Below are 71,721 nucleotides of genomic sequence, written 5' to 3'. Positions count from 1 at the left end.
AGTGGATGCTCAGCCACGGAGCCACGCCGGCCGGGTGGGTCAGCGCTTCTGTACTGACCCAGGGCTCTCTGAGGGTGGAAAGAGCAGCACCTAAAGGATCCCCGCACGTCCCCGTGTGCGGAACATCGAGCAGTGAAGTAAGGGTTCAGGGACAAGAAGGGGCGACCCTTCCCGAAGGTGGTCACGTGTAGACATCTGAACAACCCCTGGGGTCCACGTCAGTGCAGTCGCGTACGGCACCCACGAATTTAGGACTGTGTCAACAGCACGCTCAGAGCAGGCAGTGCGAGTGCTCGGGTGCTTTTAAAAACGTATCGGCTCATGCCCGGCCGGTGTGGCTCAGTGGTTGAGCGTCGACCCATGAACCAGGAGGTCACGGTCTGGTTCCCAGTCAGGGCACATGCCCCCAGTGGAGGGTGCATGGAAGGCAGCCGATCAATGATTCTCTCATCACTGATGTTTCTCTCTCTCTCTCTCCCTCCTCCTTCTTCTCTGAAATCAATAAAGATTTTAAAAAGAATCTTTTATTATAAACTTCATCAAAACATGACCTGTTTAAGAAAAACACTGAGCCAATAAATTTTTATTTATTTGTTTATTTGTTAAATATCTTTTTATTGATTTCAGAGAGGAAGGGAGAGAGGGAGAGAGAGAGAAATATCAATGATGAGACAGAATCATTGATTGGCTGCCTCCTGCACGCCCCCCACTGGGGATGGAGCCCGCAACCCGGGCACATGCCCTTGACCAGAATCGAACCCGGGACCCTTCCGTCCACAGGCCGACGCTCTATCCACTGAGCCACACCAGCCAGGGCTGATGTAAGATTCCTGAAGCCAGTTGTCTATTCTGGATGTCTAAGGCAAGCCCTCCCCAAGCGAGGTGCTTTCATTCCAGACGCGCCCGACGGGCTCGGCCGGGCCCACGAGGCTTCCTCCTCGCCTCCATCCAAAGGAAAGTTCGCACTTTCCCCAGAAGTGACCAAGGGGTTGTCTGCAATGAGAAGAAATTCCCTCTTTCTGTCCACGTCGATCTACCCCTCGGGGCTTGCACGGAGTTTGCACAGTGGCCCCACCTGGGAGTCGCTCTCCCTGGTAGCAACGACAGCAATGGATTTCTTGCCTGAGCGGGAGCAGCCCCGTCCGTCCGGGGCTGAAAGGGAGGGTTGAACGGGAGTGTCCCCGGTGTGATTCCTCCCGGGAGCCGTGGGAAGGGGTGTGTGGAAGGGAGGGAGGGGGAGAATCGCAAGCACAGCCTGAAAGGGGTCCTTTCTGGACGTGGGACGGGGCGCGCTGTGCTTGTGTTACTGCCGAGCACAGAAGCCACGCCAGGGCTGGTTTCAGAAGCGGTGGTCCGGTTCTAAGCTCACCCTCGGGGCAGTTTCCAGAGGCTGCACAGCGTAAGGAAAAAACTGGGGTTCCGAACCCAACAGGTGGGAGCAGGGACCGTCCCCTCGGGCACGTGTGAGCTCTAGGGCTGTGGGGGGACTCGGCCTGAGTCTTCATGCTCTCATCTAGCAAACAGAGATCATCGCGATGAACTTACATGGTTGTGAAGATAAAAACCACTTCCTTAAAGGCCTGAGCCCCGTAGACGTTCGATGCTGAGAGCAATACGAATATTCGCTCTGTGGCCTCAAAGCCTCCCCTCGGCCGTCCCAATCGGGGGCGGGATCGCGAGCCTTTCGACGCAGCTCCTTCAAAACGGAGTTTCCTTTTCCATTCCTGCTTTCTCTCTTCCGCCCTCTCTTCCTCCCCGCCCACCCCTCCGCTTCTCCCTGGAATTAAGCCTCCTTGCCATACGCGTGGGGGTGTCTGCAGTCCCATCGTTAGGAGCAGATGACACGGGATGGTGACATGTCCAAGCGACCCGGCCCTGCCCAGGTCACCTTCCTGCGTATTCCTCTGGCTTCGTCTCTGTCGGGAAGGACTCTAGATTCTTGGTGTCATCTCTACATTCACAGGGGAGATGGGAAGAGAGAAACGCACACAGGGCGCGGCCGCTCGTTAGGGTGCAGAAGCAGGAGGGGGAGGTGCAGCTGTCCGCCTCCTCCGAGAGGAGCCACAGCACCGTTTCTGTACATAACAGTGCGGAGAGCATCGCTGGGATAACACGTTCCCACAAAGACAGGCCGGAGAACCGGGAGACAAACAGACGGATGCTCGTCGCCAGGGGAATAGTTTCCCCGACGGGGCCCGCGCATCAACTCTCCCCACCCCCTCCCAACAACTGGCTCCTCCAGACACACATTCCATCAGTACCGACCTCTCAGGGCGCCAAGAACCTTCTAAACACTGTAGCATATTTAATATATTCAGGGTTAGTCGCGGTTGGAGGTTTGTTTCTTAAACTTATTTTGAAATGAATAAATGACAGTCAAAAAAAAAAAAAAAAAAAGCACATGATCACTTCATCCTAAAGGCCCAGGGCGCCTCCATTTTCTCTGGCGAAGGCGGTTTTCTTGCGATGTTTCACCTGGGGTCGGTCTGATGGTGGGAAAGGTTCGAGAAAGTGTTGGCGAAGTCTTGGAAAGCTTGCTCTAGCGGGATGTATGCGCAACGCACGGACTAATTCAGCCGTGGGCAAACTACGGCCCGCGGGCCGGATCCGGCTGTTCTATCCGGTTCTCCTGCTCTCCCCTCCGCTCCTTTACTTTGAATTTATATTATTTCACGCAAACACGCCATCCATGCTTTTGTTCCGGCCCTCCGGTCCAGTTTAAGAACCCATGGTGGCCCTCGAGTCAAAAAGTTTGCCCGCCCCTGGACTAGATGGATGGCGGTGTTTCTAGAAAGTTGCCTTTTCCTTTCTTAGCGCGCTGCAGCGTTTCCCCGAATTCCTTTCCTATCGAGCCGTCAGCCCTGAAAGGGACCTGCTGCGTTCAGGAACATGAGCGGTGATGCCAACTGTGGCAACAGGAATGCCTTTTCTGTGCCTTTAGGACTTCTGCCCCGTGGCCGACCACCCCTCGACAGAGAGAACCACTGCCCTGGAGAGTTACCTTTCCCACAAGAGGGCCCTCAAAATGCCCATCATCAGGGAGCTGCCCACGTGGATCGGTAAACAGCAGAGAGGCAACATCCTATATAATAAAAGGCTAATATGCAAATCGACCGAACGGTGGAACAACCGGTCGCTATGACGCGCACGGACCACTGGGGGGCAGACGCTCAACACAGGAGCTGCCCCCTGGTGGTCAATGCACTCCCACACGGGAGCACCGCTCAGCCAGAAGCCGGGTTCACGGTTGGCGAGCGCAGCTACAGTGGTGAGAGCCTCTTCCGCCTCTGCAGCAGCGCTAAGGATGTCTGACTGTGGACATCCCTCAAGGCCTCCTGGGCTGTGAGAGGGTACAGGCCAGGCTGAGGGACCCCCCCCCCCCAATGAGTGCACGAATTTTGTGCACCAGGCCTCTAGTTTTTAAATATTTCCTTGAGATTTTACTAATTTTTTTAAATTACTTTGAACTAAAACTGGTATTTCCACCAACTGGTGTGAGCTGGTGGTGATGGGAGCTAACCTTTATCTCAGGCTTCCTGTCTCCAACTGACTGTATCACTCCTCTGTGACCATTATTTTGGGGGAACATTTCAAACTGTAATCTTGGGGTAAACCTTCAGGGCAGTATGATATCACTTACGTGTGGAATTTTTAAAGAGCCAGACCCAGAAAAACAGTAGAATCCTGGTGGCCAGGGGTTGGAGGTGGGGGCGATGGTTTTAAGGGGACCAACTTGCAACCAGTGGATAAATAAGTCCTATCGATCTAGCGCACAACTTCGTGATTACAGACAATGGCTCTGTATTGTACCGTCCGGAGTTGCTAAGAGACTAGATCTTAATTATTCCCACCACAAAAAGAAATGAATATCGTGTGACCTGATAGAGGAGTGAGCTAACTCTACAGGGGTAATAAGACTGCAAAATATAAACACCAAATCAACACACTGTACACCCTAAACATACACAATGCTACCTGTCAATAAAAATAACTATAAGCCCAGCCAGTGTGGCTCAGTGGTTGAGCATTGACCTAGGAACCAGGAGGTCATCATTGAATTCCGGTCAAGGCCACATGCCGGGGTTGTGGGCTCGTTCCCCAGTGTGGGGGTGCAGAAGGCAGCTGATCCATGATTCTCTCTCATCATTGATGATTCTATCTCTCTCTCCCTCTCCCTTCCTCTCTGAAATCAATAAAAATATATTTTTTAAAAAATGTAAAAAGTAAATAAATGTAAAAAAGTCACTATGGCCTAGCTGGCATGGCTCAGTGGTTGAGCATCAACCTATGAACCAGGAGGTCATGGTTGGATTCCCAGCTGGGGCACCTGCCGGGGTGTGGGGGTGCAGGAGGCAGCCGATCAGAGATTCTCTCTCATTACTGATGTTTCCATCTCTCTCTCTCTATCTCTCTCTCTCTCTCTCTCTCTCTCTCTCCCTCTCTCTGAAATCAATAAAAATATATATTAAAAATGAATACAAATGTCTCTATGAGCAATCTTGAACTTGATTATAATTAAGAATTAAGCCAGGTATTTTTTCACCGGGAGGTTACCCACGGAACCAAGCAGGTGTGGTGGGAAGTCCTCACACACCCGGGGCCGCAGAGGAAGCGATGCTGACAGTTGCCCCAGAGCACGAGTTCTCTGCAGAGCCAAGCAGGGAGAACAGGGGGGTTCCCCATCGCAGCGCAGCAGGACAGACACCCCGACTTCCGAACCCGGAGCCCAGCGGCGCCTACGTGCCCACCAGGCATAAAGGGGGTGGGGGGGCGGCCCTGGCTCCAGGCACCAGTGCGCCAGGCCGCGCGGGGACAGCCGGGGTGTGCGAGGAGCAGGTGGGGAATAAAGCGAGGAAAGAGGCGCAGGGTCCCGGGGAGGCGGGAAGGTGGGGGCCCCAGTTCCCTCACGGAGTGAACAGGTACCGGGAGCCCGCGTGTCCCTGCTGATGCGGTGGGTGCAGAGACCTCCCCCCTCCCCGCCAGCGGTGAGGCGCTTTCCTGGAGGAACCGCTTCATGGGCAGAAGATGGGCAGGTGCGCAGACCCCGCAGACAGGGTGGCAGGTCACCCACCCGTACTGTCCCCGCGGTAAGAACCCCACGCCGTGGGAGCGCACGCGGGGTCATCTCCCCCGTGCGGAGGGGCCCGCAAGGCTCGCAAAGGCCCTGGCGTCGGAGCTGAGCCTTAACCCTGTTGGAGGCAGCAGCATGGAGAGAGGCGCGAGGTGTCCCTGGGCACCATTCCCGGGAAGGACGGGTTTGTGGGCGCAGTTGCTCCCCTTCGCCGCTAGGGGGCGGCCGTTTCCAACCGCAGCCAGGGCGTCTGCAGAACCTGCGCCCCCAGGACACCTTTTCTGGGCCCCGCAGCCCTGGCGCCCAGAACCCGCTTCCAAAGTCCTCCTTGTCGCCGCCTGCCTCGAGCGCCCTGACCGTTCTGATGAAGTGCGACACGGGCACGGGAACAAACCCGCAGGTTAACGTGCACACGGGCTTGATGAGCAGAAGGAAGCACCCGGCCCTGGGAACAATGGAACCTCCCACTTGAGGCTCAGAACCAGGCCAGGGAAGTGGAGCAGCCCCAGCACAGCTCTTGTCTCCATGACAACCTCCCGGTTCCATGCACAATTAAAGCTACAGTATCATCTTGTCAGGAAGGGGGAAAATCAGAGTCCTAGCAGGTATTCATCTCTTAGAGGGGGTTAGAGACATTAAGTTGATTCTAATCAGAGAGCCTGATTGGGGGTGAGATTGGGGGGGGCATAGATTTGAAACATGCTTTACATAAGCAGCCCTGGCTCTCCCCTCCATCAGCAAACAGAAAGATGTATTTTTTTAATTTTTTTTTAATTTTTTTTTTTTTTTACCATTTGACGCATTGCCATTATCCCTTCCTTCGACAACAGCTCTTCCGGGCCAGGCATTCTCAAAAACCCTCGGCTTCGGTGCCCGTAGGCTGTGTTGGTGGGAGGGGAGAAACCCGCTCCTTCCAACAGCAATTACATTTCCGCCGGATGGACGGCCTCACCTGCAAGCCTCACACCCCCTCTCCTCTTCGGAAGACGCACCCGGGGTTTCTCGTTGTTGGGGAGACCATCTGTGGGCTCAGGTTCCCTCTGCCCCGAAGGGTCCCGAGGAAGTGCTTAAAGGGTTAAACGTGACATTTGCACAGAAAGGTTAGCAGAACAAGGAGTCTGGTACGTGACGAGTGAACGATGGATGAGGGATTTTACGACAAGGACTTTTCAAGCATCTATAATGGTATTTGATTAAGAGCGTAAAGACCACCAGCTCCTTTAAACATCCTCCTATCTAATAAAAGAGTAATATGCAAATTGACCATCACTCCAACACACAAGATGGCTGCCCCCATGTGGACACAAGATGGCCATCACAAGATGGCCAGCAGGGGAGGGCAGTTGGGAGGGACCAGGCTGGCAGAGGAGGGAAGTTAGGGGTGACCGGGCCTGCAGGGAAGGGCAGTTAGAGGTGACCAGGCCTGCAGGGGAGGGCAGTTAGGGGTAATCAGGCTGGCAGGCAGAAGCGGTTAGGGGCAATCAGGAAGGCAGGCAGGCGAGCAGTTGGGAGCCAGCAATCCTGGATTGTGAGAGGGATGTCCAACTGCCCGTTTAGGCCCAATCCTATTGGGATCAGGCCTAAATGTGCAGTCGGACATCCCTCAAGGGGTCCCACATTGGAGAGGGTGCAGGCTGGGCTGAGGGACACACCCCCTGTGCACAAATTTTGTGCACCGGGCCTCTAGTATATTAATAAAGATACCAAAGGGACCCAAGCGTTCACGTTACTGCGTGGAAGCAATTGTAAGAAAGACTTGTTGAATTTAAGACATTGCTGAAATTCCTGAGAATGCTTACACATTGCCACGGGGTATAATAGAATATCAGTCCGTAAAAATGCTAAGCACGTACTTCTTTCTTACCTTCAGAAAGGTACCTCCCCGGCTGGATAGCTCAGTTGGTTAGAGCATCATCCCGATATGCCAAGGTTGTGGGTTCGATATCTGGTCAGGGCACTTACAAGAAGCAACCAATGAATGCACCAGTAAGTGGAACAACAAATCGATGTTCTCTCTCTCTCCCTCCCTTTCTCTCTCCCTCTCTCAAATTCTATCTAATAAAAGAATAATATGCAAATTAACCATCACTCCGCTACACCCACAAGCCATGCCCACAAGCCACGCCCACCAGCCAATCAGGAGCAAATATGTAAATAAACCCAACCAAGATGGCTACGGCCACAGAGAGCAGAGGGAGGCTTGGGTTTCCCCAGCAATGGAGGAAGCCAAGCTTTCCGCCTGCCCTTGCCGGCCTAGGCCTCCACTCAAGGCTACAAAGTTTCAATGATAGAAGATACATAAACCCAAACAGAAATGGCGGCGGCCACGGAGCTGGAAAGAGCAGGAGGCTAGGGTTGCCCTCGGTGATGGAGGAAGCCAAGCTTTCCGCACACCCTGGCAGGCCCAGGCCTCCGCTTAAGGCTACAAAGTTTCAATTATAGAAGATACATAAATCCAAAAAAAATGGCTGCCGCCACGGAGCAAGAAGAAGGCTTGGCTCCGCTCCAGGCTACAAAGTTTCAATTGTAGAAGATAAATAAACCCCAGATCCCAGGGCCTCCGCTTGGGTCACCAGGGGGCGTAGCTGGCCTGCAAACCACCACAGGCCCCTCGCCCAGGCCGCCCCACGCCCCAAGGGAACCCCCACCCTGATCCGGGACACCCTTCAGGGCAAACCAGCTGGCCCCCACCCGTGCACCAGGCCTCTATCCTATCTAATAAAACAGTAATATGCAGATTGACCATCACTCCAACACAAGATGGCTGCCCCCATGTGGTCAAAGATCCTGCCCCCATGTGGACACAAGATGGTCACTACAAGATGGCCAGCAGGGGAGGGCAGTTGGGAGGGACCCAGGTCTGCAGGGGAGAGCAGTTGGGGGGGACCAGGCCTGCAGGGGAGGGCAGTTAGGGGTGACCAGGCCTGCAGGGGAGGGTAGTTAGGGGAAAACAGGCCGGCAGGGGAGCAGTTAGGCATCAATCAGGCTGGCAGGGGAGTGGTTAGGGGGTGATCAGGCTGGCAGGCAGAAGCGGTTAGGGGCAATCAGGAAGACAGGCAGGCGAGCAGCTGGGAGCCAGCAGTCCTGGATTGTGAGAGGGATGTCCAACTGCCCGTTTAGGCCCGATCCCAGTGGACAGGGCAGTCGGACATCCCTCGAGGGGTCCCAGATTGGAGAGCGTGCAGGCTAGGCTGAGGGACAGTCCCCCCGACCCCCCCATACAAGAATTTCTTGCACTGGGCCTCTAGTCAATCAATAAAAAAATTTTTTTAAAGAAAGCAGCCTGGAGGGGCAAACGTGGAGGTCAGTAGAAATAATCCAGAAGATGCTTAATCCGGGGTGGTTGTCAATGATTGGGCTCCTGACACATTTCAAGGGAAGTGCAGATCCCACAGGAGGTGTGCGGGGACGCGACGTCAGAGTGACGCCGATGTCACAAGCCAAATAGCGCCGTCATTGTAATGTGGCCTCATGATCACGCAACGACATAACAACTTGGACTTTGGTAGCGAGGTACCTTGTTCAAAGGCCGTAGAAAAAGCGTTCCTGCCACATGGTGCCCTTAGGTGTCATGTGTGGGATTCAGGCAGCGGAGCAGGGGCTGCCCGGGAACCTGAGGTGTGTCGTGTCCCGGCCTCGGAGAGCCCAGCACAGCGGCGGGCGTCACCTTAACACAGGGGTGGGCAAACTTTTTGACTCGAGGGCCACAATGGGTTCTTAAACTGGACTGGAGGGCCGGAACAAAAGCATGGATAGAGTGTTTGTGTGAACTAATATAAATTCAAAGTAAAGGAGCGGAGGGGAGAGCAAGAGAACCGGATAGAACAGCCGGATCCGGCCTGCGGGCTGTAGTTTGCCCAAGGCTGCCTTAACACGATGCAAAGTCGCCAGGCTGCCTTAGGAACGGCGAGCGTGTCTCCATGGCTATGTTTGGACGTGTCTAATTAAAACAGGTCCTGGGCCTTAAAACGCCTTACTGGTCATTCCGCGGTCATATCCCCAGTGAGGGTCTTGTGCATGTAATCCCCTCCTGGCATGGACCTGCTTCTCAGCGGACCCGGGACCCACCCCTCTGCCCGCCCCAGATGCCACACCCATGCTCAGAGCCATCGGCGAGGGGAGGGCTCTAGGGCAGGGGCCAGTCCACCCACTGTGCCCCATCGTTACTAGCAGATTGTTCCGGAAGAGGAAATCACACTTATTACAAGTGTTCATTCAAATTTTTCTTTTTCTTAAAATATATATTTTTATTCATTTCAGAGAAGAAGAAAGAGAGAGAGAGAGAGAGAGAGAGGGAGAGAGAAGGAGAGATAGAAACATCAATGATGAGAAAGAATCATGGATCGCCCGCCTCCTGCACGCCCCCTACTGGGGATCAAGCCTGCAACCCGGGCCTGTGCCCTGACCGGGAATCGAACCGTGACCTCCTGGTTCCTGGGTCGACATTTAATCACTGAGCCACGCCGGCCAGGCTCACTGAACTTTCTCACAGACACCATGAAGATCACACACAATATCGAAGGGCTGGCTGAGACTCCTGGGAAACAGGGACTCAAAAAAGAGGGGGAGCTGGATCCCAGGCGGAGGGGGACCTAAGCAGGGCCGGCAAGCGCTAAAAACAAAGCTCAGCCAGTAAACGTGAAGACCTCGTTGGCTGTAGGAAGCGCCTCGTACGGGAGGCCACATCCCAGCAGGGCGCCCCAGGGAGCGGCCGGGACGGGTTTGTAGGAAGAAGGGTGGCCGAGGGGGCAGAGGGAAAGAGAGGCGGACTCGGGGGCGGGGCGTCCTTGCTGTTGGCCGCCGGCTTTCCTGTGCTGAGCAGAGAGAAATGTCATCGCCGCACACAGTCCCTGAGCTGCCATTTCACTGTCGGGGATGCCTTGGCGTCACATCGTGTCCCGTGAAGCATTGCAAACCTCGAGCGACCCTTTAAATGAGCAGGCGTCCTCAAACGACGGCCCGCGGGCCACAGGCGGCCCGCCGAGGACCTGGATCCGGCCCGCCGGGTGCCACTGCCTGTCCTGCTTAGCAGCCGACGCGTCCCGGGCCCGCAGTGCGCATAGAAATTTGTTCATAGTGTTTTTTTTAAACTATAGTCCGGCCCTCCCACGGTCTGAGGGACAGGGAACTGGCCCCCTGTTTTAAAAGTTTGAGGACCCCTGCTAGAGGTATGATATAACAATGTTGGGAACCAAGTTAGGGTTCCATGTGACTGATTTTAAGGGGCGTGAGGAAAACCAGTGTCCACTCCATCTCTTAAAGCCCAGCTGCATCCAGTCCCTTACATTCACAGCACCCCAAAGGGCTGGCGGGCGTGTCCCCTCGGATGAGGAAGGACGTCAGGTCTGAACAGCGAGGCAGTCTCCCCGAGCAAGCGCGGGGCCGTGGGAGCAGAACAGCTGTGGCTGTCAAGGTCCCCAGGGATCGGTCCACTCGTCCCCACATCTAACAAGTAATATGAAATTTAGTCCTGGCTGGTGTGGCTCAGTGGATAGAGCCTCGGCCTGCGGACTGAAGGGTCCTGGGTTCGATTCCCGGTCAGGGCACACGCCCAGGTTGCGGGCTCCATCCCCAGTAGGGGGCGTGCAGGAGGCCGCCGATTCGTGATTCTCTCTCATCAGTGATGTTTCTCTCTCTCTCTCTCCCTTCCTCTCTGAAATCAATAAAAATATTTTTTAAAAATAAAATAAAAATTTGAAAAATAATAAAACAGACTCTCTTCTAAGAGCTGCCTGGTTTCTGGCCTCAAAAGACAGGTGCGAATGCTCGGGTCCCCTCCTCAGGGCTGGGATAGGGCGGGATCCGAAGTGAAACCCACCCGGCCACCGAGTGAAACGCAAGTGAACCCGCATCATTCCGGGCGATTCTCTTCCGTCCTGTCCGCCCAGAAAGCCGGCCAATAGCGCTGCCTGCTCCCTGCTTCATGCCCATAACACACGGTGCCCACTGCTCCGAGAGGCATTTAATTTAGTTTCATGAATTAATCATCTGGAAACATTCCCGTCTCAGCTTTCTGGACATTCAGAGCCACGTCTCGTCACACGAAGGTTAGGCTGGCGATCGGGGCCTCTAGCCGCCCCGGCCCTTCCTGGGCGAGCCGCTTCGGGAACGTTCCCGGTCAGTGGGAGGGACTCAGATGTGGAGCGCACGGGTGCTTCCTTAGAAACTTAAAATCCATCCGTGGATGCAAACTCTGGAAGGGACCCCCGCTGTCAGGCGCACGGCCCATCCCATCTCTTGTCCGGGAATTCGCAGCGTCTGGCTTCGCTGCTTTATTGAGTGGTGACTCTCTATCAGGGAGGGCGACCACATACAGGAGACCAGGGGCGTGTGCAAAGGCCCTGCATCGCGAAAACTCCTCGCCAGCAACCTGAGAAGTCGGGGGCCTCCCTAAAAGGCACAGCTGGCGTGCAGGGGACAGAATGGTCCCCGGGGAGGGAGCACCGAAATGCATTTGCGATGGGCTCTATAAATAACCAGGGATGAAAGCGGTTCCCAGCCGGGGAGGACGGTGCAGAAGAGGCCCACGTGTTTTGGCGCCCAGCCTACAACCCTCTGGAAACCGAACGCTGACTTTCAAGACGATGGGTAACCGAACACCGGCCCCCGGCTCGGAGCTCCTGCTGCGTGAACCGGACACATGACCACCGTGCGGCTGGGTCCTGACCCTCTCACACGCACATGGGCTGACTTCACACGAGGAAACTCCACCCCCTCCTAAGGGTGCCCCCTAAGAGCAGACTTTCCCCACCAGGCGGGCGCTGAGCCCCGCAATTTGCACTGTAACTCCACTCAGCCCTCGCCCGCGTCTGATCTGTGGACAATCGAGATTCGACGGCGGTGGCGATAGCCAAGCCGAGCCGGGCGGGGTCCGGGGGTAACTTGACCGTGTCTGTGACAGGCACACCTCCTGGTATCACTCCCCCGGGTTAAACGCCTTAACTGCGCGGCCATCTGCTGGGTGGCCCTGGGTCCCCAGTTCGTTGGCCCTGGGGCGCGGGGGCAGGGGGGGGGGTGGCCTGCTCGCAGGCAGTGACAGCGAGGGCCCCCTGGGAGGACTGAGAAGTGTGGCTGATACGTGGTGATTGTAAACCCGCTGGCCAGGACTCCGCTGTTCAATTCAACTGAGTTTTCAAAGAACCAGTTAGAAGAAACACTATCACTTTTTGGGGGCGACTTTCTATGACAACAGCTTCAGATAGAGCCACGTCTGGTCCTTCTGAAATGAGAGTCATAGGGACAGTGCACGCCCATCAAGAGGTAGAGCTGAAAGGACCCTTATCCTCATAGAAATTATACACACACCACACCACACACTCCACACACACCATACGCACACACCACACCACGCATACCACACACCACACACACCACACCACACACTGCACACACACCATACACACACACCACATCACACATACCACACACTGCACACACACCATACTCACACATACCACACACTGCACACACACCATACTCACACATACCACACACTGCACACACACCATATGCACACATACCACACACACCATACACACACCACACCACACATACCACACACCATACCACACATACCACACACACCACACCATACACACACACCACACCACACACTCCACACACACCATACGCACACACCACACCACACATACCACACACCACACACACCATGCACACACACACACACACCACACATACCACACACCACACCACACATACCACACACTGCACACACACCATACACACACATACCACACACACACCATGAACACACACACACACACACCACACACACCATATGCACACATACCACACACACACCATACACACACACATACACCACACACACACCACACACACCACACACACACACACACTCCACACACACCATACACACACACCACACACACATCACACACACCACACCACACATACCACACACTCTACACACACCATACACACACACATACACCACACACACACCACACCACACACTCCACACACACCATACACACACACCACATCACACATACCACACACTGCACACACACCATACACACACATACCACACACACCATGCACACACACACACCACACATACCACACACCACACCACACATACCACACACTGCACACACACCATACACACACATACCACACACACACCATGAACACACACATACACCACACATAATATGCACACATACCACACACACACCATGCACACACACACACCACACACATCACACACACCACACCACACATACCACACACTGCACACACACCATACACACACATACCACACACACGCCATGAACACACACACACCCCACACATAATATGCACACATACCACACACACACCATACACACACACCATACACACACACATACACCACACACACACCACACACACACACACACTCCACACACACCATACACACACACCACACACACCACACCACACATACCACACACTCTACACACACCATACACAAACACATACACCACACACACATCACACACACACCATAGCACACATACCACACACATCACACACACACACCACACACCATACACACACACCACACACACACACTCCACACACACCATACACACACACACACCACACCACACATACCACACACTCTACACACACCACACACACACCACACACACCATACACACTCACATCACACACACACCATGCCACACATATCACACACATCACACCCACACCACACATACCACACACACCATACACACTCACATCACACACACCATACACATTCATATCACACATACACCACACACACGCCACACACATCACACACACCATACATACCACACCACACACACAACATACATGTAGGCATACACCACACGTGCAGACACACACATGCAGACACACACATGCAGGCGCGCACACACACAGACACGCACAGACCCAGAGAAGGCGCAGGTTTCCGAGTCTGAGCTGGCTTTCATGCCACCGGTACCCCCTTTGCCAACATGGTCCGAACGTGACCCCGTGGACGTGCCGGCCACTGTGCCAGCTCCCTTGAGCCACATGTTAAGCCTCATGACGGGGCCCAACCCAACTCGCTTCGCCTGCGCCCCTGCGTGTAAGCGTGTTAAAGACCAGGGCCCGCCGGACATGGGCCTGCTCTGAGACTCCACCACCCAGAACTCAGGGTGCCCGTCGGAGCCTCAGCGCTTCCTCACCCCCGACCCCAGGGAGCGCCTGGAAGTCAGGAAACCCTCGCCCTTACCGTGGGCCCTTCCCCGGGGGCGGGGGCCACGGGCCTCGTGGGTCACACGTGGTGGGATGAGCAACCTTTGCGGGGCCACACCCGATGGGGCTCCTCCCCCCACCCAGGAGCGTGCAGACATCACCCCGGAACCCGGCCGGGCAGCCGCCCCTCCCCGTGTGCAGGGCCCGCCTGTCCCGTGGCCACAGGAGCCGGTGCCCTGGCACAGGCACAGCCGGTCTCCCGTCGCGCACGTGGGTGTCCTGTCCTTGGCGAGCGTGGCGGGCGGGCGGGCACCAGCTAGAAGGAGAAGGCGTCTTGAGTCTCTTACCTGGGACTGCGCCCGCAGCTGCCCTGGCCGCTGCCCAGTGCCAGTCCGTCACCTCGCAGGCTGCCTGGGCGGCGTCATCAATATTTAAAGGGGAACGGACAGGGCGGGGGACGAGGGGCTGCGGAGTCACCTTCACCTCTCAGCGGCCGGCCGGCCAGGAGTGTCGTCTTTCCTTCTCTAATGACTAATCGTCGCTCTGAGCCCTGCGGACTGCAGGCCAAGGCCTACAACGGGCCTTCTCCACGGACGCACAGGAATCCAACGAGGACGCGGAGCCCGGCCCCTGTGGCTCAGGGCTTGAGCGTGGACCCTGGGACCAGGCGGTCATGGTTTGATGCCCAGTGAGGCCACAGGCCCGGGCTGCAAGCTCCATTCCCGGGGGTGGGGATGGGGGCGTACAGGAGGCAGCCGATCCATGATTCTCTCTCATCATTGATGTCTCTCTCCCTCTCTCCCTTCCTCTCTCTGAAATCAATAAAAACATTTTCTTAAATCCCTTTTAAAAAAAAAGGGGGGTGGGGATGAAAATGGTGACTCCGAAGAAAAAGGAAAGTTGGAAATAAAAAGAGGGTATTAGGAGATGCCCACCACAGAAGGAAGAGAGAGGATCGGGGAAGAATCTTTGATCATCTAATTTTATTTCAATATTTCTCTGATGACTTTTATGTCTTCTCCAAAATGGAACCTCATTGTTCGGGAGAACAATGGCAGCAGCTTAATTGTCTTTCTATGTTCTAATTCTGAAAGTGTTGTTTTTCCCCTAATTTCCCAAGCACAGCCATAATCTCTGCCATCCAGCTTTTGATTTAAGGATGATGAAGCGAAATTTGCGACTCTTGTGTCTAACATGGTCATTACACGCTTGGAGATACAGTAATTGCTTTTTTTTGTTGTTGTTTTTTCAAGTGTTCGTAATGTCTGGGCTATAAATAAACGGGATGTTCTCTGCTCATAAACAACCTCCATCTGGGATCCAAAATGGAAGTGCTTTTGGCGTGATATGGATGCATGTATTGCCAGTATCTGAAATTTATTACAGAGAGAGGCTCCGTCGACGATTACCTTGTTCCCAGCCACAGGTTCCTGCATTCTCAAATAATTTCCAAATGTCCTATGCACTCAGATTTCCTTAGTGCAAATGTATCTTTATAGCAACAATTTATTTTTAATTTCTTTCCCGCCCTACAGAAGCCCTGGACAGCATTATCACCATGAAGGAAATCTCACATGTGATACACTAGAAGAAAAGTACAGTGAAGACAGAGACTGCATGAAGGAGGTTACCCCCCACTTGTGGGGTTAAAAAAAAAAGTTCAGCTTTCCTATCAATTTGTCTGATTTGTCAGGAACCTGTGAGCTAGTGAAACGCCTCAGAGGTAGTACGGCGAGTGGCAGTAGGAGTGTTCCCCAAAATCATGGCACTGAAAACAAATGCGTCGTTAAGAAAGCCCTCCCGATTGCATACAAACCCCTCCCTCACCAGCTGAACCAACGCTTCAGTGTGAAAATTACAGGGGAAAAAGCCATGTGATTGTACCAACGGGATGTTAATCGAATGAGAAAATGTCCCCGGTGGTCTTCACGCTTACACACTTTTCACCATTCTTTTCTTTTCTTTTCTTTTCTTTTAATTTTTTTTAAACATATTTTATTGATTTTTTACAGAGAGGAAGGGAGAGGGATAGAGAGTTAGAAACATCGATGAGAGAGAAACATCGATCAGCTGCCTCCTGCACACCTCCTACTGGGGATGTGCCCGCAACCAACGTACATGCCCTTGACCGGAATCGAACCCGGGACCCTTTAGTCCGCAGGCCGACGCTCTATCCACTGAGCCAAACCGGTTAGGGCTTTCACCATTATTTTCACAGGTTCTAGTTCCTCTCGAATAACAGCAGCATATTGAGAAGTAAAAATAAAAATAATAATAATAATAATAATAATAATAATAATAATAATAATTTCCTTTTTGAATGTCAAGAGGACAGATTGGAAATCCAAGAAGGCAAGAACAGTTGTTGCTTTCACCAAACCAAACGAAAAAGCGATGAGATCGCCGTGTTTCGGGAGAGACGACGAACATGCATGCACGCTGACGGTGACTATTGGCATGTGTTAGAGCTGTGGTCCATGTGCTGTGGTCCTTCCTGAGACCGGTTCTAAGACCGTAGCCACGTCCGTTGCTGCAATGTTTGGAGTTAAAGAACGCTGACTATGGAAAACTGCCGTTTTCCGTAACCAGATCTCAGCATTCGGGAGGTTTTATGATGAAGCCGAGGCGTCGCGAGTGCTTGGGAAAGAACACGTATGCTCCTGCCAAGCTTTGCTGGGAACGAGGGTACCAGTGGCCCGTCGCTATTGGCGGGAGACCCTGGGGCGGCCGGGCCACACCTGGAACTGGGCTTGGAGGCGTGAGGGGAGGGACAGCGAAATTAGGCAAAGGCTGTGGAATGAAGGAGAGGGATGCGCCCTTGCTCAGCCAGGGTCCTTTTTCAGCGGAAGCCCTTTCTCGGAGGGAAGTGTCCAGGAGATCGACGGACCCTCCCGTGGAAGTCCTGCCCCACGGGTGGCCTGGTCTCATGGTGCCCGTGCCCACAGCCCAGACATGAGCAGAACTCCGACCCACTAGCAGGGGTCCTCAGACTTTTTAAACAGGGGCCGGTTCACTGTCCCTCAGACCGCTGGAGGGCCGGACTATAGTTTAAAAAAAAACTATGAACAAATTCCTATGCGCACTGCGGGCCCGGGACGCGTCGGCTGCTAAGCAGGACAGGCAGCGGCACCCGGCGGGCTGGATCCATGTCCTCGGCGGGCCGCCTGTGGCCCCCGGGCTGTAGTTTGAGGACGCCTGCCACTAGTGCTTGAAACAGGAAATGTTTCTCTGATGCCGGGTGCCTTCCAACCACCCATGCCTGTCCCAGGGAATAGCCCCCGGTGAGGGCCGTGCCCATCCGTTCGCCAGTGGGCCCCAGGGGCCAGCAGGCCCTCCGGGAGATCCCATCTAGCGGCATCTCTTTCCTCCAGTCCCACGGACAGAACAATAGGTTTGCATCCAACGAAAAAGCCAGTGATCCCTTCCTCACGATGGGATGAGCGTCAAGTTCACAACGTCTGGTTATCGAGCTATTTCTAAACACAGCCGGTCTGAAAGCTGTAGCTGAGTGTCTACGGCCGTGGGAAAAGGCCCCTGGTCTGCCGCCGAATGAGGGGAGCCGCGTACAGAGCAGAGTGCAGATTATATTTGGGGGGACGCTGTACGTGGACGGGGTGGGGCAGAAGTAGGCTTACATGTGTGGGTGTTAATTGAATGAGAAAATGTCCCCGGTGGTCTTTCACACTTACACACTTTTCACCATTATTTTTCCATGTTTATTCTCTTATCATCACTTACTGATTCCTGCATCACTTTCCATAGGGGCAGCTGTCAGCCTACCTTTCCCTGCCCCGTGTTTAACTGTGTGAGACCACGTGACGGCGGAAGGACTCCTCACACGGTTGGTCTTTTGGTAACAAGAGTCGTGGTATTTTTCCTTTGTGATTTTTCTGGGGTTTTTTTCCAAGCAGTTTTTTTTGTTTTGTTTTGTTTTTGTGGGGTTTTTTTGTTTGTTTGTTTTTTTTGCTGTTACATTGAGGATTCATATCGAAATGTGATATATCCGCAAATAATTTAATAGAATTAAACAATCCAAGATAGGAACCATGTACAAGAGATGCGTGTCTATCTGCGTGTGGGCGATGTTTACGGAACAAAATGGTCCCTGACACTTTAAGACTTGTGGTTTCCTCTGGGATTGGAATTTTTACCATTAAAAAAAAAAAAGAAATGTATCCGGAACAACACGTTTGCCTTCGCTGAGTGAGAAGGACAGTGTCTCTAAGATCCGTTCTAGGAAAACAAAGGTGTGTCCTGGTCCGTGGGGTGACCCTTGCCCATAGGCACTGGGATCAAACAAGGCTGTGCATCCCCCCACCCCCCACCCCTGGCTCTCTCATTCTCCGGTTGCCATGGGCACGTCCCGCGGCCCTGCCTGGCTTTTCTTGTTTCAGAACAGCAGATGGGCGTGGAGGCAGAACGTGCTACACAACACTCACTCCTCCCACTCAGGACCAGAGCCCACAGATGCTCGGGCATCATTTCCCTTCGGCTGCATCCGAGCCAAGACCGTGGAGGACCGACCCGCTGTGAGCAGACAGGATGGTGGGTCACGTTCATGACGATGGCAACCAAGCTGCGGAAACCGCGTGGGGTTTCCAGGACCCTCGCTTGGGTCAACGCGGACCCTTCCTGCATTTCCTGCGAGTAGGAGCTCACTGAACCAGCTGGCATTGCTTTGCAAGACTCTGGGGGGACTAGAAACCGGGCCCGCTTCCTGGAGCTCGCCGGAGCGTGCTGTGGGTCCACGCCCACCCCGCACCGGGGATCCGACCCCGAGCTGCCCCTTTCTGCACCCCCCCCCCCCCCCGGGTGTGGCGAAAATGCCCCTCCGCTCATTTAGTCCTTTCTCTTCTAGTTTTAATGCAAAACCATAAACAACAGAGTGGCAAGTGACATTTCATTCATTTGCAAAGAATGCCTTGTCTGGGAAAGTAGGTCTGAGAGGGATCTAACATCCAACACCTTTTCCCAGGGAAGCGGATCCTTTAACCCAGCGGCCGGCAAACTCATTCGTCCACAGAGCCAAACATCAACAGGACAACGATTGACATTTCTTTGGAGAGCCACATGTTTTAAACTTAAACTTCTTCTAACGCCACTTCTTCAACATAGACCCGCCCAGGCCATGGTATTTTGTGGAAGAGCCACCCTCAAGGGGCCAAAGAGCCGCATGTGGCTCGCGAGCCGCGGTTTGCCGACCACTGCGTTAACCTCTTTGCCTTCCATGTTAAAAGCAACAACAACAACACGGCAATCGCCTCAGGAGGGGAGCCATGATGATGCTTCTCCTGGGAGCGCGGCCCGAGCAGCTGCGGGTGCTGAGGGGGCGTGGCGGGGGCACCTCTGCACGCCCGCATCCTCCGTCCCCTTCCTGTTCTCACGTGTCACGTGATGCCGGGGCCTCGCGTGCACACCAGCCCATCTGGAGACCTGGGGTCAAGGTGGAGAAGCCAGTCTCTGCCCAGCGCGTCCGACCCAGCCGCCGGGCGGTCCCCGGGGCAGAGCGGGTGGTGGTGGCCTCTGGTCCGTGCATCTCAGGAGCCCTCGGCAGGGATGCAAATAACAGAATTCGGTGCAGGGGCCTCCGTGGGACCCAGGGCGGTGCTTCCGGGCGCGGCAGGCAGAGCTGGGGTGACGGGGCCGGCGCCCGGGGAAGGAGGCTTGTTTCAGAGGAGCCGCACCAGCCAAGGCTTTGCGGGAGCCTCTGCCCCGCGGTGCCGGCCGCGTGCGCTCCTGTGGGCCTGGAACTGCCTCTGCCCCGCGGTGCCGGTGGGAGGGAGGGTCATGGCTCAGCCTCTTCATGGCGACCCACCCATCAGTGGCTCTCACTTCGCCTCCTTTTCCTCATTTTTCCTCTTCTTCCAAGACCATTCAGTCTCCCTTAGTGCTTGCCGGGGACCCCAGGGTGGTGGAGAAGACAGAGAACATGATAAACGTTCCCCCACTCATTCTGAATTTCTTTCCTATCCCAAGAACTGCTCGATGGGTCCATCGCAATGTATTTCACCTGCTCGCCTTGTAAGTTAGCATATAACCCGGGGTGGGGCAAACGTGGTTTACAGCTGTTCGTTCGGGAAATAATACAACCATTAATAAATAATAACACCAGAATAAACAGTGTTTTTGTGTGCTCGCAACTGTAAACCTGCCTTTGCCCAACCTGTGTACTAGCTCCTTCGCATAGAAGAAGGGATCATGACATGGCATAAATGACTGGGAATAAAAATGCGTTCGGATATTAAAATCCGTCTCATTCCAAGGGTGCCCGTCAGCGTTCTTAGGCCCAAGCAGCAGGAACCCGGCTGACGTCAGCCGAAAAGGAATTTGTTCTGGAGGCTGTCTGACACTCTCCTGGCGTCGCCAGAGAAGCGGGGCTCGGGGAAGAAGAAGGAAGTTTCGACAGCCCGAGTCCCAGGCAGGAGGCTGGCCGCGGACACAGCTTTGGCTGTGGAATGAGTCATTCCAATATTTAGCGGCAACCGTCGCTACACTTGCATGGTCTGACTGTTTGGACTGGCCCCCTCGCGGACCTGTGTTCAGCGCCAATGAGCTGGTGGCTCTGCTTCTGGAACTGGGCTGCCACCGCGGCGAGGCTGTGATGCCCGCCAACCAGGGGGCTCGCCCCGGCCCGCCCACACCGCCGCTCACGGCGGGTCCCAGCATGCAAGAGGCATGCCATCACAGAGGACGTATATCACCGGTCACCGCCCTCGACTCCCGCTGTGTTGTATCAGATCCCAAGATGCAATCTAAGATGTGACGTGTGTGATGTAAACAACTGGCTTTAACTCGTTAGGATCGATGTATCCTCCTCGGGCGGAGTTAACGCTGTTCGGGTTCATAATTATAAACGTAATAAATTTTAACCATAAAGAATCGTTAAGCAATGTATGTGTCATGACTCTTGTGTCCATTTCTCTGTTCATTTGTTTCATAGTTTAAAGTATTTTGGCCTTTGCCGAAACTGGTTTGGCTCAGTGGGTAGAGCGTCGGCCTGTGGACTGAAAGGTCCCGGGTTCGATTCCGGTCAAGGGCATGTACCTTGGTTGCGGGCACATCCTCAGTGGGAGGTGTGCAGGAGGCAGCTGATCGATGTTTCTCTCTCATCGATGATGTTTCTAGCTCTCTGTCCCTCTCCCTTCCTCTCTGTGAAATATCAATAAAATATATTAAAAATAAATAAATAAAAATAAAGTATTTTGGCCTTCAAACTAGATTTGGCACAAACGTATACATTTCCACTTAACATCAAGGAGCAAATTCCAAAAAGAAATAATTCTAGTTTTACAGCGTCCTTTTACCCCAAATCAGATACATTTCTCTTGAACCCAACTCGACACCTTTTGGTATATGGGACAAGGCCCCAGCCCACTCAGCCACCCGGCCAGGGCTCAGCGCACAGACTTTTGAAGATTGTGTTGCCATGATGGGTAACTGGCCAACAGTGGGACACACTGTTATTTTCATGAAGTCCAGCGTTTTCCTCGCTAATCAAATACCAGTTGGTGTCCGTGTTCAAATGACATGGAGACCCAGCCTCCAGCCGCTTCCCCGTGAAATACCGGTTCATTTACTCTCCTTTGCAGGCCATTGTAAATAACTCGGAGAGAACTTAGCACAGATCGAACAAATTAAAGATATTTGTGTCATGTGGCTCTTGCCATTTTATGACATTTCCAAGTTTAAAATTTTTCCTGAATAACATTTGCGAAGGCAAATGGATGTCTGAAATTTAAATGTGGTATTAAAAATATTACTCTACTCCCGTTGATGGCATATCCGGGGAGCGTTCTCATGTCTGTCAAGTCTTTTGTAAAAAATATCTTTTATTGATTTCAGAGAGGAAGGGAGGAGAGAGAGAGAGAAACATCCAGGATGAGAGAGAACCATGGACCGGCTGCCTCCTGCACGCCCCACACTAGGGATGGAGCCCACAGCCCGGCCTGTGCCCTGACCGGGAATTGAACCCTGACCTTCTGGTTCATAGGTCAATGCTCAACCCCTGAGCCGTGCGGGCCGGGCCAGCCATACACTGTTTGTCGCAGCTACTCAACTGCCACTGACATGCCCACGCAGCCCCAGACCGGACAGGAAGAAACAGGTGTTCCAGTAACACTGGCGAGCAAAGCAGCCTGGATTGGGCCCACGAGCTGGTCACTCCCCATCCCTGCTGCACAGCCCAAGGACCCCAGCGGCTAACCGGTCGCCCATACCCTGGGCCGGAAGAGAGACTCGAAAGCCGTGCTTCCCCTTTGCTGCCCCCCCGGCCCCCACAAGCCAAGGCAAGCTCGGCAGGGCTGCTCCGATTCTCCCGGGGACGGGCGCCGGCCCGGGCTGCGGCAGTATCCGCACTGGGACTACGGGGTCCGAGTTCTCTCCCTCCCGATCGCATGCACATCCATCCTTCCTCCAGGTGCAGCACCCGCCAGGACCAGGGCCTGAACGACTCCCACCTCAGTTACATATGCCCCCGGCGTTGGCCCTTCCCAACACCTCCTGCCCCCCATTATGATGAGTCGGGGTCACCAAGCCAGAAGTCCCTCTAGTGAGCCTGTTCAGGCCACCCTCGGTCACTGGAGAGACTCCCATGACTTCCATCCAGGAAAGCAGGGCTCCGAGGCCTGGTCCCTTCCTTCTGGAGACCAACACATCCCCACACCCAGGAAGCGACGCTGCAAATTCTCCTGGGGGACTAGTTCTTACACACACGCCACGTGCCCAGTGCACCATCAGAGGAGAATCCCGAGAACCGGATAATTGTTACACACACGCCATGTGCCCAGTCACCATCAGAGGAGAATCCCGAGAACCAGATAATTGTTATACACATGCCATGTGCCCAGTCACCATCAGAGGAGAATCCCGAGAACCGGATAATTGTTACACACACGCCATGTGCCCAGGGCACCATCAGAGGAGAATCCCGAGAACCGGATAATTGTTACACACACGCCATGTGCCCAGTCACCATCAGAGGAGAATCCCGAGAACCGGATAATTGTTACACACACGCCATGTGCCCAGTCACCATCAGAGGAGAATCCCGAGAACCGGATAATTGTTATGCACATGCCATGTGCCCAGGGCACCATCAGAGGAGAATCCCGAGAACCGGGTAATTGTTATGCACACGCCATGTGCCCAGTGGGTCATCAGAGGAGAATCCCGAGAACCAGATAATTGTTATACACACGCCATGTGCCCAGTCACCATCAGAGGAGAATCCCGAGAACCGGATAATTGTTACACACACGCCATGTGCCCGGTCACCATCAGAGGAGAATCCCGAGAACCGGATAATTGTTACACACACGCCATGTGCCCGGTCACCATCAGAGGAGAATCCCGAGAACCGGATAATTGTTACACACACGCCATGTGCCCGGTCACCATCAGAGGAGAATCCCGAGAACCGGATAATTGTTACACACACGCCATGTGCCCAGGGCACCATCAGAGGAGAAGCCCGAGAACCGGATAATTGTTACACACACGCCATGTGCCCAGTGCACCATCAGAGGAGAATCGTGAGAACTGGATAATTAAAATCGGCGCTCATTCTCACGTGTCGGACTCCCTTCTCACCTCCTGTGAAAGGTGCCCGTGTTCTCAGAGCTTGGGGAGAAAGACAGAGAGTGAGCACTCACCCCGACAGACTCAGGCACCCCAACGCCCTGCGGTAATCAGTGCCGCTGACGCACGGCCTCTGTTTCGCCAGGGCCAGCCTCGCCCCCGTGGGAGAGAGCAGAGGTCATAAAAGGTACGTTCTCCGTAAAGACTCACTGAGCTCCCCACGTTTACGAAATACTCTGCTACGGGTTGAAACGGTTAAAGAAGACGGGTGACATGTGGCGCATACTCCCAAGAAGCAAAATATCGTTGGGGAAGAAAAACTAAAGCCCATCCAGGCGGAATGCGGCCCGATCTGCAAACCATGTCCCAAGGGAGTCGTAAAGAATCGCCCCGTGAGGAGGGTCCTCGCGTCTGGTGATGGGAGAAGATCTGACTCTGGGTGGTGGGCACACAGTGCAGTAGGTAAACCTGGTAATGCAGAAACCCACACCTGCCACCGGTATGATCATATTCTCCAACGTCGCCCCAATAAATTCATTTAAAAAAGAACCGCAGGCCTGGCTGCGTGTGGCTCAGCGCTTGAGCCTCAGCACAGAAACCACGAAGTCACCGGCTGCATTCCCGGTCGGGGCACAGGCCCGGGTTGCGGGCTGGATCCTCAGTGGGGGGCATGCAGCAGGCAGCCAATCCATGATTCTCATCATTGATGTTTCTCTCTCTCTCCCCCTCTCCCTTCCTCTCTGAAATAAATAAAATATATATATATATTAAATCACAGAGGGGGGAGAGATGGAGGAAGCCTCACCAGGCAGTTGCTTTTCATTGGAAACTTCGAGAATGGGAAAGGAGGAGCAGGGGAAAGGCTTTCTTGCAGGAGAGCATGGTTTGTGCAACGCCCCGCAGGCTGGGGTGTTTGGATGTGGGGTCCCCTCTGGGAAGAACGGGGAGTGTGGTGGACAGACGGGCGAAGGGTGGACCAGGGCAGCCCTAACTGCCGCGCTGGAGACTGAACACAGTTTGTAGGCCCCGGGGAGCACCAAGGGGCGTCTCTGAGCATGACAGCCAAGATAGGAAGGGGGGACGGGGCGAACAGGGGCGACGTGGCACATGTGGTTCCTCCGACTCACTCCTGCAGTGGGGAGAACAAGAGAGTATAGTAAGCAAAAGGCACAGCTCACCTCCGAGTGTTCGGGGGTGCAGTGCAAAATAAGGGTTACCCCCCGCCCCCCGTGGTTGAGCATCGACCAATGAGCCAGGAGGTCACCATTCAATTCCGGTGAGGGCACACGCCTGGGTTTCCACCCGGTGGTTGGTGGGGGCGCAGGAGCCAGGCTGTGCGCTCCAGCATCCTGAGGTCAGCGCTCCTGGGGGACGGGGTGCCTTCGCTCCCCAGGCGCAGTGCTGCAGAATCCAGGGGCGCGCCCCCCTTTCGGATTTCTGACGTCAGGTTCCCCCAGCAGCGCAGGGGCTGTGGAGCGGGAGGGAGGGGGAGGGAGGCGGGAGCCGAGGCCATTGCAGCAACAGTTTGGACATCTCAGCGGGGAATCGGGGCGCGGGACCTGAGCGGGGAGGCCTGGACCGCCGGGCTGCGCGCCGAGAGGCGGGGACAGGCGGGACAGGCGGGGGCGCTGCGGGCCGCGGGAATGTGACATCAGCGAGCGCGCAGGCGGCTGGAGCAGGCAGCTCCCCTCTGCTGCGCGGTGCGCACCTCGCCCTGGCGGACGCGGACCCGGGCCGGCGGCGGGATGTCGGCGAAGGAGAGGCCAAAGGGCAAAGTGATCAAGGACAGCGTCACCCTCCTGCCCTGCTTCTATTTTGTCGAGGTAGGTCGGCCGGGGCCCTGGCACCAGGCGGGTCCTTCCGGCAGCTCCGGGGATTCGGGACCTGGACCGGGTGCCAGTGTGCGCGCCGCCAGGAGTGCCCAATCCCCTCCCCCCTCACCTTCCGGGAGCTCCCCGGGGCGTGCCTGGGACTACCTGCCCCCCCCATCTCCTGGCGCTGCGCCGCGGGGTGGCCTGCAGGGAAGAGGTACCTGTGTGAGTGCGCGTGGGCTGGTTCCGGGCCCCCCTGACCGTGTGCACAGCCTCGGGGCTCCCAGGGGCCATGAGGCCCGTATTCCCGGGTTTGTGTCTTCAACCTGCGCGTGTGCCTCTAGAATGCTGTGCGCTTTGATTACGAATTCAAACGCACACAGCCATGTCCCGGTGCGCGAGGGCCGGGGATGTGCATAGAGCCCTAGGACTATGGATTGCTTTATTACCCAAAACACCAACAAACCATAAAAGCCTTCTCCTGGCATAACCACTATGGTGCTCCCATCTGCTTCTAAAACCGTGCCTGCGACTCTCGGCATCAACCCACTGGCCCTTTTCCATGGTTAGCAAAAAAATTATACATGCACACGCACACGCATACATGGATGGCTCTATGCCTGTATGCACGCATGTGTGAAAGAAGTGACATCATCTGGCCTTACGAGGTTTGTCCAAGTGCATTTGTCCTGAGCTGTGCTGAGCAGGGTTAGACAAGCAGTTAACCTTCGGCTTATTCCTAAGGAGCCTAACTCGCCGGAATGCAGTGCCCTGGGGGAAGGGGCGTGAGGGAGGGCCATGGAGATGGACAGGTGCAGGGCTTTCCTGCATCCGGGAGGCATCGCTCAGCAAGAGGCTGGTGAAATAAATGGCGGGCAGGGGAGAGATGCGGTGCACGGGTTGAGTGAATGAAGGCAGGTGGCGAGGGCCGTGGCTGTGTTCTGTGTGATCAGAGCCTGCGTTGCATGGCGAATGGTAAGACTGTTGCTGAATTATACATACCCTCCCTCCGCCGTCAGCTCGGCCAAATATGGAGGCTGAGCACTTGCAAGGACAGATGGCAGATCCTGTGCTTGTTGCCCGGGAGGCTTATCTGTGGCGGGGGCAGCCCCTGCCCTGACACTGCGGGGGAGGGACATGGCCAGGCTGTCTTCCGGGAAAACGGTGTATTTGCAAGTGTTGTCTCAAGAGTCACCGATGGTTTTAACGGGATTCACTTGGAGGAGAGATGGAAGTGGTTTGCATAAAGTGTCAGAGAAATGAAGGCTGACTCCTGCATCCGCCAGCCCTGGGGGAAAAGAAATGGTCCTGTTTATTTAAAGTAACTCACTGCTGCCCTTCCTCTTCCCATGAGGGGTTTTGAGGCCATGTTTTAGGCGATTTTACCGAAAGATAATAAAGAATTCCCTAAAGAAATGTGGGCAGCAGCAGACGCCCTGATGAACAGAGTAGAGGGCCCCTGACTGTGTGGCTCAGTGGTGGAGCGTCGACCTAGGAACCAGGAGGCCACGGTTCCATTCCCAGTCCAGGGCCCAGGCCCGGGTTGCCGGTTCAATCCCCAGTGGGGGGCGTGCAGGAGGCAGCCGGTCCATGATCCGCTCTCATCATGGATGTTTCTCTCTCTCTCCCTCTCCTTTCCTCTCTCTGAAATGAATAAAACATTCTTTATAAAAGGGCAACAGAGTAGAAGGATGGGTACCTGCTTCCGAGTTAAACCCTGCGCGGCCGTTGGCCACGTGGCTGACCCACTGTTTGGTGGGAAAGCGCTTTCATTCACGTCTGGATGGACTCCCTGTGTCTGGGGGAGAGGGGTTGATTGCGGGGGCCCATCCCGCGAACAGAGCACAGGGAGGTCAGCCAGAGCTGCTGCAGGCGGATGAGAGCCTCGGAGCCACGGGCTTCCAGGAAAATGTCCCCTCCCCTCCTCCCCCGGGGCCGCAGCCGGGGTGAGCGCTGTGCCCTTGCAGAGCCCAGGCGTGCACTTCGGAGGCACCTTGACCGGGAGGGCGGGCCCCTTCGTATCTAGAACATTCATGGTGAACACGCCTCACCAGGCGTCTCAGGCAGGAACAGCGCCCGATGCAGCTCCCCTCCGAGAGTCGGACCCCGCACCACGCGTGCGCCCTGACCCAGGGGTTGCCCTCTGAGGACCCCCCGCAGGGCACGGCTCCCTGAAGAGCATTCCTGGCATGTGAGTGAGCATTCAGGACGCCGTGTCTCGGGGTGGGGGGAACAGCCACAGACCTGGCTTGCGAATGGGCTCCCTGAAACTTCCGTGCAGGACTGACGGCCAGAGACCCCTAGAGAGCGGAGACAGGCCCGCCCCCCTCTGAGGGCTTGGCGGGGGGCACGGCGGCTCCCTGACTCACTCAGGAGCAGCTTTGGCGATTGCGTTGGCACTGCTCAGGGAGGTCAGGGTGTGGCAGGAACTCGCACACCGAGCGCATCGGGGGCCTCCGCGGGGAGAACGGAGCCGCGGGGAGAACGGAGCCGAGGGGAGAACGGAGCCGCGGGGAGAACGGAGCCGCGGGGAGAACGGAGCTGCGGGGAGAACGGAGCCGCGGGGAGAACGGAGCCGCGGGGCAGGGTGTCTGCTGCCCTGAGGTTCCCACGCTCCCGGGCGGTGCACCGCTTAGGACGGCGCCGCTGCTGGCTGCGCACCTGGAACCGGGGGAGGCCCCCCCCCCCCCCCGTGCTCCCCTCCACCTCCCGCTCCCCATGCTCCCTGGGGGGGGCTGTGCATGTGCCTGAATGTGCTTCCTTCCTGCGCATCAACTCCGCTCGGACTCTGCCTCCGGTCGCGTTGCTCATTCCGTGCAGAGACAGGCGCTCCCATCCGTCCGTTCTGTGTGTGAACAGACAGGCAAATGGCCCTGGAGGCCCAAAAGAGGGCTTCTCAGTAAGCACCGGGCAGAGGCTCTTGTCCCGGAGACGCTGTGCTTCATGCGGATGCAGGCATTCTATCCCTCATCGAATGTTCGCTTCGTGGAGGCAGAGTGTGGCCTGCAGGCCAAGGTGTGTTCGTAGGGACATGGGTGCAGATGGGTCGAAATGCCTTCTTTTGTGCGCGCACTCACACTCACACACACACACACACACACACACACTCACACACACACACTCACACTCACACACTCACACGCACACACACACTCACACACACACTCACACACACGCACACGCACACTCATACACACACACTCACACACACACACTCACACACACACTCACACGCACACTCACACACTCACACGCACACTCACACACACTCACACACACACACTCACACACACACTCACACACTCACACACACACTCACACACACTCACACACACTCACACACGCACACACACACTCACTCACGCACACTCACACGCACACTCACTCACACACACACACTCACACCCACACCTCTTTCCACGTCCAGGCCCGCACAGACTCAGAGGGAGCGAGGACACCACCCCTCTCCCCAGTGGGCCTGCAATAACGGTGCCAGAGGCATCGCAGGTTCCGACCGCGTCCCACACCGCGGACCTGAGGTCACACGGCAGGTCTTCACTAACTGGACGTTGCCCTTGGCAGTGGGTGCGTTCGGGGTGGTGTTGGCGCAGGTGGTCACCATGGGGCCCGGGACTAGACAGTGTCCAGGGGCGGCCACTCTGCTTCTCTGTGGCCAGAAGCTCAGAAAGCCTTTGTGGGAGCAAAGGTGCCCCGTGTCGTCCAACCCGGACCCCAGGTCTTGACTTGGGGTCTTCACGAAGGCTTCATGCCACTGTTTCCTCCCCAGGGGGAGGGGTCCACAGAGGCCCCGTGAGGACGCACCTCAGTCCTCAGAACGTCTGTTCTAGCTCGCATGCCACCTGCCGAGCGGGCAGGTAAGTCGTTTGGTCTCCCTGCTGGGGGTGTGGCTGGCTTATTCCCTTTCAGTAAACTTCGGCAGCGGCAGGAAGCGCGGAACCCTCAGAGGTCCGCACTGCACCCCCCAAAGGGCCGCGGGAGACGTCTCCCTTCTCCAGGTGCCTGGGGGAGAGCCTGCTGAGGCTCCTGCAGACGCCGGCGAGGCTGAGCGGGCCCAGCTCTCCTCTCCCGGAGGCACAGGGCCCCAAGGTCTCCGGTGGAAAGGAAGGGGAACCAGGGATTCCCAAGTTTTAGGGAGACTAAATGACGGCATTTTCACAAATACCAAGACAGATAGTGAACCGCAACCCTGCCGTTGGGGCGTGGGACACTACTCCTAGGCACCACCGTGTACCACCGTGTCTCCACGGCCGCGCCGCTCAGAATGGGCTCAGTCCTGCTTCTCTCAAACAGGGAGAAACGAATGCTGGCTTTTACCAACCTCAGACTGAGGTTAATGATAACGGTGACTATAGGAATAAAAAAATAAATAAATAAAAAGAAGCCCAGCCCAGTGGTCGAGCATTGACCTATGACCCAGGAGGTCACGGTTCGATTTCAGGTCAGGGCACATGTCTGGGTTGGGGGCTGGATCTCCGGGGCTCGGGGACGGGAGGGGGCAGGTGTGCAGGAGGCAGCCGATCCATGATTCTCTCTCATCATTGATGCTTCTGTCTCTCTCTCCATCTCCCTTCCTCTCTGAAATCAATAAAAATATTTTTTAAAACAAAACAACAACGAAAAAAGTATCTGAGGCACAATTGTTCCTGTTATCATGGCATATTTGCGCTCAGTACATGTATGCAGCCCAGGCTATGTCTCAAGCAACCTCTCTTAAAAAAATAAAAAAAAATGAGGCAGGGCCCCAGTCCAGAGTGAAATCTACTGAAATCAGGTGCCCCAAGAACACCGCGTTTGATCCTTTTTCTCACCACGAATGCGCAGGTAAGGGCTTGAAAAGGTTAACGAGTTACCTGGGGACACACGGTTGATATCGGATCAGGGCTGTGCTGAACCATGAGTATTTCTAGAATCCCTTCTATTAGAAAGCTCCCCCCCGGGATCACCACGCTCAGAATACAGGTCATTCTAACGCGACATGTGAACCAATTGGGCTAGCTGTGTGAAGCTTGACCCAGACACCCAGCACACGTGCTTCATGACACCACATGGCATTCAACAACACGTTAAAGCAGCTCTGAGGGGATCTCCTACTTTTCCCAATGGCTGGGCTCTTTGAAAAGCATGGGTCTAGCTAACCTCGGAAGATTGGCCCACCTAGAATTTCACAACCACTTCCCTTGACAGGAGGTCTCTGATAGACAGGAGAGGAAAGAGGTAACATTGGGAGGGATAGATTATAATTCACATTATAGTAAATAATCATTAGTAGTAAAATAACTCCAAATTTCCCGTGGCAGTTTAATGTGATGTGCTCACATATATTCTCTCGCTTGGTCCTCAAATACAGCCCAGAAGTAGCTATTGCCTCTGCTAACCGAGACTCGGGGGGTCCCAGGACTTGCCTGAAATACGAGTGGGGCTCCTTCCCCATGCTGGCCACAAGAAAGGAATGGATTGGCGCTGAAGTTTCTGACGACGAGTCCCAGCTTTCTATGGCTTCTTCTAGAATACATTAGCTGGGACATGTCCTTCCTGTAACTGCAGAACGGGGTGATTTTCTCGTGGTGACGTGAGTGTTGGGACATGGGAGCCAACGGCAGAAATGCTCATTGGGACCCAATTAATGTTGAGGTGTTTTTCCTGTCAGTAATTAGACACTCATTTCTGCTAATTGACATAGGAGGCTAATTGCCTTCCTACTTGCTGCACGTTCTTCTAAGACTGACATTAGACCGTTTAGGTGTAAATCAATGCATTTTGAAGAAAAGATAAACCAGGGTCTCATTTGGGTGTGGGAACCAGGAAATACAGGGTGTCCCCAAAAATGTATACCCACTTTGAATGATTCTAAAGTCGGTGTTTATTAACATACAGCTCGTTTTCAACATGTAAAAGAATCTACAGAAATGAACTTTTTTTTTTTGGTGAATACCTCTTTCCAGAGGATGACTCTCTGGTCCAGGCTCCGCTGATAACGGAAGCAATGGCATCTCAAACATCAAGAATCATTTGTTCGGTATCTGTGCGCCTCCATTCCGCAGCTGTGGCCGGCTTTGTACGGTGAACTTTACCTTTTAGGTACCCCCACACAAAGAAAAAAGTCAGCTTGCACTTTAGGATAAGTTTTCTTTGTTCAAAGCTTAGACTGGCTTCACTCAATATTTCAAATCAGTTAAACCTGAAATGGAGTGAAGATTAAGCGAGTTATCAATTGTTAAAGTGTGTATACATTTTTTTGGGGGGGGATACCCTATGTTTCTCTCACTCTCTCTCAAATCAGTAAAACCATACCCTCAGGTAAAGATTAAAGAAAGAATGATAAAATAAAATGGACCATACCGTCACCCTAAATTATAAAATAATAATAATAAAATGGGTGTAAAAAAAATCAGTATTATCTAGCAAATGTAATCGTTTGGAATGCATTTCTTTTATCTGCCCTGTTCTCGAAGACTGTTCTAATGTTCTCTTTACAAAGTGCTCTGTTATTATTGCTCACAAGTCCTTAGCAGATGGTAATTATAAGAGTCAATCGTTTCTTTCTGAAACTGGTTTCCAGTGTGCAGGTAATTTTCCTCCTCTGTGTTAATAGTGTGGCTCATCCTTCTTTTCTTGACGACAGCACAAGTGGAGGATGACATTCCCAATGCAGGATTACATAAACCTCTTCAAATGCCTTTTTAAATCTCATTTTAAGTGCAGTCGAAAGATGCCAGCGTGATTTTATTACGTGCCCATCTATGCCAAATTTTGCACATACCATCTGCGAAATTCCGGAAGTTCTGCTGTTGAGCATTTCAAAGATGAAAGAGGTCTTTGAAGATAGCTATGTTGGAAGTAAACATTGTAATTTAATTCATTACACTGTCCAGTATAAGATACAGTACGGGAACGCAATGGATCAAATCATTTTTCCCCAGGCGGTACAAATATTTTGTTCGAATCACTCTTAGGAACAAATGGATATCAAAGACGGAGTAGAAGAGACTTTTAAAAACAAGTCAGAGAAACCGACATCAAAAAGGAAGAAAAATGTGATTCCTAGTTTGGAAACAAATAGAAAGATTAACACATGGGTGGGGAAATGGTGTATCTGGGGAACTGGCAGTTTCAAGCAGAGGCTTGTCGGAAGGAAATCATTTCGCTCAGATGTCACTTTCTTGTATGTATACATGCATATGTGTCTGAAGGCTCGCTGATGTACAGTAATGGTGGGAATACAGAAATGACGCCATTAGGCCCGAGCCTTCAGGAGAGTTTTAGTTGGGAAGCGGAGCAAAGACTGCAGCGAACCTTCCCCAGGTGTGGCTGATAAAAGACCAGCGCCCAGTAATTTCCTTAAAGGGAGTGCCGGGGACTCAAGAGGGAGGAAATCACTCAGAGACTCGCCTGGGAAGGCATTCTGAGAAAGGGGACGAGGTATCATTGACCGTTTTAACAGCAACGACGACAATAATGAGACTCACATGCATACACTCGTCTTCCTCCGAGCTGGTGTGGAGTATGACTGGCACCCCTTTATTCCCCCCTTTCGGCTGCCTGCGATGCTGGGCGCTAGCCATGTACCGAGTCACAGATCAGGAAACTGAGATGCAGGAAAACCTTTCGTGGGTCACCGGGGCGGGGCAGGGGGGTGAGAGGAGATGCTAACACAGCCTCCCCGGCGCCTTGAAAAACCACAGGACCCCCGGCTCTCCCGAGGGACCAGAGCCCAACTCCCACCTCTTCACACGAGAACCTCTAGGGAAGAGAATGCATCATGCTGTCTCGTCCACTTGGTTATCTTTAAACCACAAACCAGAAATGATGGTGGGCAATAAGGTCTTTATGTGAAAACCTGCTCTGTTAAGTACATATTATATCCTCCGCCAGTAACTAGGCCTTAAATGAAACAGTGTTCCTGTTTTGTGTGTTTATTTTTGTTAATCCTCACCCGAGGATATGTTTCCATTGATTTTTAGAGAGAGTGGGAGAGAGAGAAACATCCATGTGAGAGAAACACATTGATTGGTTGCCCCCTGCACGAGCTCTGACCAGGGTCTGGGCCAGGAAGGTGGCTATGACGGAGGTATGTGCCCTTGATCATAATCGAACCCAGGACTCTTTGGTCCGCAGGCCGATGCTCCATCCACTGAGCCAAACCGGCCAGGGCTAAACTAAACAGCTTTCGGTGGCATACACGTCTGCATTTTCCGGCGCTGAAAGGCCCAGCACGGGACAGCGTATTCAGGGTATTTCCTCTTTGGCTCGGAGCAGGTCTCTCCCTGAGCTTCCGATCCCTGATGGCCACGCCCCTGTCTTGTTTGCCACCTTATGATTGGCAGCACGGAGTACTGAGCGTCTGTAGGTTGATTGGATAATTGAATCCACACTGCGAAGTCTAGAAAATAACTCATGTCTAGTTTAGGGTTAGCAGATAAGCTGGAGAACATCCCGGGACATTAAAATTCCTGGTAAACAATGCATAATGTTTACTGTACCTGGCTCCCACATGTCACATGGGACATACGGTAAACATTATTCTCTGCTCATCTTAAAGTCCAGTCTCGCTCCATGACCTGTATTTGCATTGGCTCAACCTGGTGACTCTGGTCTAGTTCTTGTCATAAATTAATATTTACTCAGTCACTTGTCAACAAGTGTTTGTGGCTTCATTAAGTTATTAAATGAATCTCTGCATGCCTGCCACGTGCCAGGAGAAACTGTGCCCTGGGGACTCAGCGATAAACACTGGCCGACTCTCGCTCCACGGAGCAGGGGTTTCCGGGGCAGAGGGAGAGCAGAGAAAAACAAGTATGTGAAGTGTTACATGGAAAGGTCATTTCAGCTCATGGTAAGTGCCCCGAAGAAAAGCGAGCAAGATGAAAAGGGTAGAGAGGGAAGGTGGGTCAAGGGCTGTTTTAGAAAGTTACCGCTACGTGACGAGAGGAAGCCAGTCTTACAAAGAGCCAGCAGAGAAGATACAGCCAATACGAAGGGCCTGCGGTAGAAGGGAAGTGGGAATTACAGGGAAAGGGGAAGACCGTGGGACGACATCAAAAAGAAAGCTCCGCAGAGCCAAGGAAGCCATCAACGAGAAGAGAAGGCTGCCTGCCAGCTGGGAGGCCACGTTCGCCAAGCTGATAAGAGCTTCATATCCAAAAGATAAATGAGCTCATAGAACTCAATACCTTTAAAAAAATCCGATTAGAAAATGGATGGAGGATCTAAGGAGACATCTTTTTCCCAAAGAAGACATACAAATACCCAACACATATATAGGAAGGTGCTCAACATCACTAATCAGCAGGGAAAGGCTAATCAAAACCATAATGAGATATCACCTCGCACTGTAAGACTTGCTATGATCGAAAAGAGAAGAGAGACGTGTCGGTGAGGACATGGAGAACAGGGAACCCTTAGGTCAGGGGTCCTCAAACTTTTTAAACAGGGGGCCAGTTCACTGTCCCTCAGACCGTTGGAGGGCCGGACTATAGTTTAAAAAAAAACTATGAACAAATTCCTATGTGCACTGCGGGCCCGGGACGAGTCGGCTGCTAAGCAGGACAGGCAGCGGCACCCGGTGGGCCGGATACATGTCCTCGGCGGGCCGCATGTGGCCCGTGGGCCGTAGTTTGAGGACCCCTGCCTTAGTTGCTATTGGCGGGACTGTAAATTGGTGCAGCCACTGTGGGAAACGTATGGAGGGTTCTCAAAGAATTGAAAATAGCATTACCATATGATCCCACTTCTAGGTGTATATCCAGAGGAAACTGAAATGCTAATCGGAAAAGACATACACCCCACCACCCTCATTGCAGCACCCTTTACAGTAGCCAAGACGGGGACACAACCCCGTGTCCACTGATAAAATAATGAAGAGAACGTGGCACATACATACACTATGTTATTAACCCACGAGAAAGAAGGAAATCTGGCCATCTGCAACAGTGTGGACCTAGAGGGCATTATGCGAAGGCAGGCTGAGAAAGACAAATACGGCGTGTGGAACCAGCATTACGTATATGCGGAATCTCAAACCACAACAAACCAAACTCAATACAGAACAGGTGGGTGGGTGCCAGTGGAGAGGGGTGGGGTTGGGCAAAATGGGAGAAGGGGGTCGTGAGTTACAAATGTCCCGCTGTAAGATAAATAAGCCCTGAGGATATAATGAACAGCATGAAGACTATAACTAATCTCACTGAATTATATGTTTAAGAGACTAGATCTGGAAAGTTCTCATTCCAGGGACAAAATGATTCGTGACTTTGTGTCATGATGGATGTTGGCTAAGTGTGGTGGTGATCCTTTTGCAGTAGATACAGATAGCAAATCATTATGTTGTACACCTGACACTAATATAATGTTGCATGCCAAGTAGATCTCAAATTTTTTTTTAAAAAATGGCAAAGACCAATTGGACCGCAGTGGGCAGGGGCTGGAGGGTGGCACAAACATGGTACAAGAAGATGTGAGAAGCAAGCAAGAGCCGGCCCTGCAGACACTCACATCCCCCGGGGTGCCATCTGGACCGTAATAGGAACCACTGGAGGGGTTAAGACAGGAAGTGATCTGTCCTCAGATCTTTTCAGAAGACCCCGTGGGGTGATGGGTAGGAAATGGCTGGGTCGGGTGGGGAGGGTAAGAGTGAAAGTGGAAGGCCAGTTAGGAGGTGACCCGAGAGCCCGGGTGAGTGACCACGTGGGCTCCTCGCAACCGGCTGACCCCGGTGGATGACCCGGAGGCGGGCTCTGAAGGCAGAGGCAATAGTGCTCATGAATGACGTGAACTCCAAAGCTGGCAAGACTGGTGGTGGGGGGCGGGGGGAGGGAGAGGACACACTTGTTTCCTACTTCAAGGCGCCAAGTTCTGTGTGTGACCTGCGGGCCAGCATAACCCGACCTATGTCCTTCCTCCTCAGCTGCCGATCCTGGCCTCGTCGGTGGTCAGCCTGTACTTCCTGGAGCTCACGGACGTGTTCAAGCCCGTGCACTCGGGGTTCAGCTGCTATGACCGCAGCCTCAGCATGCCGTACATTGAGCCCACCCAGGAGGCCATCCCGCTCCTCATGCTGCTGAGCCTGGCTTTCGCGGGGCCTGCAATCACGGTGAGCATTGCCCCCCCAGACTGGGGTCGTCAGTCCCAGAACACTACGTAAGGAGGCCCACGCTGGGGTAGCCCCTGGGTTCAAAGCAAACAAAAAGTGAAGTCTCGCTCCAGGCCCGGAAGACGGTGTCTCTGAGATGCCTCGACGACATCTCAGAGGGAATTACATCCAGTTTCAGACCACTGGCGTGCATACCTAAACGGGGTGATGTGATTGCACACATCGGTTTCTAAATCATTCTGAAGAAAAGGTCTGTAACTGCGTAGCCCTTGAGTGGCTGGCCCGACGCTTCTGGTCCGCACGCTCATTCACGCGTTTCCCACGTGCTTATGGGCACCCAAGTGTGGACAGTGCAGGGCAAGCAGGTGACTATGCAGCCAGCCGATTAGACTCTCTCCTCAAGGCGCACGCTGCTATCTCTTAGCATTCCCTTTTCCTTGGTGGGTACTGTGCACTGACTCTGAGCACTGGGGGCCACCAGCCATAAAGAGGGCATGACTCACGTGACATTCACACACAGAAGACACTTCAGATGCAGAACAGGCACTTGCATTAAAAAAGAGGTATCGCCCTAACCGGTTTGGCTCAGTGGATAGAGCGTCGGCCTGCGGACTGAAAGGTCCCAGGTTCGATTCCGGTCAAGGGCATGTACCGTGGTTGTGGGCGCATCCCCAGTGGGGGGTGTGCAGGAGGCAGCTGATCGATGTTTCTCTCTCATCGATGTTTCTAGCTCTCTATCCCTCTCCCTTCCTCTCTGTAAAAAAGCAATAAAATATATTTAAAAAAAAAAAGAGGTATCATAAAGAAATGCCCTCCCCGGCTGGAACTGGATTAAAAACAGAGTTCTTTCTAGGTTGCTAACAGACACGTTGTGAATAACACTCTTGTTTTTTAATCCTCCCCCGAGTATATGTTTATTGATTTGAGAAAGAGAGAGGCGGGGGGGCGAGGGGAAGAGAGAGAGAGAGAGAGAGAGAGAGAGAGAGAGAGAGAGAGAGAGAGAGAGAGAGAACGAACGAGGGGTAAGGATGTGAGAAAGAAACATCCATCTCCTGTATGCACCCTGACCAGGGATCGAACCTGCAACCTGTTGGAACAATGCTCCAACCACGTGAGCCACCCTGCCAGGGCCGTAGCATGCTTTTGGATAAACGCATTCATAAATAAGACTGGCCAACCCTTCCCCCCACCTCCTGTGCCCCCTGGATCCTGCCTAAAGGACAACGAACATGTTTCAAGGGTCATCCCGTTTCTGTCTGACAGGAGGAACTCTGACTGCGTTCCTCAGGCTCAGGAACGTCAGGGGGAGGGGCTGCTAGCTAAAACGCCGTCTGTGAGCGGGGTTCGCACCCCTTTCCTCACGGCCGACCCTGGTTCCGCACGTCAGCCGTTTTAGGAGAGTCTCGCCATTGACCTTCTAAAGTCTACGCTTGCATTGGCTGTGAACGTGTGTTCTAAAAATCCCCCCGTATTAATCATCAGAACATGCTATTTGCACTGCACGTAAAGCACACCAAATGCTCTCCGCAGATAAAATTAGAACTTAATTTTCCCAAGAGCTTCATCGCGCTTAGAAGATCTCCAAATACTTTGAAGATCAGTGAGCTGCTTGAGCGCCAGGGACTCGGGCGCCCGGGAACCCTGAGTGATGCATTTGCAAGCAGCTGAGGCTCGGACGAACGAACACGTTTAAAGCGCGATGCTGATGCTCCGAACGACATTCTCTTCCTGCCGTTTCTTAAGGACTCAGGACAAACCCACTCCGCCCGCTCCTTTTCTAAGAGCAAAGCGAATACACGCTTTAACGCGATTGCCCTAGGAAGCACTTCTCCCACTTGGGGCGCGATGGACAGACTTGTCGATGGGTTTGTTGGCAACAAAATGCTGTTCCCATGTCCACGAGCCTGCTCCGAAGGCTGTGCTGATCCTAACCAGCTGAGCCATTCGCTTTCCTATATCCGTGTCTTTCTCCCCCGGTATGATTTCTTACCCAGCTAGGAAAGCCAGTCTAACCGTATCACCACCCCCTACCCAACGCCATTCCTCTCACACCCCTCCCCTTGCTGGCACTTACATGTACTGGGGACAGGGACCTTGGCCTCACCGCTGTGTTTCTGCTTCTCCGACTCCCTCATTTCCCATAAGAAGTTCTTCATATGCCATTGGAGGGTGCTTCCCGGGGGATTCTGGGTCAGAGTGTTCCTTCTAGAGCCCTGAGAAATGGCCATGGACACAGGCGGGCGCTTCTAGGAATACATCAGCAAGCACCTCCCCTCCCCCGAGGAGAATCCCATCTTCAAACCAGATTAGATCATTTTGAAAATCCATGCAGTGACATAGAGACCAAGGTTGAATGGAAGTGTGAGGAAAACATTGATGTTCTTAGAGGGAGGGACCGTTGGGTGATGTCAAAATACGGACAAATGCCCTGGCCGGTGTTGCTCAGTGGATAGAGCATCAGCCTGCGGACTGAAGGGTCCCGGGTTTGATTCCAGTCAAGGGCACATGCCTGGGTTGTAGGCTCCATCCCTGGTTAGGGTGTTTGCTGGAGGCAACCAATCAATGTGTCTCTCTCACATCGATGTTTCTCTCTGTCTGTCTCTCCCCCTCCCTTCCATTCTCTCTAAAAAAGTAAAATAAAATAATTTTTTTAAAGGTTAAAAACAACAACACACCACTCTATCTATAAGCAAGCCAAATAGCCGGAGAGCATGGTGTTGACATATGCGTTTCAGCATATTAAGCAGCTCTAATAGAAAACTCCTGAAACCTCAAGGTCGTTTGAGATAACGGCTGTTGGGTTGTGTGGTAAGACACCATTTCCGAATGGCGCTGTACCAACAAGTTCTTATGTAACCTCGCATTCACTAATAAGAAGTGCATCATCATTACAGATGCAATTAAAAGGAAAGAAACAAAATGATCCGCAGAACTGTTACTGAAGAAGTGAAAATGACTCAATCTCTTTCAGCCCTACGACAATGCATTTCGGGAATGAGTGGGTGATTTCCTTGCGATGATCAATTTGAGACAACCATTATGCCATTCCATGCGCGTGGGGCGCCAGGCAGAATACAGACCTTCTGTGTCTCCATGCCTACCTTAAAGAGATAACATGTAGGATGATATTTTTCAAGACGTATAATACACTCAACGTTCAATGATTTGGGAAAAAAAATCCTTTTGATTATTTCTCTATGATTGATCTTAAAAGCCTAGCATGTGTGCCACATGACTTTCACACATATGTGGTTATTGGGAGACTTTCATTAAGAAAATTGATTTTATACAAATGCAGATTTGTATAAAATACCTAGAACCTACAGAATTAAATAGAGCAGAGCGAACATTTGAAGCAGAAGGCCATGGGGTCCCTATCACGAGTTTTTAAAAGCCTGTCATTTTAAATAGTTCATAAAATATATGTTCAGAACTGGAACTGGGACATTTCCCAGGAAAAATCTATTTCAGCCCTAATCATGGTCATAATCCTTAAAGTGACATGACCACTTACACTGAAGGGATTGGCCGGATCTCATGTAACCCTACTTCTCTCAGTTCTGCATGTTTACAGAAGTCAGTCCTAATTTCATAACAATCTCTTAGCACAGTAACCCCAAATCCAACAACCTCTTAGCACAGTAACCCCCAATCCAACAATCTCTTAGGCACAGTAACCCCCAATCCAGCTACCTCTTAGGCACGGTAACCCCAAATCCAACAATCTCTTAGGCACAGTAACCCTCAATTCAATAATCTCTTAGGCACAGTAACCCCAAATCCAACAATCTCTTAGGCACAGTAACCCCAAATTCAATAATCTCTTAGGCACAGTAACCCTCAATTCAACAACCTCTTAGGCACAGTAACCCCAAATCCAACAATCTCTTAGGCACAGTAACCCCAAATTCAACAACCTCTTAGGCACAGTAACCCCAAATCCAACAATCTCTTAGGCACAGTAACCCCAAATTCAACAACCTCTTAGGCACAGTAACCCCAAATCCAACAATCTCTTAGGCACAGTAACCCTCAATTCAATAATCTCTTAGGCACAGTAACCCCAAATCCAACAATCTCTTAGGCACAGTAACCCCAAATCCAACAACCTCTTAGGCACAGTAACCCCCAATCCAACAATCTCTTAGGCACAGTAACCCCCAATCCAACAACCTCTTAGGCACAGTAACCCCCAATCCAACAATCTCTTAGGCACAGTAACCCCAAATCCAACAACCTCTTAGGCACAGCAACCCCAAATATTTTAGATTTTTTTTTAAATAAATAAAACACATAATTTCAGATCTTGCTTCCCTATACAGAGTGACCAACAGCCCAGACTCCCAGGGTAACTAGCCAACGAGAATCCCCCAGTGAAGGTGACAGGTGCAGGTCCCACAGTGCCAGGTACGGAGCTGGACGTGAGGATAAAAGGCAAAAGAGAAACGGGTCTCCCCTCAGAGGGTCAGGGTTCAGGAGAGATCACCAAGTGCATGACGGACGTGCACTTTAACCGGCTGTGCTAGAGGGAAGGGCAGGTGCTGAGGAGCCACATACAAGGGGCCTCATTCAACTGGGGTCTCACCATAGTGACTCCCCTCACTGACATCCAGTGTCTTGGACTCCTACGGCAAGGGCAGGCCCCTTCTCAGACAGCCTTTCTGACAGGCAGCGTGCTCGTCTGTCCAATGGCAACGCGTTTCTAACTGGCTTATACCCAGGACACTCCACCCGGTAGGAATGGAGAACGTCTCAGAAATGACTTCGGCCCCATCAGCCACAATTCCGTTTCCGTTGGCCTGGAGCGCTTCCCCTGACATCACTGCTTCCCGAGTCTCCCGGCGTCTGCCTCCTCCCATAGGACAGTCCGAGCCACCTGTGGCCATTTCCCTTTAAGTCTAGATTGCCAAACATCACATGATCTCACGCATATGTGGGATATATTGATCATCATAAACTGATGAACAAAAATAGATCCAGAGACAAATGGCAGAGGGGGAGGGGTTAGAGATCAACCAAAGGACTTGTATGCATGCATATGAGCATAACCAATGGACACACACACTGGGGCAATGGGGGCTTGCCCTCAGGGGTGGGAGGGGCCAGGGGGCCAATGCGGGGGGGCGGGAAGGAGACATACGTAAAACCTTAGAAAATAAAAAAAAATCTAGATTGCCTTACATTTTAAATCATTAAATACAATGACATGAAATAAAAACTGAGCTCCTCAACTGAGGCAGCTGAACTCCCAGAGCTCAGTGGGCACCTGTGGGTAGCGGCTCCGCAGTGGGCAGGGCGGAGGGCACGCCCAGGTGGCAGGAACTCCCACCGGACCCTCTGCGTTGCCAGCACCCTCCTCCCCTCGCGCATGCTCTCTGCGGGTGGACCCTTCTGCACAAACCCAGCTGCTTCGTTGCAATAATCTGCTGGTGAGTGCTCCTGACCCTCTCCCGGGTACCTAGTCCACGCTCCCCTCGGGCATCTCGTTTGCCTGGGCTTAGAAACCAAGTGCCAAGATTTCAAGAATTAGGACAGAATCCCTGGTCCCCGGGGGGTTCATCGGTTAGGAGTCACTGGGTGCGGGTGAGCAACGGGCCAGATCTGGGTGCTGCCCCATGGAAACTCCAGGTGCCACCACGCCCTGGACCCGCGGTAGGAGCTCAGAAAGTCAGCCGATGCCCTCTCTGGGGGCCTGGCTGCGGGGGAGCAACCGGTCTCATCGCTGCTAAGAAAAGGCATCTCTGCCTTGCGTGTGCTAAGCGATGGCGAACCGCTCGTGGGAGCCCAAGGAGCCCACGCCGGACCCTCTTGTCCTTGCAGATCATGGTGGGGGAAGGCATTCTCTACTGCTGCCTGTCCAAGAGGAGGAGCGGCGTGGGCCTGGAGCCCAACATCAACGCGGGGGGCTGCAACTTCAACTCCTTCCTCAGGAGAGCCGTCCGGTTCGTCGGTGAGTGTGGGAGCCACAAAGAGAGGAAACGGTTGTTTCAAAGGGAAGCGTTCTGTGTAATTACAGATATTAGGTCTTTAAGGCTGTAATTTGGCATGTGCATTTCAGCATGTTTTTGTCTGAGTTCTGGGAAGCATGCATTTACTTTGAAATGGTTCTGTTGGATCTGTGTTCATTTTTAAAAATATGCTTTTATTGATTTCAGAGAGGGAGAGAGAGAGAGAGAGAGAGAGAGAGAGAGCCATCAGTGGTGAGAGAGAATCATTGCTCAGCTGCCTCCTGCACGCCCCCTACTGGGGATCAAGCCTGCAACCCAGGCATGTGCCCTGACCAGGAATCGAACCGTGACCTCCTGTTTCATAGATTGATGTGCAGCCACTGCGCCACGCTGGCTGGGCTGTGTTCATTTTTAAAGTGAGAATACGTGTCAGCAGGCCAGTAGGAATGAATGGCGCCTCTGCAGTGACTTTGGTCACATCAGTGATTCCATGTCAATGGTCCTGCGATGTCTTTGTCCAGAAAGTACTGCACATGAGATGTCACCCTGCAGCGCTGCGTCGTCGCTATTCCTCCTTGGTCACCCCCTCTGAGTCCCCCTCCTCTGTTCTCTGAGACCCACAGAAAACCCACCAGCCTGGCTAGCCAGCCTCTGAATCAAACCAGCATCGGAACCTCCGTCTCTCCTGGTTGGCATGGAAACAGCTTCATGTTCTTTGAGTCACAGGTCTTTTTTTTATTTGTAAGTGGGTTGAGAAGTGAAGCCACAGCTCATCACGCCAACATGAATGCTGTACATTCATTCCCAGGAAGTCAGTAGAAAGTTATTGTACCGGCAACCTGTCACCGCAAAGGAACAGGGGGTGCATCAGCACCTCGTCGGTAATTAAACACAACTGCCTCCGCACCGAAGGGGAAGTCCGGTCTGGATCATGGCCTAGACCAGCCGTGGGCAAACTACGGCCCGCGGGCCGGATCCGGCCCGTTTGGCTGTTCTATCTGGCCCGCGGAGCCGAAAGAGCGGAGGGTTCTCTTGCTCTCCCCTCCGCTCCTTTACTTTGAATTTATATTAGTTCACACACACACTCCATCCATGCTTTTGTTCCGGCCCTCCGGTCCAGTTTAAGAACCCATTGTGGCCCTCCAGTCAAAAAGTTTGCCCACCCCTGGCCTAGACCCTGCTCACTAAGCAAGGCCCAGGGAGACGGGGAGACAAGGATAGGTCCTGTGGCAGCGTCATGAACTGAGGCAAGGAAGTGAGACTCCAGGGCGCAGAGCTGACCCGAGAACATGCTCCCTAATGCAGCACGATGCCCGGGGAAGCGGCCCGGGACCCTCAGAACCCTTCTGACTGTGTGGACGGCCCATCTCGCTCTAGAGAGCCGTGTCCCCATCAGCAAGCCCGGCCCCCGTGGGTCTGGAGATTCTCACTCTCCAAGGGAAAAGGGTCGGGTTCCCCCCTTTCCCATACGCCCTCTAAGACCTCGCCTGCTGCCAGGAACTGGACTGTGGGAACAAAGGTCCTGTGTCCAGAATCCCTGGTGAGCGAGTGGAGGGGGACCGGCTAGAGGGGTTGTTAGGTGACCAAAAGCAGAGACGGAACGTGTCAGACAGGGTGGCGTGCAGGCCAGCTCCCGGTCTGGGGGATGCACCGACGAACCGCCACGTGCCCCTCCCATCAGGGGTGGGAATCCAGGCTGGCAGGGGAGAGCGGATGGAGGGTCCAGACGTGTAGAGGAAGCAGCGAGCTCAGATCAGGTCCTGTGAGCAGAGCCGGACTCCCGAGGGGAAGGCCAGGAAGGACTGAGCAGGAGCGGTGGTCAGGGTGCGAGTGGGCAGGGGTGGGGGTCTGTCTGAGGCTGGCTCTAGGCGACGGAAGAAACAGAGACCTGGCCCAGGAGCCACAAGCACATCATCTCTGAACTCCAAGCAAGAAGACTTCCACACCCTGGGCCCGGGACAGAACCCCGTCTGCACGGCGGGGCCCACCGGCCGCCTCTGCCTGGGTTAGCACCCCAGTGCGCCCACCGCTCGCAGGGAGGGAGGGCCGCTTCTGGAGGGTTTGGCGGCTGTGGCTAGAGCTCGGGGCTGTGGGAGGGGGAGGGGGGGGGGGCCCTGGCAGGTCAAGCATGGGAAGCAACTTCAAATTGTTTTTAATTCTCCTTCATTCCCGATATTTAACCCAACCCGTCACCTTGACATGTTCAGGGTCCTCTGGTGACAGGGGTCCCATGGTGAATATTATTGGGAATTGGCCTTACTTAACCAACCTGACAACAATACCTCAGATGACTACTTTGAAGATACTTGTTGCCATTCTATGGACCTTAGGCATCTGGTTAGAAGCTGAGGATGTTCTAGGTTATCTCCTCGACATAGAGAAAGCGGTCGCCACAGATGTGAAGGTCGATGGTGACCCGCATTGCGCTGGGTGCCAACCTGGTGACAGGTCTGCCCTTCCGCGCACAGGTGTCCACGTGTTCGGACTGTGCTCCACCGCCCTCATCACAGACATCATTCAGCTGTCCACGGGGTACCAGGCGCCCTACTTCCTGACGGTGTGCAAGCCCAACTACACGTCCCTGAACGTCTCCTGCAAAGAAAACTCCTACATCGTGGAAGACATCTGCTCGGGCTCGGACCTCACCGTCATCAACAGCGGCAGGTAGGAGCTCGGGGTTCGCATGCTCCTCAGCCGCCGGGGGACCCCCAGGCAGGCGGTTTGCGGCCACCGTGGTTTTGACTTGCCTTCGCTTTCCCATTCAGTGACCTCTGTAGTCGCTGCCCCCTGGAAGCCCAGCGGTGGCCCATTCCCCGTCTTCCTCTCTGTGTCCGCATGGCAGGCTCACCCTTTGCCACTCACCTTCCTGTCGCCAAACCGGACTGGGTTCTGTGATCCACCCTCTGCTCATGATGCTTTTAGGTGGCCGCGATTGGGTTGTTTTAGGCTATTTAGGGTTTGCCGTGGCTTACAGTCGGTATGTATCCCGTACGGATGTAGGTGGAAGACTAAATGCCCGTGATATTTGCTCATCCATTGTATGTTTTATGAAACAACCACGGGAATCTGCCTTTCGGTAGAGTTTTCAAAGGGGTAACGTCTGGGACTGCGGGAATAAACCAGGAAGATCTGTACAGCTTCTGACCTTGCACTTCAAAAAAATAGGAGGCAGAAAAACTCAAGATCCTACCAATGCATTAACATTTTTTCAATCAATAAAGTAAAGAGAAACTTGAATGGCAAGAGGTATTTTCGAAGTTCAAGAGAAGTAAGTCACAGAAGGATGAGGGGCCATAAATGACGGTGATAGGAATTGTTTGTGTCACTCAGGGACTTCCCAAAGATCGATTTCAGAGTCGCAAACCAGCTTCAAAGTACATCCGCAGATGGTCGGAGCCTGATGGTATGGGATTGCACTCATTCGGGTTCTCGTGGTCCATTCAACACCTTTGAACCCACATTTGTGGCCTGTGGCCTCTGTTCTTTCTCAGTCCTCTTACGTGATCTTGTCTGCATCGAATGATAACCCTTTTCATTGGGAACCAGACTATGAGGAGGACACGATTATAACTGAATTTTATTTCTTCATGAAAAGAAATCCCTGTTCTTCTTTTGTTTCTTTTCCAGTGTTTCTCCCATTATCCTGAGTGCCTCTGGCTCCCTGCTTCTTGAATTATTTAACCAAACCAGAAGCTCCGTGGCTCTGGAGATAACACTTATTTTAAAGGGGGATACATAGAGAAATGTTCTGTTAAGATGAGATCTTCCTTACGCTTTATGGACTGTAAAAACACACACGTAGACCCAGGGCTATGAGAAAAACAATTTTGTCTGAAAACGTTATGGACATGAAACCATATATGCAGGAGCTTAGGAAAAAAATGAGAAGCTTTAAAGTCCTAGGTTTTATGAACTTTCACTTTACACTGACACAACCCTAACACCAAACAACAATTAGAATGTCTTCCCGTCCGTTTCTACTTCCCACTGTCATGGCAGTCACGCAGGGAAGTGACCCCGCCACGGCCAGCACCTGGCCTCAGTGCCAGTGGTGGTCAGCAGAGCCGCTCATCACTCACCTATGTCCCCAGAAAACAAGACAAATGAAAGGCATTGCTATTTGCCTTGTGGCATGTGAGCTGAACATTTGCCCATGCGGTGCCTTGAGCTGGCCGTGGGCGGTGTGTCTGAAACAGAGGCGTAACTTGGCTGTCTTCCTTCGGCAGAAAATCGTTCCCGTCCCAGCACGCGACCCTCGCTGCCTTTGCCGCTGTGTACGTGTCGGTGAGTAACGGGGTGCTTCTCGTGGGTGTGTGTCCCAGGAGGAAGCCAGCAATGAGTCTTTCTCCTCCCAAGTCCATCAGGCCGCCGTGTAACCACAGAACAGCCAGCTTCAGCGCGGGAGTCCTTCAACACCCGGCACCGAGAGCAGAAATCGGGTGCTGCTAGAGGCAGTGTTGGAGGAAAATGATGGTTTCGCGCAGCCGTGTTCTGCATTGAGCCTGGCTTCCCTGTAGCGGGACAGTGGGCTTCGTGAGAGGGGACTGTGGACTGCGTGGAGCCTGTAAATTCTAAAACTGAAAGCAACTGTTAACGTCCACACGTGCACGCACGCAGAGTTTGAGTTGCTTTGTTCCTGTAACTGTGAGCTCTAAGTCAGGGTTGATTGGATAAGTGCTGTACCATGAATTGTCATCATTGCTGATTAATACAACAGTTCATTAGATCTTACATGAGACAGATGAACTGGAATTATGACAAACTAGAGGCCCAGTGCAAGAATTTGTGCACAGGAGGGGTCAATTGGGGGCGGGGCCAGCTGGGGGGAAGGGCCGTGGGTGGTTGGCCAGCCGGCCCTGCCCCCTGGTTGAGCTCCCGGTCAAGGGGACAATTTGCATATTAGCCTTTCATTATATAGGACTAGAGGCCTGGTGCACGAAATTTGTGCACTTGGGGAAGGGGGTCTCTCAGCCCAGCCTGCGCCTTCTCATGGTCTGGGAGCCCCGTGATGGATCGCCTCTCAGAGGGAAGCCCCGCCCACGCGCCACAGCCTGCCAGCTGGTGGCCTGGGCATCCCTCTGCGGGGCAATCGTGGGGCAATGGCGAGGCCCCCCAACCAATCGCATCGCACCGCCTTGACTGGCCTGGAGCCAGTGCGTGTCATAGCATGGTCACCTGGATGGTCGTTCTGCTGTTTGGCCATTTGGTTGATTTGCATATTACACTTTTATTACTATAGTTACCCTTGAGGCTAAACACGTATGTGGCTAACTGTACTGCTTCCATCGTTTTCAGACTTCCGTGTAATTCAATGATGTTAATTTCGTAATGAGTTCTGTCCTGCATGTCCTTCCTCTCGGGGAGAGAACGTAGAGAGAGCCGGGGGAGTGGGACAGGAGCATCGGTGTCAAGTGCTTTGGTTAGACTTGGGAGTTTACCTTTTTATTTGATGACTAGAGGCCTGGTGCACGAATTCGTGCAAAGGTGGGGTCCGACCTGCCCACCCCAATGGGGGCCCATCGGGCTGGGTTGGTGGGGGGGAGGGGCTGCAGGTGGTTGGCCGGCTGGCCCCACCCTTGATCGGGGTTTTGGGGGCCAGGCTGGCTGTGGGGGTGGGGAGGAGGGGTTGATTGGGGCCTGGATCAGGATGGTCGGCTGCCACAGTGCTTGTCATAGCAACCAGTCGTCCTGGTCGTTCTGCCCTTCTGGTCGCTGGGCTTTTATATAGAGAGATAATGTCATAGTAAAATGACCTTCCTCCCCTCCTCAACCTCTTTCTTTCATGGGTAAGATGTACTTCAACGCCACGTTAACGGACTCCTCGAAGCTCCTGAAACCCCTCTTGGTCTTCACGTTCATCATCTGCGGCATCATCTGCGGGCTGACGCGGATAACGCAGTACAAGAACCACCCCGTCGACGTCTACTGTGGCTTCTTGATCGGAGGAGGGATTGCTCTGTACCTGGTAAATGGCTTGCTAGCGTTATGGGATAAGCCACCGTTTAACAGGGAAAGCCCGCACAGGCCATGTTCCACTGTAAAGATTTACTTAACGTATAGTCTCTGTTCACGACCAATAGCCTGGCTGCATCGCTGTTCTAAGCCCATAGTCCGCTTTCCGTCGAATACGTTATTCAACTCTCACCATGGGCCAGACACTGCCATCTTAGACAGCATATTGTATGTTATCTTTACACACACACACACACACACACACACGAGCCAAGGATGAGTATCATTTTACAGATGGGGAGAGGGAATAGTGAAAGTGAAGTGTTAGTGGAAGATCATATAACCTGCCCAGCAACACACATGTGGCACCTGGATCCAACAGATCCAACTAATATGGAATTGTTTAACAGAAATCTGTTTTCAAGCCTGATCTTTCCTCAAGGGAAGTGTCCTCAGAATAAGGAAACCGCGATTGTCTATTTCATTCATTCATTCATTCATTCATTCTACATTTATGCAATATTCGATCTGTGGCAGGCCCTATCCTGAGCACCCAAAGAGTGACAAATAAGGTACATCCTCACGGAGTTCACAGCGTAAAGACTAATGAAAATGCTGCAGGCAGAGGTTACCTGCAGTCTAGTGGAGGATTTGCCTATATTTAAATACAGTTATTAATGGAGCATTAAGTAGGGGCTGCTTCTCCCGGAAACTCTGGCAGTGAGAGTGCAGACAGATACTATTCAGAAGGTTTGAACCAGGAGCCAAAGTAGTTGGAGAGACAGAAGCGTGACCCTCTCCCATTCCTATTTGTACTCTATGCCCGGAAACTGGAAATGTACCAGCGCCCAGGCAACGCCATGGTAAATTGCCAAGCGGCTCCATGACTTGTGAAATCGTGGGATTCTTCCGGTTTGGCTGGAAAAGGACACAGGGGCGACCCCCTACTGAAATCAGGGAGTCCGCCCTTGCTCTCATCTCTAAACGAAGCGCCTCAAATCCGAAAAGCCCCGCAGGGATTGGACCCTCTGCTTGCACAAGGGGAAACATTCTGAATCGGGATTCCAGCCTTGCCCAAAGTTTTACCCCCAAATCGAAAACACGAAATGGAGAGCCCGAGTGTGCAGACAAGATTAAACAAAACTGGGGCTCCCGTTTAGGGTAAGCGCACTAAACCCATCAACTCCGATGTCCCCAACGAAGACCACGTTTAAGTCAGGAGAGGTGGTGGGCGCCCCAATCTGGGGACAGTTTCCGCCCTGTCTTCCCAGAACCCTCCGGGCCACACGGGGCTGTGCTCCCGGCCACTGTAACAACACACACGTCTGTCATGAGTGAGGTGTTGTTCCCAATTCTCCAAACTTCTTCTGCTTTCCATCAGACGGAGTGACAGGAAATGAGAGGTAACATGAACCGTTTAAGCCCCCGGAGGTGCCCCTCAACCAGAGATCCTGAAACCCAGAAAAAAATGAATCGCTGGGGAAGCAGAAGAATGTTCATCCACCTGTCGTCCAACTTTTCTTTTCAAAACACACAGAGGATTAAATTTACAAAAACATCCCGGGGGTGGAGAAGGGAGAGAAAAACCAACTAATAAAAAAAATAATAATAATGCGGACGGGGGTAGGGGGCCTGGGTGTAAAGGTGAACGGATGGAGCAACAATAATAAGTAACTGAAAAGAAAAACCTCATCGGCAGACAGCAGCAAGGTGCTTGCCAGGGGGAACGGGGCGTGGGGGGTGGTGGGAGAGGGTAAAGGGAGATAAATGGTGGTGGAGGGAGACGTGACTTGGGGTGGTGAACTCACAATACAATATACAGAGGCTGTGTTCTAGGATTGTAGCCTTGAAACCTGTTATAAACTTTATTAACCAATGTCACCCCAATAAATTCAGTTTTGAAAAAATGGGCTCCAGCCCTAGCCAGTTTGGCTCAGTGGATAGAGCATCAGCCTGGGGACCAAGGGTCCTGGGGTCAATGCCGGCCAAGGGCACGCCCCTAGCTGCCGGGGAATCCCCAGCCTTGGTTGGGGAGGCAATCCATGTTTCTCTCTGTGTCTCTCTCCCTCTCCCTCCCACTCTCTCAAAATCAATGGAAAAACATCCTCGGGTGAGGATTAACCCCCTCCAAAATTTTTAAAAATCAAGGGATCCACATTTCTGAACAGACTGTGGCTTGCGATACAGCTCGCTCACTATTCATTACCCCAGTAACTGGTCTTCCTTGTTTCTCCAAGTGTGTTAGTGGGAGGTGTAGAGAGCGCGCACCTCCTGATGTGGTCAGGGGTCCCCTGGGAGGAGCTCCCAGTGACCCCCTGTCCTGCCGCATTCACCCCCTCCCCGCATTCACCCCCCCCTCCCCGCATTCACCCCCTCCCCGCATTCACCCCTCCCCGCATCCACCCCCCCTCCCCGCATTCACCCCCTCCCCGCATTCACCCCCCCTCCCCGCATTCACCCCTCCCCGGATTCACGCCCCTCCCCGCATTTAACCCCCCTTGCATTTCCCCGCCCTGCATTCCCCCCGCCCCCGCATTCACCCCCCCCCGCCCCGCATTCACGCCTCCCGCACTCGCCCTCCCCCGCATTCACCCCTCCCCGCATCCACCCCCTCCCCGCATTTACCCCTTCCCCACCCCCGCATTCACACCCCCTCCCCGCATTCACCCCCCCCCCGCCCCGCCCCGCATTCACCCCTCCCCGCACTCACGCCCCCCGCACTCGCCCTCCCCGCATTCACCCCTCCCCGCATTCACCCCTCCCCGCATTCACGCCCCCCGCACTCGCCCTCCCCGCAGGGCCTGTACGCCGTGGGGAACTTCCTGCCCAGCGAGGAGAGCCTGCAGCACCGGGAGGCCCTGCGGTCGCTGGCCGACCTGCACCCCGACGCCAGCCGCGTGCTGGCGGCCAAGGCCGGGGCGGGCTGCGACGGCATCGCGCACACCGAGGGCATCCTGGCCCGCACGCCCCGCGACGCCAGCGCGCTGTCCGGCCTCAAGCGCGCCAACGCCGACGTGGAGATCATCACGCCGCGCAGCCCGCTGGGCAAGGAGAACATGGTGACCTTCAGCAACACGCTGCCGCGCGCCAGCACGCCGTCGGGGGAGGACCCGGTGCGCCGCCACGCCAGCATCCACGCCTCCATGGACTCGGCGCGCTCCAAGCAGCTGCTCAGCCAGTGGAAGAGCAAGAACGAGAGCCGCAAGCTGTCCCTGCAGGTCACGGAGCCCGAGCCGGGCCAGTCGCCACCCCGCGCCATCCAGATGCGCTCCAGCTCGGAGCCCGTGCGCGTCGGGGTGAACGGCGACCACCACGGGCCCGGCACCCAGTACCTCAAGATCCAGCCGGGCCCGGGGCCCGTGTGCAACAGCGTGCCGGGGGGGCCCCGCGTGTCCATCCAGCCCCGGCCCGGCTCCTCCCCGCTGGTGCACATTCCCGAGGAGGCCCCCGAGGCCCTGGGCGCCTCCCCCAAGGGCAGCTCGGCGCGCGCCAAGTGGCTGAAGGCGGCCGAGAAGACGGTGGCCTGCGGCCGGGGCGGCGGCCAGCCGCGCATCATGCAGGTCATCGCCATGTCCAAGCAGCAGGGCGTCCTGCAGGGCGGCCCGCCGGGCGCCGACGGCAGCGCGCTCACCTGCACCGGCTCCATCCGCTACAAGGCCCTGGCGGACCACGAGCCGGGCGGCGGCGGCGGCGGCGGAGGAGGAGGAGGCATCGTCCGGGTGGAGGCGCACCCCGAGAACAGCCGGCCGGTCATCCAGATCCCCGCGTCCACCGAGGGCGAGGGCAGCGGCTCCTGGAAGTGGAAGGCCCCCGACAAGGGCAGCCTCCGCCAGACGTACGAGCTCAACGACCTCAACCGGGACTCGGAGAGCTGCGAGTCGCTGCGGGACAGCTTCGGGTCCGGGGACCGCAAGCGGGGCAACATCGAGGGCGTTGGCGAGCACCACCATCACGCCGTCACCACCATCCGCGTCACCCCCGTGGACGGCAGCGAGGGCGGCTCCGAGACGCTGTCCGTCTCGTCCTCGCGCGACTCCACGCTCCGCAGGAAAGGCAACATCATCCTCATCCCCGAGAGGAGCAGCAGCCCCGAGCACACCAGGAACATCTTCTACAAGGGCACCTCCCCCACGCGTGCCTACAAGGACTGAGGGGGGCCGTGCCGTCGGGCGGGCGACCCCACCCCCAGGACGGACCAGCGTGGATCCTCCTGGCGCTCTGTCCCAGCACATGGGGTTGGGGGAGCAGGGGGGGCCCGCACCAGACCGGCTCCTCCAGCATCAGTGACTCACGCACCCTTGGGAACGGCTCCCCTCAGCGCGTGGGGTTCCCCCGGGGGAGGGAGAAGCACAACGCGAGGACCTCAGCGAGGACGGGGGCTCTGCTCCAGGCTCAGCAGCTCTGCTCCAGGGCCAGCTCAGAAGACAGCGGTTGCCTGCCCTGTATACTAGGTCACTTCCTGAATGTGCCAACGTTAGGGATCCCCCCCCCACCCTCCCTTTCTAAGGAGCAGTGGGGATCCAGAACTCGGTTCCCCACAACCAGGCCACGCGGTTTTATATATGCATTCAGCAGAATCCGCACCCCACGCGCCCCCTGGGGGTGCTGGTTCGTCTAGTGCATCTCCCACGTCACCCCCGCACCCCCCCTCCCCCCCCCAGCCCCCCAGGTCTACCTAGCTGTGCAGTAGTGGCGTGCAGACCTCGTCAGAGAAATGCTACTGTGTGAGAAGACGCTGGCTGCTTCCTGTTAGACGTGGACACCCCGCAGCTCCCCGCAGTGGCTGTCACAGGCCACACAGGCAAAGGGTTGGTGCATTTTTTTTTTCTTCTTCTTCTTCAAAACGATGCTCTCTTCAACAACAGCAACAACATGGTGTATTTTCCCAAAAAGGGACTCACGACGTGCTTTTGTGCATCGCTTCTGTTTCTTTGCGGCTCGCTTTTCATTTCAGTGTAGGCACTGCCCATGAAGACTCTGGCTTTCCGGGCGTCCATTTGCATCCCTTAAAAATATCTTCTTTTAGACCTTTTCAATGGTTGTGATCCTACTCGGTATTTTATGGCTTGTCCTTTATTTATTGATTTGCTCTATATTTTTTTGATGCCATAGATAAGCTCTTCTGTTTTTAAAGTGAAAACAACCACTGACCTGTCTTGAGCGAGATCGATTCATGCACTGCCGTGACTTTGTGAACAAGGCACCTGAACCAAACTTGACCTTGTGGGTATCCGTGCCGGCTGACTTAGGCTGCTCTCTGAACAAGTGATCCAAGAACTCCACCTGGTGCCAGGTGGTTAACTTTTTTCCAGTCCCGATAACCACTAACCTAGGGCCAGTAACATCGGTCGGTTTCACCTTCTTCCTCATGTTTGTTCACTCCACACCCACAGGAAGAACGTGAAACAGATGCACACGGTAACAAGGGGATCTCCCAGGATACACGAAGGGTGTGTTTCTTTAAAACTTCCCAGCAGGCCCCGTCTTGGTGCTCGGAGCGCACACGACCGCGGTTGCTATCCGTCCCGAATGGGGCTTTCAGGAAAACAACATTACCCATCAGAGCAGAAAAGCTAAACATGCTGAGGGGTTCCCAGCGCAATCATTTCTTGCAGGCGGAAAGCGGTCTTCGACCCGTGGAGCGTGGTGTCAGCCGTTTTCCACACCGTTTCTTAAGAGTCCTCACCACCACGCATGACTGCCAGGGGCCCCGAGGTTACAGCCAGGGCCCCCCCCCCCCGCCCCCGCCCCCCGCCTGACCTGGGTGGGTGTAGGTGGCAGAGCGACCAGAAGGCCTCTAGAGGGGAGAGTACCCATCATGACCACCTTCTGCAGGGAAGGGGCGAGCTCCTGGGAGCGGCCCACCTCCCGGAGCGTAGGGATTTAGCCGAAACCAGCAGAATTGACAACTCTGGCAATAAAACACAGATTCAGCTCCGTCCCTTCTGGCACCTTCCTTCTCGGAGCGGGGCGTGGGAACCAAACACTGCCTTGCCCGCTTCTCCCCGACACCCCCATCCCGACCCGCCTGGCTCTGGCAGGTCTCTAGGGGGCAAGGTTTGGGTACTCGGAATTAAAAACACACAACACAGACACATCCCGCAGCATTTCCGGCGCAGTGCGGTGTTTCCTAACCTTTCCTACTTCTTGACAGACGATTTTAAAGAACTTCTCTGGTCACGGAAGTTTTTGTTCTTTACATAAATCTTGATACATTCTTTTTCTACTCCAAGTGCCAAAGGCTACCGTTTTTAAAGACTTCACTCGTACCACGTTGCTAAGGAAATCCAACGACAGCCGCTGGAACTCGGACCTCTGCATGTGTATTTGATAACACACATTTTGTAAAAAAGATAGTAATAATTACAAAAAAAGCTGTTTACATCCCACTGGTACCTTAACTTAGAGTAAATGAGACTAACAGGTGGCATCCCTCCTAGTGTTCTGTCCATCTTATCTGCTAAGAGAGCACCTCGCCCTCCCTCAGCCCTTAGGCTGTGCTTTCCTGATAAAACCAAGTATTGAACCAAGAGAGTTAATTATCTTTTTAAAGTAAATGAAGTTATGGAAATATATATATATATATATATATATATATATAATATATAATATATATACAAAGTATCGTGTTTCATAAGATGTTACGCAGTGTTTTCCAAACTGATAAAGTTTGTAAAGTGCTATAATGTATTTTGTTAAGTACAGATCAAAGCTATTGTGTGAGTATATTGTGCTAACCTCCTAGAAATAAAGGTTGGATTTCTTCATCAGAATTGGGCCAGTTTGGGTGTGGTTGTTTTTTTTAACTTCAGAGCCTGTGTGAAGGGTAATGACCTGGCTTACAGGAACACAGGTGAAGGAATGAGGCATCAGAACTGGTGGTCCTGTATCATAAAGAGCTGACGCGCTGGTTAGACCGAACAGCAGAAAGTGCACCCGGGTGACCTTCCAGGCCACTGTCCGGATGACCTTCCGGACGAAGCTGGGGCTCTCCGGGGCTGTGAGGGCTGAGCCCCTTGCACGAACCCCGTGCATTGGCCGCCGGTATTCAGAATTGTGTAGCAGAGCCTGTTGCCCTGGGAAAGAAAGACGCGTCGAACCGTCACAGAGCACTCCCTCAGCATTCGGCGTCTTTCCCTTGTGCTTCTTAACGGGAGCTCTCTTAGACGTCTTTAGACATCGATGACTCACGTTGCCTGCGAGAGAAATCCATCTAGACCAGGGTGGGCAAACTGTTTGACTCGAGGGCCACAATGGGTTCTTAAACTGGACCGGAGGGCCGGAACAAAAGCATGGATGGAGTGTTTGTGTGAACTAATATAAATTCAAAGTAAAGGAGCGGAGGGGAGAGCAAGAGAACCCTCCGCTCTTTCGGCTCCGCGGGCCGGATAGAATAGCCGAACGGGCCGGATCTGGCCCGCGGGCCGTAGTTTGCCCACGGCTGAATTCTAGACTCTGATGTTAGCTTTCAGAATAGTCCCAGCGACAAGCAGACTAGTGCAGTGGTCGGCAAACCGCGGCTCGCGAGCCACATGCGGCTCTTGGGCCCCTTGAGTGCGGCTCTTCCACAAAATACCACGGCCTGGGCGGGTCTATGTTGAAGAAGGGGCGTTAGAAGAAGTTTAAGTTTAAAAAATGTGGCTCTCCAAAGAAATTTCAATCGTTGTAATTTCAAATGTTGCTATTTGGCTCTGTGGACGAATGAGTTTGCCGACCACTGGGCTAGTGAGTGGGAAGAAAAGATGGTGACAGTGGTATGTACATGAAGTCCCCGCCTCTGAACCACCTCGGGACACTTTGCGCCCAGAGGAGGAAGGTGGGATACCCTCCCGACGAGGGACTCTTCCCCTGCGCGAAGGGTTTCTATCTTCCAGACTCTGATGTCCTCTGAGGAAAGGAATGTCCATCTCCGGGTATCAGGAAAATCCAACTCCATGCCCAGCTCACTCTTCCCCATTCTGTCTCTAAGTTAGGTAAGGAAAGGTGTTTTTACGGATATTTCTGACGGCGTAGAAAGACGTATTTTCAAAAATAAAGTAAAAATGAGTCAAGGACTTAAATGTAAAATGTAAAACTAAAATTTTTAGTGGAAACCAGAGGAGAAAGTCTTTGGCGCTAGGTCTAGGACTTGTGACGAGTCCTTGGTTGAATATGTGGTCTTCAAATATTGTTTCCTACCTGTAGTTTAACCTTTCATCTTGGTCACAAGATCTTTCAGAGCGAATGTTTCAGATTCTGATGGGGACCAACTTAGCTTTTCCCGTTATGGGCCATGTTTTTAAAGTTAAGTTTTAAAAATATTTTTAAATCCTCAATACTCAACAGTAAAAAAAACAAACAAACAAAAACAAAACCCAAAGAGTAAAAACTAAAATAGTAAAATAAAAAATGGACAAAAATGTGAAATAGACCCTTTGTCAAAGCAGATAAACAGCAAAACAAAACAAAAAAACAACAACAAAACTATAGCCCTGGCTGGTGTGGCTCAGTGGATAGAGCATCAGCCTGTGGACTGAAGGGTCCTGGGTTTGATTCCCAGTCAGGGCACAGGCCCAGGTTGTGGGCTTGATCCCCAGTGTGGGGCGTGCAGGAGGCAGCCAATCAGTGATTCTCTCTCATCACTGATGTTTCTATCTCTCCCTCTTTCTCCCTTCCTCTCTGAAATCAATAAAAATATTTTTTAAAAACAAAACAAACCTATAAATAGATGGTCAGTGTCACTAGCTATTTGGGAAGTGCAAATTAAAACCACAATGAGCTATTGCTACACCTCTGTAAGAACAACTAAAATAAACAAAAATAGCGATGATACCAAATGCTGGCAAAAACTTGGAGAAGCCGGATCCCTTACACATTGCCGGTGAGCATGAAAAACAGCACACCCAATCTGGGAAGCAGTGTGTCAGTTCCTCACTTAAAAATAAGAATTCCTTAAAAAATGAAAAGTAAGAATTCCTGCCCTAACCGGTGTGGCTCAGTGGATAGAGCGTCGGCCTGTGGACTGAAAGGTCCCAAGTTCGATTCCGGTCAAGGGCACGTACCTTGGTTGCGGGCACATCCCCAGTGGGAGGTGTGCAGGAGGCAGCTGATCAATGTTTCTCTCCCATTGATGTTTCTAACTTTCTGTCCCTCTCCCTTCCTCTCTGTAAAAAATCAATAAACTATATTAAAAAAAAAAAAAAAAAAGAATTCCTGCGTCGCACCCTTTGACCCCGGAATCGCACTCTTGGGCACTTATGCCCACAGAAATGCAGACTTAGGTCCTCACAACAAAAGGGCGCCTCTATGTTCATCTCATCCTACTAATAAGAGGCAAACACTAGCTTGTAAGTTCCAAGAAGCAGCTCTCAGCACCGCGGGGGCTCAGTAAGCAGAAGAAGAATTGGATGAGCGCAGCATGCCCTGTCTGCTGTGAGGGGGAAATTAGGAAAACGAGTAAATAACGCGACTTAGTGCATGGAGGAGAGCGTGAAGGGCCTGCAAGAGAAGGACAGGCTGCCTGTTTGCACCCCACATGCCACCGTGCTCAGAAGCCCCCCCCCTCGCCCCCCCGGCTCCGAGGGGACATTTGTTTCTTGTGTTTCTCTCCTTTGAAGCGTCTTTCTCCCGGGTCGGCGTGGTGCACGCGGGCCCTTTGAACAGGCTGTCCCTTCACAACGGCTGTTTGTTCCTGCGCCCCCACCGCCACCGTCCACTCCGGAGCAGCTGCCAGTACGAAGGACTGACTTAATCTTCCTGTTCTCTGAAGGCCTCTTTGGAGTCAGCATTCACGGTTATTTTCAAGTTCAAGGTCAGATACTAGAGTCCAGGGACTGTAGCGATTTCTTTCTATCTAGCCTATCCCCTGGCCTCGTATTCCCACAGAACACGTCCCTAGCATGTCACCGTGACTTTCAGAATTGGGAAGATCTTGCCAAAACCGGTTTGGCTCAGTGGATAGAGCGTCGGCCTGTGGACTGAAGGGTCCCGGGTTCGATTCCGGTCAAGGGCATGTACATTAGTTGCGGGCACATCCCCAGTGGGAGGTGTGCAGGAGGCAGCTGATCGATGTTTCTCTCTCATCGATGTTTCTAGCTCTCTATCCCTCTTCCTCCCTCTCTGTAAAATATCAATAAAATATATTTTTTAAAAAAAAAGAATTGGGAAGATCCTGGCGCTGTCCCTGTGGGTCACCCCCAAGGACTCTGAGACGTGGGGGCTGAGTCTGAAACAGTTCCTGTCACCCAGGTTCAATGGGAGGAAAGGCCAGGAAAAGGCCAATTCCTGCTACCGATCCGTTCCTTTGCTCGCCACACCATCCCACACATGAGTGATCACAGACGTAGCCAAGTAACCACAGGAAAGTGTTGATATGGGAGGAAAGCACTTTTCAAATATGCTTTTATTGATTTCAGAGAGAAAGGGAGAGAGAGAGAGAAACATCCATGATGAGAGAGCATCAAGGATCAGCTGCCTCCTGCACGCCCCACCCTGGGGATGGAGCCCAAAATCCGGGCCTGTGCCCTGACCGGGAATCGAACCCTGATCTCCTGGTTCCTAGGTCGATGCTCAACCCCTGGGCCACACCTGCCGGGGCTATTGGTTAATCTGCAGACACGGGGAACAAGGCTGAGCCTACTCCCACTGCCCAGAACTCAACTTCCGGGGGGGTAGCCGCCACCTCCCAGGTCTGCTCCCCGCTCCATCCCCTTCCCCCCACGCCTGGCGAGACCCTGGAGCGCTGTCACCGTGGGACAAGCCAGAGGAAGTCTTCAGTGCCCGCGCTAGATGGCTCGGCGTCATGGCCACGTGGCGCGGCGCAGTGGGTGTGGGCAGCCTCCGAAAGAAGCAACCCCGGTGGGGGGGTGCCTGGCCCGGTGTCCTCCTGGGACCGGTTTGTAAGGGGCAGGAGGAGCGGAGAGAGGCCCGTGTCCGCAGGAACAGAGGCAACAGCCGAAAACCTGTGGGAGCTGGAGTGCTGTCGGGCCGTGTGCCCCCAACAGCCTTCCGTGGCTAACGCGCGCTCCCTAACTTCTGAGTGTACAAACGTGGACTATCTGGCCTCTGAAAAGAACCCTATTTGAAATCAGGAAATGAACCGCATTTTTTTAAATATATTTTATTGATTTTTTACAGAGAGGAAGGGAGTGGGATAGAGAGCTAGAAACTTCGATGAGAGAGAAACATCGATCAGCTGCCTCCTGCACACCCCCTACTGGGGACGTGCCTGCAACCAAGGTACATGCCCTTGACCCGAATCGAACCGGGGACCCTTCAGTCCGCAGGCTGACGCTCTATCCACTGAGCCACACCGGTTTCGGCTGAACCGCATTTTTTATGTGGATTGGCACTGTTTAAATATTGGGGGGTGGGGTGGGTGGGGAGAGCCAGCTACTGCATAAATATTCTAGGAGAAAGTTAAGGCAGCACAAAATAATTACTTTTTCTCAAATATTGCCCCTGCCGTACATCTGATTAAGACCCACCGCCTGCTTGACAGAGGGCCTGCGGAATCCAGCAGCAGTAAGAAAGCGATAAGCAACTCACGCATCTTCTCTGAATTTGCACGACGAACTGACATGACATAGTGCAACCTGGAAGAAAAGCTGGTAACTTACAAGTAGCTTCTCATCACCAATCTAAGAGAGCGAGGTTCGGCTGCACTGTATTTTATTATTTATTTTTTAATGTATTTTATTGATTTTTTACAGAGAGGAAGGGAGAGGGAGAGAGAGCTAGAAACATCGATGAGAGAGAAACATCGATCAGCTGCCTCCTGCACACCTCCCACTGGGGATGTGCCTGCAACCAAGGTATATGCCCTTGACCCGAATCGAACCTGGGACCCTTCAGTCCGCAGGCCGACGCTCTATCCACTGAGCCACACCAGTTAAGGCGCTGCACCGTATTCTAAGGGCCCGGCGGAAAGGCGTCCGTTTTAGAAAAGTCTAGATCCCCCATGCAAACGCGGCTGGAGGAAGAGAAGGAGGACGAGAGCGAAGAAACCGATGACCCCAGACTCACGGCAACGTGGCCACATTGTCCCTGGGGTTGCCAGTCGCCTTAGGAGGAGCTTTTATTTTATTATTTTATTTTTTTAATATATTTTTATTGATATTTTTACAGAGAGGAAGGGAGAGGGATAGAGAGTTAGAAACATCGATGAGAGAGAAACATCGATCAGCTGCCTCCTGCACACCTCCCACTGGGGATGTGCCCGCAACCAACGTACATGCCTTTGACCGGAATCGAACCCAGGACCCTTCAGTCCGCAGGCCGACGCTCTATCCACTGAGCCACACCGGTTTCGGCAGGAGGAGCTTTTAATTCAGCAGAAGAGTATTTATGGAAACCTGCGCACCTTGGGCTCCGGGTAAGTTCTGAGCGTCCTCCGCTGTTCGGATGGAAATTCGGGTGCGCGCCTTGGCCTACGCGAGGTTCCCTCACACGAGCGGCCTTGGGTTTGGGCTGCAGACCGGTACTGGTTTTCTAAGGAAAGGACCTCGCCGCTGGCATTCCTCTCTCTCAGCCCCGCGGTGATGCCGCTGAACACCCACAGGCGAGGAACGGCCATCCCGGAAGCCGCTGATGGAGAGAACATCGGCCTGCTTTGGGACATTACATTTTACAAATGGAAACCTGGTTTTGAAGGGAAAACGAAACCCCTTCCCGCCAGCGCCGGTCACTCGGACTGCAGCCTCCTCGGTGAGCTGCGACCACGCGTACCCCGGGGGGCCCGCGGAGAGACCCACGCAGTCAAGCGCCAGGATGTTGTACCCCTTGGACGGCCATGTGCCATGATTCCTGGGCACCCGGCGGATTTGACACAAAACAGGTGTAGAAGATGTGGGTTTGGGTCGAGATGCCTATCTGCCACACCCAAATGATTCGGGCATTGCATCCGAGCTAGGTCCGCTATGGGAAAGGGAGCCGGGAGCATGAGAGCTGTTTGCCTTAAGACACAGGCCTCTCCGAGGACACCAAAGCTTTCTGTTTACCCCGTTTTCTTCAAAAAACAAAACTGATTTCTTGACGGATCTTAAAGGGAGAGCATGCCTTGCTTCATGACAGTTGCACAAATTTATACCAGGAGACAAACCATAACTGTAACTGTTTTCCCATCTGTTATCCTTTGAAAAAAAAAATCTATTTTGCATCTTCCCAATAATTATGAGGAATTTTGAGTTTTATTGCTTTCTATTCATAAGACTCCCATCTTTACTTACACTCTCCCGGGTTCTGAATTGATTGCTGTTTTAGTTTCTATGGTAACTGCCAGTCGCCTACTATAAATAGATACCTTATAATAATAGCAAGCTTCTAAAAGTTCAGTTTTTGAATACCCTTCTGCAGCAAGAAGAATTGCGAGAAAAAGAAAATAACCTATGAATTAAGGTGTAGGGAAGCAGACACCTCTCACCCGCCAGGGCGTAAAAATAGAAGCCTAGAATTGACAATCTGTGTAGACGCCTGTGGGCAAGTACATGGGAGAAGAAGGAATACTCGGCTGTTTAAAAGCAAAAATGTACCATTGGGACACACTTTTCATTCTAACCCCGCTGGAAACCGTCATGGTCTCTTTTTGAGTAACGTTTACTAACCACGCCTCGTGTTGCTGAGTCAGTCGGTCAACCCTTATCACCCCAACCACGCTTGGTCAGAGGAGAGAGCCACAGTTCGCCGGAAGCCTGTGAAATTCTCCTGCACTGTGAGAGTCTTGTCCTTTTTATACCACACTTGGCCTTATTCCCCGAGGGCTTTCTATATACCAGATGATTATACCTTCCCCCGAAGAAGGGGCTTTTTCCCTTTCGTCAGAATAAAGAAGGCTACCGGTAGGCATCTTACCAATAAGGAAGGGAGCCGAAAGGTCAAAAATGACTGTGTTCTGCCTGGCCGGGGTGGCTCCGTGGTTGCACATAGACCTATGAACCAGGAGGTTACGGTTCAATTCCCAGTCGGGGCACATGCCTGGGTTCCGGGGCTCAACCACCAGTAGGGGGCATGCAGGAGGCAGCCGATCAATGAAGATGTTTCTATCATCATTGATGTTTCTATCTCTCCCTCTCCCTTCCTCTCTGAAATCAATAAAAATACAGGTGTTGTGTGTGTTTTTAAAAATCTCTATTTTTATGGGAAAATATTTGAAACAAAATATTAATATCATGTGACTACTGGCCAAGTCTTCCTCTTCTTCTGGAATTTGATTGCCACTGTCATTGGCATTATGCTTTCTGGGCAGATTCATGGCGCACGTCAATCAAGGCCATTGTCTGTGTCCCTCTCATCTGGGAAACGCTCGTTGGCACAGACAAGGGGAACGGACTCCTGGCAGTTCCGAGTCTCGTGAATCACCCTTTTGAGGTTTCTTCTGGGAATCACTGGAAGAGCATCCAGAGGTTGCAAGAAAGTGACTTGATCTTCTTGCATTCCGCGCAGCGGTCCACTCATGGACGCAGTGTTTGCATCCGTTTCAGGGTTGACTGTGTGATGAAATGTATGTCAGATACTTCGTGTCTGTTAGACGTCAGAGCTGCCTGGGATATAAGAGCATAAGGGGACCTTCTCAGATGCCTAAGTGAAGCGAGGGTACCTTGTCTGAATCAAAACATCTTCCATGACAACAGAAATGGGACCCAACCACATAATGGAGCTATTATTGCTGAGATTCCATCACTTATGATTAAATGCATTTTTCTGATGCTGACGAAACCCAGCCATTTCTTCCATGACGATGCTTTTACACCGTGTCGTTGCTGTCAGTCTGAGAAAGAAAGCATGGTGTCCAAAATCAGATCTCAGCAATGCCTTGCCTTTCTTGGTCTATTCAAACGAGGGGTACCCAGAGCAGAACTTAGTCCATCTATACCCACAACAGAGGCATTTTGTTTGAATAAATGATCAGAAAAACAATGATTAAAAACATGGTTTTTGATGCTAAAAAACAACACAAAAAAACTGACCTTAACATCGGTGAGGAATAGATAGTTCAAGAAACTAGATGTCATAGGCATGTCCTTAATGAAAGAAAGAAAGAGGAGAGAGAGAGAGAGAGGAAGGAAGGAAGGAAGGAAGGGAGAGAGAGAGGAGAGAGAGAGAGAGAAAGAGAGAGAGAAGGAAGGAAGGAAGGAAGGAAGGAAGGAGGAAGGAAGGAAGGAAGGGAGAGAGAGAGAGAAAGAGAGAAGGAAGGAAGGAAGGGAAGGAAGGAAGGAAGGAAGGAAGGAAGGAAGGAAGGAGGAAGGGAGGGAGGGATGGAGGGAGGGAGGAAGGAAGGAAGGGAGGGAGGGAGGGAGGGAGGGAGGAAGGGAGGGAGGAAGGAAGAAGGAGGAAGGGAAGGGAGGGAGGAGGGAGGGAGGGAGGGAGGGAGGGAGGGAGGAAGGGAGGGAAGAAAGGAAGGGAGGGAGGGAGGGAGGGAGGGAGGAAGGGAGGGAGGGAGGGAGGAGGAGGGAGGGAGGGAGGGAGGAAGGGAAGAAGGAAGGGAGGGAGGGAGGAAGGGAGGGAGGGAAGGGAAGAAGGAAGGAAGGAAGGGAGGGAGGGAGGGAGGGAGGAAGGGAGGAGGAAGGGAAGAGGAAGGAAGGAGAGGGAGGGGAGGGAGGGAGGAAGGGAAGAAGGAAGAAAGGAAGGAAGGGAGGGAGAGAGGGAGGGAGGGAGGGAGGGAGGGAGGGAGGGAGGGAGGAAGGGAGGAAGGAAGAAAGAAAGAGAAAGAATCTCTTTAGGCAAAGAATGCTCCATCCCGAAAGACTAACTTCTCTGGATCCGTCCTAACCGGCACGGGCTGCCCTTCACCTTCACCTGGGACGCATTTGGGTCTTCCTTTCCAGTGGCTCAAAGGTGAAAGGCATTGAAGCAAAGCAAGCTCTTTTTAAAAATGTATTTTTTATTGAATTCAGAGGGGAAGGGAGAGGGAGAGAGAGCGAGAAACATCAGTGATGAGAGAGACTCATGGATCTGCTGCCTCCTGCACGCCCCCTACTGGGGATCGAGCCCGCAACCCAGGCCTGTGCCCTTAACTGGAATCAAACCCGGGACCCTTCAGTCCACAGGCCGAAGCTCTATCCACTGAGCGACACCAGCCCGGGCGCAAAGCGAGCTCTTTAACTGTCACCAGATTGGTGTCAGGTTGAGCTGCCTCTCAGGCTAGCTTCTCAAACAACGCATCCCGAGGCCGTTTAGTGGAAGCAGCTCCGGGTACCACACCGACCACCATCTGGGGCCCAGGCCCGGCAGATCAGGCATGGCCTCCTGGCGTGGGATAAAGCTGACCACAGAGGAAAGCGTGCTCTTCTGAGACTGCGTTTTCTGCTCGGTTTGTGACTGTTTTCTCCAGGAGGCTGAGCCCGAGGCCCTGGACCCTGCACCTCTTGGTTCGCAGGGAAAGAGTCTTGCTTCTCTCTTCGGTATTGAAGGGGGTCGTGACCTGAAAATAGATTCACGGGGCAGGAAGCCGCCTTCAAGTTCTTTCCCCGTTTGTTCCCACAAAGTCGCAGGAGAACATGCAGCGTGACCCGCACTGGCGGCGTCACCGGTTTGGTTTGCTTTACGTTACCCGTAAAGAGATCACTTCCTTCTGTTAGGGAGTGGGAGTTTCTGAGCATGCTTGCTACGCCCATTCCAGAGAGGCCATGGATATGGCCCAGATGGAGCGGTCAGTGCTGACACCAGGCCAGGCCTGGAGATACGGTCTCATGGCCCCTTCCCAGCACGTAGGCCTTCTTTCATAGATCACTGTCAGCTTTCTGAGGAACAGGATGACCCTGTGAATAACGTGGTCATCAATGGCATGATCCTGACGGTGCTTGGGAAAAACTGTTTTGTCTTGGGTTACTTGCTCTGCAAAAACAGGATGTGGTTAATAGTGATCCCGCACAAAGGGTCGGGGCTGCTCTCTGGACCCCCCGCGTGGAGAAAGGCAGAGCAGTCGCCAGCCGGCTAACAAAGGCTCCCCAAATTTTAATTTGGTCTGGACTCCAGTGGTCGTTCACGCGCATTCGCTCCACAACACTTCTAAATATTTCCTTCCCTTAGGGAGTCATTGAGACGGGCACGCACAGGCACCCAGCTCGGCCCTGGCGAAGGGCGGCGTGGGCCCGATGCGACTTATTCTCCCGAGAGAGAGCGGAGTGTAGCTGTTAGGGTCTCTCCCCAGGGACGTGCCATTTAACGGGATTTGGATTCCAAGGCCAATTAACTGCCTCACCGCCCGGGAGCTTCATTTGGCTCGTGTTAATGAACCGGTCGATGGATGGGTTACAAGAAGATCAAGAGAAAATAGAGGCTTCTGGTTTTCGTACGTTGTCGCACGGCACTTTAGAAAAATGACCAACGATGGACCCTGATCTGAATGCGAACCTCCTAAAATCGTCTGCGTTTCTGAATAATGAATGTCGAGGCGAGGACGAGGCTGCCCTTGGTGGGCTCGGCATGTTTGAGGGACAGCACACGTTCTCACGCTTAGGCCACAAATCGCCCCCAGCAGCCCTCTCTGGTCCTGCCGACTATGGTTAGATTTCTAGTACCGCCTCAGCACGCCGGACCCTTTCTCTAGAACAAGTCCTTGAAACTCCCCAGGGGTCCTCAAACTTTTTAAACAGGGGGCCAGGTCACTGTCCCTCAGACCGTTGGAGGGCCAGACTATAGTTTAAAAAAAAAACTATAAACAAATTCCTATGCGCACTTCGGGCCTGGGACGAGTCGGCTGCTAAGCAGGACAGGCAGCGGCACCCGGCAGGCCGGATAAATGTCCTCGGCGGGCCGCATGTGGCCCGCGGGCCGTAGTTTGAGGACTCCTGCTCCAACCAAACCCTCCCTTCTGTGGGTGCCCAGAGAACGTTTCCCCATGCCTTTACTGGGGAATATATCTTATTGCAGTTACAGACCCAGCAACTCCTCTCTTGCCATACAAACTAGAATATGAGCTTGGAAAGGACAGAATTTATGCTGTTCATTGTTATGTCTTTTTTTAAATCTTTATTGTTGAAAGCATTAGAGAGTTCCCTCGTTTTCCTCCTTCCCCAAACTAGGGTCTGTGTCCATGAGCTATACATATAGGCAGATAAGCTCATTGGTTAATCTTTTTTTTTTAAATATATTTTATTGATTTTTTACAGAGAGGAAGGGAGAGGGATAGAAAGTTAGAAACATCGATGAGAGAGAAACACCGATCAGCTGCCTCCTACACACCACCTTACTGGGGATGTGCCCGCAACTAAGGTCCATGCCCTTGACCGGAATCGAACCTGGGACCCTTGAGTCCACAGACCGACGCTCTATCCCCTGAGCCAAACGGGTTAGGGCTCATTGGTTAATCTTTCCCGCCCCCCTTCCCTCTGAAATACATCAGTCTGTTCCATGCTTCAATGTCTCTGGATCTTTCTTGTTCATCAGCTTATTTTGTTCATTAGGTTCCACATAGGAGTGAGATCCTGTGATACTTGTCCTTCTCTAACTGGCTTATTTCGCCTAGCCTGTGCCTTTTAAACCTTACCATATTTTTAAAAATGGTACTTGGCATATAAGAGCTCCCTGATGCGTTGCTGGAGTAATGGGTTGCTGGTTGACTTAATTACATATCAGCATCGGTTTGCACCATCCCACTTTCTCTTAGTCTGGGCGTTCTCGCCAACTCCATGGCAACAAAGTGCTTTCAATCATCGCCTGGGCCATTACTCACCTCCCCAGCACCCACCCACCCCCACCCCCGCAGAAAGGTCACCCTAAAAGCTTTCAGAGAAAACACGAGATCCATGCTGCTTATGGCAATCACCTGCTCACAGAAACATACAGAACAACAATATTCCCTAAAACCGCCATGCACCGGACCCCCATCGGCTCTCCTCTGCAGATTTCTGGCCAGTGGCCAAGATTGAAGGCCTCCGAACCAAGGGAACGTGAACTCAGAACGCACCTTCCTCACTTCCGAAGCTGCAGGGACCTTGAGAAAAATACCTCATCTCTCCGAGCCTCCCTTTCCTTCCCAGGGAGATGCAGCTTACAAACACCTGCCTCAACAAAATGTTGGGAGAATTCCACATGTAAAATAATTACCGAAGTATCTGGACCCTAATGAGCGCTAAATAATGGTTAAGCATCTACATTGTTATTATCGTAGCCTCCTGATCAAGGGGCGTTAGTAGAGATTAATGTCGATGAAGAAACATTTCTACAGCCTCCTGCCACATCGTTAGGGCACATATGCACGATATTTTGATATTCCTTAATTACATATCAAAATAACACAGTGCCATGGGCAACAGAGGGCCAGAGAGCAAGGCCCGGACCGTCCGCCGCCTTCATCCTCCTTCTGTCTCCGTTAAGGATTCATTCTCATTAGTTTTGTGATTGGTTGGTGAATAGTCTCAGCTCCCTCTCTCCTGCTAAATTCAAGTGCAGTATTTCATAATTACTTGCTAAAAAATAGGTCTTAAAAGATGCTGGTTATTCCCCAAAGTAAAAGACGACTACAAGGACAGAGCTCACCAGGCTTTGACCGACAGACATCCTAGGGCCGTGGTCGGCAAACTGCGGCTCACGAGCCACATGCGGCTCTTTGGCCCCTTGAGGGTGGCTCTTCCACAAAATACCACGGCCTGGGCGAGTCTATTTTGAAGAAGTGGCGTTAGAAGAAGTTTCAGTTTAAAACATGTGTCTCTCCAAAGAAATTTCAATCGTTGTCCTGTTGGTATTTGGCTCTGCTGACGAAGGAGTTTGCCGACCACTGGGCTAGGGTTTTCGAAGCAATGAGCCAGGGTCCTTCCAAAACGCACAGGAAGCCAAGCGCTTGCGTCCTCCTGAGGGCGACCTGCGCTCCTGTAATCAGGGGCCTCCAGAGCATCTCCGTCTCCTGGCGCCTAAGAACGCCCTCCTGCCGTCCTCAGCCACGTCCGCACTTTCGGAATCAGGTCTGAGTTCCTTTGAATACTGCGTTCGTAGTCCCCATGTTATCTTTTCCTTCTAAACCAGGTAAAGTTAAAAAAGAAAAAAAAAAGCACACGGAACGGAAACATCAGGACATCATCCTGCTGGTTCCCGAACCCGGGAGCTTCCCGGCTGAGATCGGAAACGGCCCATCCCTGAGGCCAGGAGAGGCCAGCGAAGCGGGCACACCACTCCCAGGTGACGGCGGCTGCTTTTCAGAGCAAGGGAACTGAGAAAATAGAGTGACTGTGACATGATATGACATGACATGACATGACATGACATGACATGACATGACCACATGCTATAGCCAGGAGCGGACTCACCCAGCTGGTCTTGGCGACGGCAAAAGCAGTACCACCCCTGCCTGCCCGCCGGCTTCCTCCGAGGTAGACAGAGGCCCTAACTGCGCCAGCCTCGCACGCCTGCGGATGGTCCAGTAACTCATGGCTGTGTTCAGGCCGAGCCCCTGGACGTAGCTCTCACTGTAGGAACAATGGGCGGAACCCATTTCCATTCCAAGGATGCGGGGCGGCGGGGGGGAGTTGGGGGAGAAAGTGAGGAGGAGGAGTTGGGGGATGGGGAGCGAGGAGCCTCCAATGTCCAGGGGCACCTCAAGGGTCACGGGCCGTCACGTCCTCGCATGGCCTCCTCCTCCACACCTTCCCGCTAAGGAGCCCATATACACCGCGCCTGCCGAAGGGGCCTTAGGAGTGACTGCGTAAATTCGAAGCAATCTGAACCCCAGGAGCCACTACGTTAAAGGCTAACCACACATGTTCCCGGCTGCTCGATTTCCAGGCATGAACCCGGGCACCCCAGGGCGATGGACTACAACACCTGTCTTCCTTCCATCCTCTCTCCAGCCCCCGGCCAGGTGAAGTTCGGTTTTAAAGAAGCTCCCCGCCCCGTCACCCCCCCTTCCCCTATTTGAGGGGACCATGCAGAAGGGATGAGACTCTAACTGGCGTGTCTTTCAAATTATGCAGATGCCCTAGACAGGGGTCCTCAAACTACGGCCCACGGGCCACATGCGGCCCGCCGAGGACATTTATCCGGGTGCCGCTGCCTGTCCTGCTTAGCAGCCAATGTGTCCCGGGCCCGCAGTGCGCATAGGAATTTGTTCATAGTTTTTTTTTAAAACTATAGTCCGGCCCTCCAACGGTCTGAGGGACAGTGAACTGGCCCCCCGTTTAAAAAATTTGAGGACCCCTGCAAAGGTCCAGGGCAAGGCCAAGGAAGACCTCTTATTCGGCACCCATTCGACAGGAAGGATGGTGACATTCCCAGCCCACAAGATAATCCCAAGAGCAGGTCATGTAAAACCCATTTGACAGGTGAGATAGCTGCTGTGCAGAGAGATGAATTCGTCCGCCCAAAATGACCCATGGCAGGGGTCCTCAAACTCTTTAAACAGGGGGCCAGTTCACTGTCCCTCAGACCGTTGGAGGGCCGGACTATAGTTTAAAAAAAAAACTATGAACAAATTCCTATGCGCACTGCGGGCCCGGGACGCGTCGGCTGCTAAGCAGGACAGGCAGCGGCACCCGGCGGGCCGGATACATGTCCTCGGCGGGCCACATGTGGCCCACGGGCCGTAGTTTGAGGACCCCTGGTCCTTTACGGGCAAAGTCATAAAAATGCGCCTTTTTCTACTTGGCAGGAGGAGAGGGGCGGAAGGAAAGGGAGACGTAACGGGGAAACACTCCTTCGTCTCTCAGGACAGCCCCATCCACGCGAGCCAGGTGCAGGGGTGCTGTCATGTGTATTGGGGGGGAGGTGCCGCCAGTAACACGGGCTGGACACGGGAGAACGGGGGGAGGAGCCCAGGAGAGAAGGGTCCCCACCGATGTCCAGAGGCGTTTTTAATGACTGGGATGAAAAGGTTAAGGACTGTTTTGACGAAAGAAAAGGTGAAGGGGGTAAGGGTGATGCGTGACGTCAGTTCAGAGTGTGATGGGAAGAGAGAGATCGCGGGAGGCGGGGAAGGTGGCTGAGCGAGGGGCCTGAGCAAGCCCAGAGGGCAGAGGGCAGAGGGCAGAGGGCAGAAGGGACAGGTTGGAAAGAGCTTCGAGCTGGAGGAGAAGGCCGGGAGGGCTCCGGGAGGCCGGGCGTGCAGGTGCCGTGAGCGTGTGCCCGGGAGGAAAGAACATCGGGGCCTTTCCCGGAGCCGGAACAGCTGACGGGAAGGCGAGGAGGCCCAGTCCGTCTTAGGTGAGCGTCTGGGTCGCTGTGTTCTCAGCTGCACCTGTCAGGGCCCCGTGACACCCTGTGATGGGGGACGGGCATCAGCCCGAGAGGCGCAGGCAGAGCCATGGGGCAGAGAATTGCAAAACAGCAGGCCAGGCCCGTCCCTGGGACCCGGCGAGCAGAGGGGACCGAGTTCACCGAGGCAGTCCAGTCCCAGGCACACCCCGTCCGTAAACAGCATCTTCCCCATGCGCTCAGCGATTCCCACGGGGGTGGATTTCAGCAGGGACGCGGCCAAGGTCGGCTTTGACGGTGCTTAGAAAGGGGGCGACGGGTTAATGTGGACCAGAGGACTACACCAAGGACCGAGCCCCTCACGACCGAAGGAGTTTGGGCCCCCAACCCTCTTGCACGGGACCCCGGAGAAAGACCCCTGGGCCTGGGGTCTCAGCTCGCACACTGTGTCACCTCGGCCCTGGCCCGTCCTGTTCCAAGGGTAGGACAGGCTGGGCTGTTCCCAGGTCTCCCTCCAGCCCACGCCTGAGTCTGAGGGTAACATCTAAGGCAACCGTGGGCAAACTACGGCCCGCGGGCCGAAAGAGTGGAGGGTTCTCTTGCTCTCCCCTCCGCTCCTTTACTTTGAATTTATATTAGTTCACACAAACACTCCATCCATGCTTTTGTTCCGGCCCTCCGGTCCAGTTTAAGAACCCATTGTGGCCCTCGAGTCAAAATGTTTGCCCACCCCTGGCTAAGGAGAGGCTCACTCAGCTGCCTCAAACCACGCCCCCCTCCCCCCCCCCCCCCGGCACCCAGGGTGCCAGTGGGCAGATGGGCCCGTTCCCATGGCGAGAGACGCTCCCGCCTGCTTTGCCGTCGGGTTTAGTCAGGCAGATAACTCTCAGGTGACCCTGAGACGCGTCGTGAAGGGATTTA

General features: G+C 53.3%; 1 protein-coding gene across 1 annotated transcript; it reads left to right on the top strand.

The window, feature by feature from the left end:
• The first annotated feature begins 25,387 nt into the window (after nt 1-25,387).
• Nucleotides 25,388-52,987, top strand: PLPPR4 (phospholipid phosphatase related 4). The gene is made up of 7 exons (XM_080649001.1): nt 25,388-25,704; nt 36,617-36,802; nt 42,623-42,752; nt 45,219-45,414; nt 46,977-47,034; nt 48,542-48,715; nt 51,501-52,987. The coding sequence occupies exons 1-7, from the start codon at nt 25,627-25,629 to the stop codon at nt 52,851-52,853; spliced, it is 2,175 nt and encodes a 724-aa protein (XP_080505127.1). The 5' UTR covers nt 25,388-25,626; the 3' UTR covers nt 52,854-52,987.
• Nucleotides 52,988-71,721: the final 18,734 nt, after the last annotated feature.

This window comes from Plecotus auritus, assembly GCF_963455305.1.
Source record: "Plecotus auritus genome assembly, chromosome: 12".
Classification (NCBI taxonomy): domain Eukaryota; kingdom Metazoa; phylum Chordata; class Mammalia; order Chiroptera; family Vespertilionidae; genus Plecotus; species Plecotus auritus.
The sequence above is the reverse complement of the archived record's forward strand: the minus strand, read 5'-3'. Positions and strand labels throughout refer to the sequence as shown.

Bases quoted from the DNA above. Each gene is read 5' to 3' on its own strand.
- PLPPR4 (XM_080649001.1), top strand. From the start codon at position 25,627: ATGTCGGCGAAGGAGAGGCCAAAGGGCAAAGTGATCAAGGACAGCGTC. The intron at 36,803-42,622 runs GTGAGCATTGCC...TTGTCCTTGCAG, and splicing joins TCGCGGGGCCTGCAATCACG to ATCATGGTGGGGGAAGGCAT. The intron at 48,716-51,500 runs GTAAATGGCTTG...CCCTCCCCGCAG, and splicing joins GAGGGATTGCTCTGTACCTG to GGCCTGTACGCCGTGGGGAA.